Source organism: Gossypium arboreum, chromosome 7, assembly GCF_025698485.1.
Source record: "Gossypium arboreum isolate Shixiya-1 chromosome 7, ASM2569848v2, whole genome shotgun sequence".
Taxonomy (NCBI): domain Eukaryota; kingdom Viridiplantae; phylum Streptophyta; class Magnoliopsida; order Malvales; family Malvaceae; genus Gossypium; species Gossypium arboreum.
The window spans coordinates 5,240,293-5,301,240 of NC_069076.1; the positions used below are offsets into that span (position 1 = coordinate 5,240,293).

Here is a 60,948-nt window from a genome sequence, read left to right on the forward strand (position 1 = left end):
TCCTTTCTTGAATTAATATATCATAATATACTTCTCAATATTGACATCACTCAAAAATTCCCTTTTTGTCACTTTATTTCCTTATTTTACTATATCACGGATAATATTTTACTGTAAAAAATTTTCGGGGTATTACACCTACCCTAAGCAATCTACATTACAAGAGATTAGCTGGAACAACAATATGCCGTAGATGTGCCTAGGAATCAGAGACTAGAGAGCATGTATTTCACGATTGCCCTATAACAAAGGAGATATGAAAAAATAAAAAATCGCTTGGCCACAATTGGCGATAGACTCGGAGTGTATGGAATGGCTTGCCTAGGTTTTCGAATAAAACTCTACCAATCAATGCTGATTTTTGTTGTTGTGTGTTATGGGCAATATAGACAAAAAGGAATAAGTTAGTGCATGAGGGACTGTAACCTCCCCAATTCAAGAGATTACATTGACCACCAAAATGGCCTAGCAAAATCATTGGAGTTTTAAAAACTATTAACTAAAAACAATTGTTTATTTTAGAAGGAAGTTTAGACACCTTTTAGAAAAAACTCAATAGTTAAAAGAACAATGCTTAACATTTTCTTTATAAATGGTGTTTACTACTAAAGACATAGTTGAAAGTCCGAATAACTTTCTTAACAAAACACATTTATAATTTAGCAGTGGAAAAGTGATATTAACGTAATTTCAATGAAAACTATGTTTCATGCATAATTAAATAAAAAAATTCATATTCTTATATCCTAAATAATTTAAATGTCATGCATACCTAAGTAAATACCGTAAACTAAATAATTTAAATGTCATGCATGCCTAAGTAAATACCGTAAACTAAATAATTTAAATGTCATGCATGCCTAAGTAAATACTGTAAACTAAGTTCCATGCCACAATATTAATAATATAGTTTTAAACAACCAGAATTATAAAATAATCAGTCTAAAATACTTTTATATAGAAATCAATATTCCGAGCCGAGCCCTATGAATGTCGAGTCTGCGTCCTAACCTTGTGGGCTATCTAAAAAGAAAGAAAATAAGGGCGATGAGCTATGAAAGCTCAGTATGAGTTCCATCACAAGGAAGCCGAAACAAAACAGTAGACAAAGCACTTTACCAATTCCGATAATAAACACAATCACAAAACACTTCAAATTAATGATTTTTCACGTAAAATACTTAATTATAAATTTATCAGAATTCAGAATAATCATAATTTAATAATAATTCAGAATATCGTTACTTCAGATTAACTCAGCACAAGAATAATCAATGTAATGATTAATCATACATAAACACTGTTCATCGAATAATTTTACATGGTAGTTTCACACATATCAATATTTCAAATCACTCAACAATGAACATATTTATTTATATGTATCATATAAGAAATCACAGTTTTGTATGAACATGTTTTTATTGATGCAATACAATTTCGGTTTATCAGAAAGATCCTACCCCACTGCGGAGTTTCTCAGAACTCAATCTACCAACACACCGACTTTGTGGTTAAACCATTACTGGTTCGCATATGAAAACTACCATAAGTTGCGATCAACACAGCAATATTGTAGATGAGAGCCGTCACATGACTATGAATACACAACAAAATCCTGCAGATGGAATTTGCTTTTGGCTATGGATACACAGAAAGTATCGTCGCAAATAGGATCTGTTATGGTTGTGGGTACACAACGGTTTGCAGATAAAAACTATTGCATAGGTTGTGACTTGTACAACCATCTTTATTTTGCAGATAAACTATCAGATACTTCTTCCACTCATAACGTCCCACCCCATGCAATGCATTATGGTATGCTCATAACAATTTCAAATGGTAGCAATAAATATGCACATAACAGATCAATACAGTAGCATTTAATATGCCTTTAACGAATAATATACTTGTGACGAATTACCCTTAGTAATTGAAGTCATGTTTTCTATGATTGGTTCAACGATATGAGGCATTTTATATGTTCAATCACAAATATCGATACAAAAGGCATAATTATTGTTCACAAATCCTGCAAATACATATAAATATAATCTGATATTAGTCAATCTAATAATGAATTCTAGCATAATTCATACTATCAGATACTTAATTGCATAAAATATTGCATAAAAAGTAGTTCGAGAACCATTTAGGGACTAATCTGCACAAAATATAAAATTATGGGAAAAACTATAAAATTTAAGAAATAGGGGCACATAATCATATGGGATGACTCAAATCGTGAAGTCCATAAGGGTAGCCCACACGCTCATGTGGTCTGGGCTAGTTCAGTTTTGTAAAAGATTCAAAATCGATTTGATTGAATGTCAAAATCGACTTTGGCATGTTAGAAACAAATTTTGATAGTGTTACACTAAAACAATACGAATAATAGATTAAACGGGGTGGAAATTGGGTTTGGAATTTTAACAAAAAATTTCCAGCAAAAGAATATGATACTTTATGAAAAGGAAAAAGTGGCAAAATAAAAGATAAAAGATGTATTTAAAGAAGAGATAAAAGAAATTCTAGATAAGGTTGAAAAAGATAATCAAAATCCTATTATGATTAGGATAGGGACCAAATGGTAAGGTTTAGAAAATTTTTAAAGGGAATTAGCATGATTTAAACCTTGGTGCAAGGGGAAAATGCTGAAGCCTTATCATTAAACCAACAAGTTCATTATCGGTCATTTTCTACTATATTTATTACTTATACTAGTTTGGTTTTCATCCATAGTTGCTGAAAAATAAAAGAGGAAAAATACAAATAGTGGGATTTGAACCTGGGTTCTCTATACGACTGCCTAAGCTCTCTACCACCTAAACTAAGGCTTCTTTTTTTTTATGAATTCTAATCCCATGATGTTTGAGATGTTACAGTGACAACGAAAAATGGGGTTAGTAATAGCAAATTTTATTATGAATTACATGCGGGAACTGTATAAAATAGGGAAGAAGATACCTGTTAGGAGATTGAAAGCTGGGAGGTAGAGGCTGCCGAAGTGGTCGAACCTTCAAAATTAACTTTGACACTGCGTTCAACAAACAAGAAAGTAGATCTTGCTCAAGAATTGTGATAAGAGATTTGAATGGAGTGGTTCTAAGGTCTAAAACAGTGATGAACGACAACATACCTTTGACGTTTACGGTGGAAGCTCTTGCATGCATTCAAGCAGCTCAAATAGGTTTCTGTATAGGTTTATCGGTGGTGGATATAGAATGTGTCACATCCCAAAAACTAGGTTAGTGAACCAAGAGTGGTCACATCCTATTTTTGAATAAATGTTGTAGGAATCATACATAGTAAATTGATCTGTTTTAGTGGTTAAGTGTTTTGGATTGTGTGCCTGAAGTCCTATGTTCAAACCCCTTTCCTTGAGTTTTTGTTATTTTATCCCAACCCTTAAATTAGAACATTGACTAATCTTTTAATTTTGAGTGTTTGTTAATAAGAATGAGCCTGTTGGTCCAGTGATAAGGCTTCAACTTACTTAGAGGTCCCGTGTTTGAATCTTGTGTGTGCAAAGTGGACATATTTTGATTCCCATACATTGTGTTACACTGTGCAAAATGTTTTTGAATAAAAGTAAAGTTGAGCAATTTCATAAAATCAAGTTGAAATGGTTTTAATTGAGTCAAACATTTTCAAATATGTTTTAACTATTTTCAAACTAGTTAGAATTGCTCTAGGACAAAAAGTATCAATACTTTTTGTCTAAGTATCGATATTTTACAAGATATCAATACCCCTTTGATAATCGATACCAAATTAACATTCTGCCATTTTCAAACCTTGGTAGGTATCAATCTAGTATCAATCCTTTTCTTAAGGTATCGATATATTTCCTAAGGTATCGATATTCCTGCTCTAACGGTCACTGAAATCAGCATTAATTACAAAAAATATCGATACCCTTTAAGTTGTTATCGACACTCGTTGCTGTAGGTAAAGTTAATGACCTAGTATTTCATCCTCAACGGCTACATTCACTTCTACAATAACCACAATGGTTGGAAATGAATCAGAGGGTATAAATACCATATTCTAAAGATTTAACAATAACAAGAGCAATGTGAAAAGCTTGAAGATCAATCAAAACAACCTAGAGTTTAATTCTTTCATACATTTTCTTGTAAACACTTATAAGCTTTCATTGTATTCATTTAGCTCAAGTGTTCTTCTTTGTTTTGTACTTCATTGGCATATATTCTGATCTTGTAAGGATTATTTCTTTGCTTGCTTGTTTGTTTCTCTTTAAGAGAGGGTTAATCCTTAAGGTTTGGGTAGAAAACTTAAGGGATTTGTATATTAAGATTTTGGGGCATAAATCTTAAGAGAGATTGTAAGGTTAAACATTGTCCTCAAAGGTTGCCAAATTAGTGAATTTGAGAAATCCTTAGTTGTGGTAAGCTAAGGTAGTAGAGTAGGCAATTGGGGTCGAACCACTATAAATCATTGTGTTCTTTGTTGTATATTTTTCATTGCTTCCACCACAATTTCTCAAAGGCCAATTCAACCTCTCTATCAATGATCTAGAGTTGATCCTTCTAATCTAACACACTGTGCCACCCGTAATAGAGGAATTTGGGTGAGAAGTAAACTCTTAGCAGCCTAATAAGATAGTAACAAATCAAATATAATAAAATCTAATAACAAATCAAATATAATAAAATCTAACTTGGATATTATTTTATTTTGTTTTGAAAAAAAATATATAGGAAAATATTCCTAAAATCTCGACACTTTCTACTACCCCTCTCTGTCCACTTCTCCATCTCCTGTTTGCTTTTTTGGTTATAGTAAGTTTCTGTCACCTTTTCCTCTTTCTTTTTTTGTTCTATTCCACATCTTTTCCATAACCAATCCCCATTCATTCTTTTTGAAGACCCATTTTGCCACTATTCTAATATCATTTATTATTCTGCTCTCTTGTCGTTTCTTTACTTTTTTTCATCTATTTTGCTATTGAGTTATTTTACGCCAACATCTTTTTCAGTCTTGATTGCTGGCCGTGTGTAGTAAGGGTGTTGGTTTAAGATTCGTATTCTATAAAGGATTTATTTTTCACATGCTTGGATATGAATTCTTATTTTTGATAATAATAGTTTTAATGGTTGGAAATCTATGATTTAAGTGAAGAATTGAAGCTACTAATCTTCTAAAAAATTGAAAGCGCTAGGAATTTCTTACGTTGGGGTGAGTGTTCGGTGCTTTGTTAAGGCTGAATCTTGGTGTTAAAAAAAAACAATCCAAATGTTTAACGTTATGTCCAATTTAGTGGTTGGAATTAGTGTGACATTTGCTAAATAGTTCATTCTGAATGTTGTTTTAGGTGCTGGAATTACGACTATTGTGTTGACATAAAAAAAGACTAGGTGTATACCTTCTGTCCTAAAAAATAGCAAATGATGCGAAGCCAAAAACCTCACTGTCACTGCCACATGACCGTATGACATACCGTGTGAGCCACATGGCTATGTGACAAGTCATGTGGCAGACCGTGTAAGCCACATGGTCATGTGAACCACACAACCGTATGCCAGACTATATTGGCCATACAGGCGCGTGAGCCCATTTTTTATAAAATTTAGTTAAGGTCGTATATTGAAGTGCATTTTGAGGTTAGTAATATTATAGAATTTTTTAAGTGATATTCATGTTTCTGGTATATAAATTTGTGGTTTTTTCTTTGTACGAGTAATTTCTAAAAGCATGTTAATTGTAGTAATTTTGTATCTGATATGAAAATTCTAAGAATGTCATTAGCATGTTTCCAATATGTAAGCATGTCTGATCTGTGTGCATTTGAACATCTGGTTATGTTATCATTGCATATGCATTAGGATGAGATAATTATGTGACAGATGAAGTGTGGACTATTTAATGATCTGTCTTATCTGGTGATTTAACCTCCCTAGATACGCACATCATGATATTTTTTTAATTGATTCATTTAAAAAAGACCTAAAGTTAAGGATTTATCAATTGGTAATGTTGCTCTAAAACCAACCAAAGGGCTACTGCAGTACCAATCAAAAAAACGATTGTCACTACTGGACGACAAAATGGATTTTGGAATTTATTAACATTTTCCAAAAATGGTATTGTTAATAATCTCGCCGGTACTAAAACCATTAAAAGAACACCCAATAACTTGTTAGGTACTGTACGAAGTATTTGAAATACTAGAAAGAAATATCATTTAGGTAATATTTCCAAAGGAGTTGCAAATGGATCCACGGGGTCAATAATCATTGAAGGTTCTAGAACTGCTAAGCCCATGTTACAAGCAATAGTACCGAGAATTACTACTGGAAAAATATATAAAAGATCATTAGGCCATGTTGGTTCCCCATAATAATTATGACCCATACCTTTAGCTAATTTAGCTCTTAATACAAGATTGTTCAAGTCAGATTTTTTTGTTATTAGGATAGGTGAATTTTTCTAGACCCATCTTCCAAAGGAACCGGACATGATAAATTTTATCATCCGGCTCAATCAAAAGTCAATCGAATCAAATGGATACAAATAAATACCTATAAAATAAATCTATATTCTATATGTTTAAAATAAATCAATAAGTTATCCCCACATATATGAATGGTTCCATATGTAAGAAAAAAAGTTACTCGATTCCATTTTACAGAGTTGCAATTATACATTCCAAGGAATTTTATTTTTACAGGTAAATACTCAATACTCAAGTAGGCGTACAAAGTTGATCATGATCAAGTGCTTTATGGGTCGTCTCAGGCCTTGCGATTCACCTTTATCCCAAAAATATATCGAGATTTTTTACATACAAAGGATTTAGTTGTTACTAATATAGTCTAGCCTTTGTTCTTCTTTAGATCCCTTATTTCACTCCGATAGTATAATTAAATCAGGTCGATGCAGAAGAAATGAATGCATTTTCATACTATTAAGATAAGAAAGTAAAAAAAAAAACTAAAATCTAATTTTTATTATGCAAAATCACCTATTCTACTGGATCTTACGGATCCCTATTTATACACAACATCGTCAAGTCTAATCATAGAAAAGATTCTCTTCAAGCGAACCAGCCTATCCATTGTATGGGGCTTACATAGCGGTTGAAACAAAGACACATTTAGTTGTGAATTCCAATGTAGCAGATAAAGGCATATTTATGCATGGCTCAATCAATAGTTCAAGTCGCACACTCCAATAATCCATTTTCTCTTCGGGGAATTCCCTTCAACTATTCATGTCATATCAAATAAATAATAGAATATTATTGTAGTTGAAAGGAAATATCCAAATACATGTCTTTTTTTTTTAATAATCCATATTTGTAGTAATGAAATACTATTGTTCCTCCCCCAGTTAATAAGATAAATTATTGGTTACAATATAGCTATGGTCTATATTCTCTATAAAGGACCAGAAATGCCTTGCTTACGTATCATTAGGAAATGTATTAACATAAATACAACAATAAGAAGGGGTAATACAAAAATGTATAAACTATAAAAACGGGTCAAAGTGGATTGTCCCACACTAGCATTTCCACATAATAACTCTACCAAAGGCTATCCTATTACCGGAACAGCTTTCGGAATGCATGTTACGATTTTGACTGCCTAATAGCCAATTTCGTCCCGAGGTAAGGAATAACCTATTATACCAAAAGATGCAGTCAACACAGCTAGAACCACGTCTGTAACCTAAGTTAATTCGCGAGGTTTTTTAAAACCACCAGTGAGATAGACACGAAATACGTGCAGGATCATCATTAAGACCATCATACTTGCCAACCATCGATGAAATGATCGGATTACCCAACCAAAGTTAGCTTCAGTCATTATATATTAAATAGAAGCAAAAGCCTCAGTAACCACATATATGTTTTGACAGTTTGACTGCAACTCTGATGACTTGACCACATTATCTGGTTCTGGCAGATTACTGCATTATTTCTAGCAGCTTGATTGCACTATTCTAGAAAGTGACATACGCTCACTTATAGGTGTGGGGTTGGATGAGTATTTGTTACCCTATTTGGTGTATAGGGATGGACAGAGTTGGTGTGTAGCGGATGGGGTAGGATTTGTATCTATTCTGTAATAAGTATTGTATCACATGATATGCCATGTCATCCGTATCTAATCTGATTATCATGTTGCATCGTATAGTATGCCATGTTGTGTATTATGTTTGATTTCTAATCTTTATATGAATTTGCTATCTGTTCTGTTTGTATAGGCTAAGTTACACACTGAGCTTGTAAGTTTACCCAATTTTTCTGACTTCTTAGGTAATCAGCAAACTTAGGACCGAACGACGTGCAGGAGCTCAGATTGGTTTCTCAATTAATTAAATATGATGGTGCACGTTTTTAAACTATTCTGGACTTTTTGGACTGTAAATCTGTTTTTGGATTTTGCTTTATGGTTTTTGTTTATTTTTCCGAATTTTGGTATTTTTAACGTAAACTGCAAAATCGTATGAATTATCAAATTAGAAGTCAATTTTCAACATTAGAACTCTGAAAATTTCCATTGCTATACTAAGTAGTGATTAAGTAATTTTACTGTAAAACAAGTGTTTTCAAATATGAGATTTTCTAAAATTAATATTTTTCAAATCACATGATTTCCAAAGTTAGATTTTGATTTGGGTTTTCAAATGTGAAGGGTAATACCTCATGATCTAGCCATAACGTTTAGGCCAGGTGTGGGGTGTTACAAAAGGTGATGGACTATCAGTGGTTAAGAATATTCAAAGTACTGAGGTGGATTGATTGGAAATCAGTGCCTACATCAAGGATGCCTAACAATTGAGAATGGGTTTTCAAAGTTGTTGGTTTAAACATACTCCAAGAATGGCTAATAGGGTATCCCATTCTTTAGCAACAGAAAGGTTGAAGAAAGGAGAACAACTTTACCTGTAGAATGAAGTGCCTAAATATGTTGTGTTGGTGTTGGAAAATGATCGAAGGTGGGTGAGAACATCGGATTAAGCTGCTTCTGGTGGAAAGGTTAGAGGTGGAAGGAGGCATCGGAGAAGGCAATGAAATTGAAGAAGGAAGAAAATTTAAGATTTTTTCAGGAACTATAGTCAGTTGAGGTCTGGTTGGATGCCTTAGATACTTCTAGAGCATGATAGTTCATTTTGGCTAGATAATTATTTCATATTTGTAACTGTTGTATTGCCTAATGAATTGGTCTTGGGCTTTGTTTTATTTATTAATAAATTCTAGCCTATATTTTTTTTAAAAATAAATAAATTTATCCACCTATCAATATACTATATTTAAAAAAAATCTCCAAACGTTTTGTGTGTTGACAACGAGAATATTCATCATAATAAGTTTATCTAATGGTTTATATGGGGAAAATTAGGGAATATGTAAAATTTAAAACAAAATAGGGATTTAGACAATGTTTGTTGAAAATTAGGAATTTAGACTATTTTTGTCGAAAATTCGCCGCATCATCATATACTATGTTACATATATCGCGCGAATACATTTAACTTATCTACAATTTAAAAGTCTAAAGTTTAGCTTAGGTTATCTTTAAACACTAAGTCTACAGTTTAGCAAATATACTTGAGGTAGAGATGTCTTATTTTAAAGACTCTAAATCCAAAAGTTTTACTGAAGCACTAAAATAGAAGTAACTAAAGTAAAGAGCTAAAGTACACATACTTACTTATGTCGGTGTTGGAGGTTCGGATTCACATTTCCAGAATCTTACCTAAATTTTTGTACAAATTTGCCCACATAAGTTTTCCAAAAATATTTTTAGAAGTCAAAAATTTCAAAACACATTATGCATAGAATTTTAAACCCAAAAACCACAGCCCTAGTTTTGCAACCTGACTTTGATACCACTAAATGTAACACTCCAAACTCAGTCTAGACGTTATGGCTCAGTCTGGAGAGATTACATCAGCTCATTAAAGAACTTTTGATTAAATCAAACTTAGTGTGTGTTTCAAAAGCACAAAATTTGGCAAAACTCTCACATACATTTTGGAAAACTTTAGTCCGAAAACACCTATTTCAAGCCTAGAATTTGAATTCAAAATCGTGTATTTTGAAAGCATTAATTTTGGCAAACTCATTCCAGGCAAACATTCGTTAAAAGCTATTTATTTACAGGAAAACACTTAAGAGATCACTTAATTGCAGTGGAAAATTTTTAGAGTTTTAGTTTTGAAAATCGGAATCCAATTTGTTATCTTGTGTGATTTTACAGTTTTACGTTTGAAAATATCAAATATCAACGAACAAAATAAAAACCAAAACAAAGCCCAAAAACATATTACAGTCCCAAAAGTCCAGAAATATTACTAATGTAAATCACCATATTTAATTAACAGAGAAAAACAATCCAAGCTCTCGCACGTCGTCCGATCCTAAACTCAAAGGTTACCTGAAAAGTCAGAGATAAAACAAAGGGGTGAGCTATAAAGCTTAGTTTGTAACAAACTCAAACCAAGAACATAAATAACACAATAATCAAATCACAAAATAGCAAAGAATCTCATATAGATCAATTGAGCCAAACTAAGAATGCATGCTTATGCCAATGCAGTACTTTTCAAAAAACATAACACAGGTTTTTCAGAAAACATCCTACCCAACTCCATTTCACACCAAATAGAGTTCCTCAAAACTCATCCATCCAATCACAACAACAGAATAATTGTGGTCAATGCCACCAAATATTACAGTTAAAACTGCCAAATCAGATATATGTGGACAAGCTACTATATTGCAGCCAAGCTGCCAGAACAAACATATGTAACCGAGCCACCATAATTGCAGACAAGCTACCAAACAGAAATATGGATAAACCACCAGATAGTGCAGATCATTAAATTGCCAGAACTTCCTCATTTCCATATTATTCGAAACCCCATGCAATGTGAGATGGCATGGATATACTGAATCATAATGAAAAGCATGTAAAACATGCAGTCGTGTGGCCCACACGACCTTAGACACGCGCGTATAACCCACACAACACAATTAACCCAAACTATGTGACACACATGGTCTGGCACACGGCCATGTGACATCGATAGTAGGTTTTTCAGTATCGTGTCGTTCATTGTTTTTCAAGTTTTCCATTACACACCTGATCATTTCTGAAATATGACGTTATGACACATTTCCAGACCCTAAAACAGAAATTAAATCGAGTTAATAGCAACATTATATGAAAAATCCAACACAATATTCGCCACACACACATACTAAACATTCAACATTAGTCCTTAAAATCAGCCCTTTACAAATGTTTGATTACTTACCCCCAATTAAAGCAGCAATTCCTAAGGGTCCTTAATCACCGTAGAGATGTTAGTCGCATAAACTTCACTCAACATAAACGCTAGGACCATCAAAATCGACACCAACAAACAACTCAACAGAAAACTTATCATTCATGAAAAGAAAAATAACACTAGTAAAAAACTAACAAACTTACCAGCGGCCATCTCGCTAAACCCAAAATTCCTATCACAACAATTAACAAAGTAAAACGAGGGTAAAACAAGGGTATGTAAACAAAGGTTTCAACAACAGAAAGAGCAAGGATTACAATATCCAAAAATTCTAAAAAAATTCTAAAATATATATTAAAAAGTTAAAACTTTAAAATTTTTCTAAAATAATAATTTTAGGACCTAATTAATAATTCAAATTTATCATACTCATGTATCTTTTTATTGTTCGCTTTGAAAAAATTTTCAAATATATATGATTTCAAATTTATGCGCTCTAACATGAAATTAGTTATATTGTAATAATATTTTTATTTGACATGTTTAATTTTTTAAATTTAACTCGAACAATTTTTCTCGATTGGACTCGACTTAAATTTCATTTCATTTGACTTGATTCGAAAAAAAATCAAATTGAATTAGGATAATAAAATATGACTCATGGATTCAATTAACTTGAAATTTTTTCACTCGATTCGTCTCAATTCGATCAAACGCTCACCCTTAATAGTAAGAGATTTAAAGGTTGGGTGACTAAACTGAAAACGCTCTAAAATTTGGATGACCCAACCGGATAGTTTACCCATAAAAATTTTAAAATTTTCAAAGTTTGGTGACTCACTATGGAATTTAACCAAAGAAAATAATGAAAGAAAACATGAACTGTGTTGGTCGAGTAACTAACAACACCGACAAAGCGACAACACTTCTTTAGTCAGCACTAAGTGACTTTCACTCTTATGACAGAAATACCCTTCAAACCATCCAAAATTTACATCCTCAATGCCACACTTTAAACATCCAACACCTTTCCCCCGTACTCAATTCCACATCGTTCCCCTAATTCGAGCGTGTACCATAAACCCCCTATTCTCACCACCAAACTTGCTCGATAAATAACACACGCATCAACCCCACCGGGACCGCCTCGGCCCACACGAACCAACTAAAGTTCGGTTACTTTCCGTTCCGAACCAAATTCCAAACCAAAAACTCTATATAAAAATGAAACAGAATCTAAATACAAACCGCAGCCTTGGTTTCTTCAGAATAAGCCTTTTTTTCCCCTTTTTTCAACTAAATATCTATATGTTTCCCGATTCTGCAAAAACAAATTCTCTACTGTTAAAGTTCGAGCTGTTCTACTTCAGTTACACTCAAAAGAATCATTCACAGTTTTCTTAAGAAATAAATTTTTTTCTTTAGCTGAAATACTTCAGAGAATTATAAATTCTCCATAATTGTATATGTATCTGTGGTTACAGTTTCTGATTGCTTTAAGCTCCGCAAATTCAGTCAGTGTTAGGAGAGAAAGATCTTAACTATTTTTGCTGAATTTGAGTTTTCTTCTTTAAATTGTTTAGATTGAATTAGAGTTTGTGAAGTGAAGATCTTGTTGAAAGGTTGTTTGAGCATTGATCCAGTTCACCGGTAATTATTTCTTGGATTAATTATGAATTACATTGTTGAATTTCGAGTGTTGATTTGCTTGGTAGCTGAGAAATCTGAGAAAAAAAATTAAAAACAAGTTTTGAGGTTTTTTGGTCGTTACCGAGCGGAGAATGTAAAACTCAGTTTTAGTGAACTCACGCTGAAAGAAGTTGAATTCTCTTCTATTTTTAAATTCTTTTTTTTAATATTTACTCGCTTTTTCTAATAGAAGATGTGTTTTAAGTAAAGATCTAAAGTCCTGGAGTGGAGTTCATTTTTTTCTCCTTTTTACAGGAAAAGAGAATGGCGCAGAGTAATTGGGAAGCTGACAAGATGTAAGAGTGATTGCTAAGTTTGTTGTTGCAGCTGTTGTTGATTATTAGCTTGTTTGATTTTGAACTTGTTTACTGTTTTTCAGTAGCTTCAAGTATCTTTCTTTTTTTACGCTACAGGCTTGATGTTTATATTCATGATTACTTGTTGAAAAGGAAGTTGCATGCTTCTGCAAAAGCTTTTATGACTGAAGGAAAGGTTGCCACAGATCCAGTAGGTAATATTTGCAAGCAACTTCAGTTATTATAATATAGCAAATTAGCAAGCTCTAAGCCAAATTGCCTGAATTGTTTGATGGGTCTGATTCTTTGACATACTTCGATGAGTGTACCTTATCGAGCCATTTTGAATATGGTAGTTGTCTCAGTATTTTTGGTGCTACTTTACCTTGTTGAATTGTCTAAATCAATTTTCCTTTTATCTTGTCTGTTAATTGTTTCTGCAGCAATCGATGCTCCTGGAGGGTTTCTGTTCGAGTGGTGGTCTGTCTTCTGGGACATATTTATTGCTAGGACAAACGAGAAACATTCTGAGGCTGCTGCAGCTTATATAGAGGTGCCTCTGTTTTGTTATATAAAATATTCTGCTCATTAACTCGCTGCTCAATTTCTTTTAGACATAATGTCATGTGTTTGTGATCTGGAAAAACAGTCTCAGCAACTTAAAGCAAGGGAACAACAGCAATTACAAATGCAGCAGTTGCAACTAATGCAGCACCGAAATGCGCAGTTGCAACGAAGGGATCCCAGTCATCCTGCTCTTGGTGGTTCTGTAAATACGATTAACTCTGAAGGAATGATTGGACAGCCATCAGCTAGTGTGTTGGCCATGAAAATGTATGAAGAACGTGTGAAACACCCTCATTCTGCGGATTCAGAGACATCATCAGCACTGATTGATGCCAATCGGATGGCTCTTCTGAAAACGCAGACCAATAATCAAGTGTATGATCAATTAATCCTTATGTGCACTTTGTTTCCTAGTTTTCTTAATGCTCTAAAGGACTGAGTCTCTCATTCTTTTTCCTCGTTATTTTGTTTACTCAGCCAGCTTTTGCAAGGTAGTCCTGGAAATATGTCAGCTGCTTTGCAACAAATCCAGTCACGAACGCCATTGACAACCGTATTGCTCAAATAATCTCTGCTTTGCAATTTAATGTTATCTGTCTTATCTTTTACTTCCCTTGCTTCTTTTTTTCTGATTTCTTCCTCTATATTGAATTGCACAATTTATGTATTTCTACTTCTAGGATATCAAAACTGAAGTTAGTTTGGGTGGAAACCCGAAAAGTTTACCTATGGATCCCTCATCCATCTATGGTCAGGCAATTTTACAGCCTAAATCAGGACTAGGTGGTGCTGGTAATTATGCCCAACTTTCCCACTGAAACAATTTTGGCAATATATTACATCTACATTAATCACATGTATTCTGATAGTACGTTTTACTAGTGTTCATTGCATGGTACATATCAGTTGGATGTTAAATTTTTTTACAAGCAGCAAATTTGGGTAAAGTTTTATTCTCTGGGAATTTATTAAGTATTACATTAATTATTTAATCTGGAAAAGGACAGTAATTGCAATCACAAATGTTAGACCAGTAATGCTGGCATTGAGTGTTGGGAAGCTATATATCTATATAATATGAAGGCTAGTATAGCTTAGCCTGTGATGAAGATTCTACAATCGCTATCGGGTATTCAAGAAACTTTAGTTAATAAGATTAAGATAACAGTGAAAATTGCTGCAAATTTGACACAGAATATGTGTCTAGTATTTATATAAAGCTGAGATACTCTGCATGGACATTGAAGCAATTCCTTTTTAGTAGTACTTAAAGTTTGATTTTCTTGAGCGTTTTATACCACTTTTTCCTTATTTTGACCTATTTATCTCAAATTTGTGCCCTCAGTATTAAATCAGGGTGTACCTGGTCTTCCATTAAGGGGTTGGCCTCTGACTGTAAGTTTCACACTTTCACTCACCTTTTCCTGTCCCTGTTTTTTTTTTTTTGGGGGGTTTAAATGCGAATCAAGATGTTGGATTTTTCCGCACAAGGCATAGATCAGTTACGGCCAAGTTTGGGCGTGCAGATGCAAAAACCCAATCTGCAGACTCAAAATCAATTCGTTTTGACGTCACAACAACAGCACGTTTTGGCACAAGCTCAGTTACAAGGCAACCTTGGAAACTCAACAACCTTCGTGAATGCAAAAGTTGGTCAGTCTATTAGAAACAACGGATCCATATGCTCCCCGGTGCCATCAAGTTCTCCAAAGGTTAGATCTTTTATATTTCTATCACTTTACATTTTCTTTCTTATTTGTATTCACAAAAATATAACTACTAAACAGAATATAATTTCTAGAAATAGCGAAGCTATCTCATATTATTTGAAGGATTTCTTTTTTTAATTAAAGCATAATGGCTTTTTTGGCTCTCCAACTTTGCAAAAAAATCATTTAAGCCCTCCATCTAATTTTTCCCTAGCTCTTGAACTTGCATTTGTTGTCAAATCACCCAAAATGGAGAGAAAAGTTAATATTTGTTAATTTTACTGATATGGCATACATGTAGAATGTCGTGTAGATGACACAACATCATTTAATTAATTTTTTAAAATTTAAAAATATTTTTATATTTTTATACTTTTTTAATAAATTTAATGATTTTAATTTTTAAAAATATTTTTTATTCTTAAAATTTTTAGAAGTCATTTAAATGTTGATGTGTCATCCACGAGTATGCCACATCAACTAAGTTAAAAAATGTTAACTTTTCCATCCACTTGGAGGGTGATTTGACAAAAACACAAGTTTAAAGGCCAAAAAAGATGAAAAGTTAAATGGAGGCTAAAATGATTTTTTTTGTAAAATTGAAGGGCCAAATAAGTCATTATGCCTTTAATTAATAAAGATGTAATAAGGACCACATGCATGTTCCATACCTTTAAGTTCTTTGCGAGGGCAGCAGCTGTAACTTGGGATACAATGATGTGCTTTTAGTAGATGCTGCTCTTATCGGGTTACATTGACTTTTATAACCCTCTTTGCTGGCTTTGCTTTTTATTTGATGTTCAGTGGTGTTCCATATCTGTTAATATGTACTATTTGCAAATGCTTTGTGTCTAAGTAGTCGTGCGGGTGCTTAACAGATGAAGATGGGTCAACTGTCACATTCTTCCTCACAACAACAGGACCAATTGCAACAGCAGCAGCAGCAGCCATCACAGCAACTGCAACAGGTTGTACTTCAATGAGAATTAATTGAAGGATCTCATTCATGAGCTGAACTGTGAGCTACTTTACAAGAAAAATATTCTTTTACCAACTACATTATTACTCCAAATTAAAATACGATTTTATAAATGGAATTTTCTTAGAAATTTCCACTTCTGTTTGAACTAATTCACATTCTGTAACTGCTCATTACATTGCAGAATAACAGAAAAAGGAAACAACACTCTGCTTCTGGAGCAGCTAACAGTACTGGCACAGGAAACACAGTTGGCCCTTCACCAAGTTCACCACCGTCAACTCACACACCTGGTGATGCAATAACTTCTGCAACCAGTTTGCAGCATGTTAATAGTGTTTCTAAAAGCATGATGTATGGTGCAGATGCAACTGCGGGTCTTACATCATCTTCCAATCTGTTGGTATGCCATTTTCAGACTTCAAAATAGCTTTCAAACTCAAGCATACTACAAACCCACTCTAGTTTCATTACACACAAAAGCATATGCTTCACCTAGGATATTATTTATATTTATTCTAGCCATATATGATATAACATTTAACCTAACTCCGAGTGATTATTTTATCTTTCAGCTCAGACATCAGAATCTTGTTGGCTAGTGAAAGGATACAAGTGATAGACTTGTTTGTTAGGTTGAGCTAATAGTTGTGTCGATATGTACTTTTTAATCTCTCCTTTAGCGTTCAAGTTAAAAAATGCGGAAACTACTTCTAAATTCTAATAGCATCATTACTTTGTGCAGGAAGACATGGATAGGTTTGATCCTCTGGATGAAAATATGGAGTCACTACTTTCACATGAAAGTGACTCAAGGGACATTTATGGTACCATTAAACAGTGTCCTCCTGAGCACCCAAAGGAGTCTGCTAAAGGTAACCGTAATATATCTTTTACCTTTACCTTTTGATGCTTTTTTTTTCTAAAAAAAAAACATGCTGACTTCAATTTGTCTATTCCAGGCTTCACTTTTGCTGAGGTTGGTTGTATACAGACCAGAAATAGCGAAGTTACTTGCTGTCATTTTTCTTCTGATGGGAAGGTGCTGGCTAGTGCTGGGCATGACAAGAAGGTATTTGTTTACATCATTCCATCTTTCCAATTCCTTCCCCATGGCATTAAATTTTATAAATTTAACTTCCTTCAAGTGAAAAACGAATCAGAATTACACCTTTCTCCTCTATATATTGTTTGGAAATTCAGTCAATGCGAAAACAGTGGAAACAGATTTGATCATGTTCAGGCAGGTTTAAATTGAAACAATTTTAAGGTTACTAGGGAAAGAGATTGAAAATACATGATTAGCCGTTGTGACAAAAAAATTTCATAAACAGAATGTTACTTGAAAATAGAGTTGAGTGATAGAACCTTTATTGTTCTTGTAGAGTCCTTTTAAGTTGGCCTGGCAATGACTTCTATCTGGTTAATTATTTTACTATGTATAGGAAACCAAGGTTTACGGCATAATTTCTTTTCAGAAAGATGACATAGTGGCTTGCATTTCTTTCATTAGGTGGTTCTTTGGAATATGGATAACCTGAAAACAGAGAGTACTCCAGAAGAACACAAATTGGTTGTTACAGATGTTCGTTTTAGACCAAATTCATCTCAGTTGGCAACAGCTTCTTTTGATAAATCTGTGCGGTTATGGGATGCAGCCAATGTAATCATCTTCTTCTTCTTACAACTTGGATCTTTGTAAAAGTTTTGCGGATATCTCTGGTTATGACTTTAGCTATTCTATACTCTCTTTGCTGACAGTTTTCTGGTATTGTAGACATTTAGGAAGCATGCATGATAAATATTTCTATGCTACTGTGGTTAACAAGCTAAGTTCATTGTTACAGCCAGGCTATTGCGTGAAAGCATACAATAGCCATCCTTCACCTGTGATGTCCCTTGATTTCCACCCCAAAAAGACGGACTTGTTCTGCTTTTGTGATAATGACAATGAAATTCGCTATTTTAATCTTAATACATTCTCATGCACCCGGATATCCAAGGTTGGCGACTCTTCTTTTCCTGTCTAACCTCTTCAAGATTTCTGAAAGTTATGGTGCATTACATTTATAGATTTAGTTTGTTTTTTTTCCGGCATTTACCGTTAATTCCTGATGCAGGGAGGTATGGCCCAAGTAAGGTTCCAACCAAGAATTGGACATTTTCTGGCAGCAGCATCAGATAAAGTAGTGTCCATCTTTGATGTAGAAACTGATAGACAAACATTAACATTTCAGGTATGGCTTGTGTATTATTGTCACCAGATCTTCCATTCTTGAAATATTTATGCCATATTGAAGACTAAAGCAAAGGTTTCATCGTAATTAATAGTAGCTAATGCATGTCTTTTTTCCTCTTTCCCTTTTCTAACAGGGGCATTCAGAAATTGTGAACTATATATGCTGGGATGCAAACGGAGAGTATTTAGCATCTGTCAGTCACAACTTGGTAAAAATATGGTCATTGGTGACAGGGGAGTGCATTCAAGAACTCGGTTCTGGTGGGAACCAGTTCCACTCGTGTGTCTTTCATCCAAATTATTCCACTCTTTTGGTGATCGGAGGAATTTCAGTAAGTCTTTGTTCTCTATTTATGGTTTATTTTTCCATTTACAGAGTTTTATTTACGGGATGCCTTGGTTCAGATCAAACATTACCTCCCTATATTTTAGGATGAAAAACTAGTGTTTATTTTTTATAATTCAAATCAACATAGCTACATCTAGATATTTGAGGATGTAAAATTAGTATTTATTGTATTTATATGGTCCAACACATTTGACCATGCATAGGTATGGGGTATGATCCTCCAAATATATAAAAGTACTTAAAGAAAATCTGATCATATATACCGTATATAGATATCCAATATTTACCCCAAAGCAACCGCACCTCTTAGTTGCGTGGGCAAAAACACGATGTTGCTTTCATGTGCATAGAGAAATTCTTTCAACATTTGCAGCTAATAAATGTAATTGTGTTTGTTTTTACGATGGGGGTGCTGGTGCATGCAGTCATTGGAGCTGTGGAACATGGCTGAGAATAAAAGCATGACAATTTCAGCTCACGAGAATATAATTTCAGCATTGGCACAGTCGCCTGTCACAGGAATGGTTGCTTCGGCAAGTCATGATAGCTCTGTAAAGCTATGGAAATAACTAAATCAATCATACAAATATATATATATGTGTGTGTGTGTGTGTGATAAAAATCCAAATACGTGTGAATTGGATTGTGGAGCAAAAGCATATTTTGCTTCCAGTCCTCTAAGTGTGTGAATTTTATTTTCTTTCTTGGATATCTGAATATGAAATGGGTGTATTTATTTTGCATTCTCTTCATAATTTTGCTATGTGAGAGTGAGTAGCTTGTTTGCCTTTGGGTGAGAACAGTTGTGCAGTTAGCTTGTTTGCTTCGCGTGAATGATTCGTTACTTCGGTAAATAGCCCAAATTTTCGTAATTATAAGAATTAATTATATTTCTTTCAAAAAAGAAAATAATTAACGAGATTAAAAATGAAAGATTTGTTTATATTTGTTTTATCCTTTTTTTTTCTTTTTAGTGACAGAAAAAAAAAGATATAACTAGTTAAAGTTATATTAAAGGGATTATTTGTAAACACATCTAACCCTTGTTCCCTATTAAAGGTTATTTTAGCTATTCAATCTGCTTTAGCGATTTCTTCTTTAGGGATGTATTCAAGTTCCCAAAGATGGTGAATGTGACTGACTATAGTTGACCTTGAGGGAATTGATTCTGGAAGTTGGATTGCTTCAATAGCCTCCAAGCTATTAGTTCATATCAACACTTCAATGCCTTGTTTTCTCTGCATCAGTGATAAGTCATACAAGATACCACATAATTCAGCATCAAGTATTGAATATTTCCCTAGCTGCCGATAAAACCCAATGATCCATTCTCCGCGGTTGTCTTTCAAAATCCATTTTGCAGCATCATGGCTTGAATTTGTTTTGACAGAACCATCAGTTCTTAGTTTCATCCAACTGTCTGTCAAGATAGTCTCTGCTCTTTTTGTTTCACATTAGAATTTCCTCTGGGCATGGAAACATATTGTTTTGTCCAATTGTACAAAACTTTGATGACCTCTTCAATGTTCTATGGCACTCCCTGAAAAATAATAATATTACTATTCTTACAAATGCGTCACATGATAAGTCCGAACAAAGTTGACCAAACTACCTCATTGGTCTCGAATTTTTGGTTATTTTGCAAATAAGACATAAGCCACTCCTGCAGAGTCCTAGAAAAAAACCAATCTTGCTTATCTGTTGGAACAATAAGCGACCAGACCTCTTTTGCTGCCCTACAATCTCCGATGGCATGGATGGTATCCTTGAAACTGCTCCACAAATCATGCAATGATCATCATTTGTTAAACCGTGCTTAAGCCTCCCCACTTGCACGAGTAAACGTTAACCAAATAAACATTCAAACCCTTTGCAGCCCTTGATACTTTCACATTATATTCCAAATTTCATCTCTCAAATTCCACAAGTTTCCTTTAATCTGCTTATAAGCGCTCTTAATAGTGAAAGATCCTGTTAAAGTTCCCATCCAAGTGACTTTATCCAACCCAATGCAAGGGTGCGGGGGAAAAATGCTAATAATACAGGTTTTAATCTCATTCGGCAGCCAAACCCTGAATAAATCCAGGTTCCACAAGCTTTCCTCAGTTACCATATCCTAGAGGAGACAATCTTCATTGAGGTTATTTCATTACATAATATGATTTATCAAAGGTCCAACTTCAAGGATCCAATTATCCTTCCAACACCTTATGGTATTACCATTACCTACTGACTAGATAATGTTCTAAAAAAGAATGAGTTATTACATTAGTTCTCTTTTTCTTTTTTGTTATTTTATATATTTTATAAGGTGAATGTTTACATTAGTTTTGAATTGCTATGTGGAGTCATTACATTATTTTTTTGTTCAATTAAGTGATTTTTTGTTTTGTTTTGTTCTTGTTTTTGTCTATGTTAGTTCTTGTTTTGTTTTGGTCAATTGAATAATGTTTTGTTCATGTTTTGTTTGATGTCAGATAAACACATTGATTTATTAGATAAACAAAATCAGACTTTTAACCAGATTTATTTTATCTGATTATTTCCCACAAAAAAAGGTATCAGAGTTCTCACCAAATATATAAAGATTAGTGGAAGAAAAAAATTAGATATCGTTTTAGGCTTTTGGGTAATTTGCTTTCCATTAAATTTGAAGTAGAATATTAACTAGAATGAGTGAATATATGCTCTATTTAGTGACCTTGAACTTGAGAATGAAACACTCATGCCAGAATGAATACTAAGCCTTTTGTTGCTAGCACTCTAGTTTAGTTGACAATATACTATTATGGCTTTCCAAATGTTTCAGGGAAATGGCCGATCCAGATGCTAATACTCTCACCCCCTCAAAACCATTGACTTCGGCGAGTTGTACTCCGATTTCATTGGATGATGACTAAAGCCTAGTAGATAGTGGTTTAGAGGATCCTTCTATTCTACCTTTAACTAGTAGACATACATCATCAGTTTGGACTAATTTCACAAGAAAGCGAGTTGGTGATGCCATAAAAGCCGAGTGCAACCACTGTTCCAAGCTTCTTGCTAGTGGAAGAAGAGTTGGAACAACACACTTAAAAGATTGTTAAGTATTGGCCTGCAATGCAATATGTGCCCAGCGGCAGAAACAACAGCAGCCCTCCAAGCAGACCAGTAATAGAGCAGAACCGAAAGCAGCAACTAGTTTAGTTTCTTTTTGATCATTTCATTCCTATGTAACCTTGTCTAGTTATCTTGTAATCTTGTGCAGAAGTTAGTAGGATTAGAATTTTGATTTGTACTTGATGTAATAGTTGAAATGTCAGCTTGCTTTTGCTTGTAATTCAAAGATTATATTTGTTTTGTATTAGTGAGAGTAGTTACAATTATTAGGTAACTGTCAAACATGTTTGTAACTCATATATTTTAAATTTTTAATCAATGAAAAAGATTATCATCAGGTTATCAACTTGTTCAAGTTTCTCTCTTGAGTTTTGCTTTTAGTTCCTTCTTATTTTTGCTTTTGTGTTAGCTTGTATTGCTACCATTGTTCCAAAAAATGGTAATCAGAGCCTAAGTCTTTGAGGGTCTCTATTTGTTGGTTGCTTTGTTGAGAAAATATAAGCTTGAGAGGAAGAAATCGAAGTTGTTGAGTTTGTTTCAGCAAGATGAGCTTCACACCACCTCCACCTCCAGTGTTTGCTGGTGAAAACTACCACATTTGGGTAGTCAAGATGAAGACATATCTTCAAGCTCAAGACTTGTGGAGTGTAGTTGAGAATGATGTTGAACAACCTCCATTAAGGGCCAATCCCACGATTGCTCAAATGAGACAGCATGCTGAGGAGAGCACCAAGAAGCATAAAGCCTTGGCTTGTCTACAGAATGGAGTGACAGATGTAATCTTTACTCGAATCATGGCTTGCAGCACATCTAAGGAAGTATAGGAAAAGCTGAAGGAGGATTTTATGGGTTCGGATAAGACAAGGCAGCAACAAGTGATTAACTTGAGGAGAGATTTTGATAACCTAAAGATGAAAGAATCAGAGAGCATCAAGCAATATTCAGACAGGATAATGACCACTGTCAATAGCATAAGGCTACTTGGTGAAGATTTCAGTGATAGCAGGGTTGTTTAAAAGGTTATCACCACACTCCCTGAGAGATTTGAGTCCAAAATCCCATTACTCGAGGACTTAAGAGACTTGACAACCATTTCTTTGTCTGAGTTGGTGAACTCCCTTTATGAATTAGAGTAAAGAAGGGCCAACAGGCAGGAAGAACATCCTGAAAGAGCCTTCCAAGCAAAGGCCAAATATGGTTCAGGTTCAAGTCAGAAAAGAAAGAAGCCTTGGCTTGATAAGAGGGATAAGCCAAGGAGAGATTCAAGCAAGAGGAGGTTTCCACCATGTGTCCACTGCAACAAGACCACACATTTGGAGAAATACTGTTGGTACAGGCCAGACATCCAATGCAGGAGCTGTAAGTAGTTTAGCCATGTTGAAAAAGTGTGTAAGAACAAAGGGAAGGCACCAGTATAGCAGCAGATCCAAACTCAAGCTGCTGAGGACCTTCAAGCTTAGGAGGAGCATGTGTTCACAACCTCCTGCTTTGCATCCTCAAGCAAAGTCAGAAGTGATTAGTTGGTGGGTAGTGGTTGTACTCACCATACGGCTACTGATGAGAGTCTGTTCAGAGACTTAGACAGAAGCTATGTCTCAAAAATCAGAGTTGGCAATGGAGATTTGATTAAAGCCAAAGGCAAGGGTAATGTGCTGATCAACACTTGTTCAAGTAACAAAGTAATTTCTGATGTGCTTTATGTACCTGATATAGATCAGAATCTCCTTAGTGTTGGACAACTAGTAGAGAAAGGGTATTCACTGATCTTTAAGAATAGTGCCTGTATTGTTAAGTACACATATGGTCAGGAGTTGATCTCAATAACAATGACTGATAAGTTGTAATAGCCCGATTTTGGGTCTAGTCGGAACAGTGGTTTCGGGACCACAAACCCGACAAAAAAAAAATATTTTTATTATATTTTTATAGTCTATAAATTTATGAAAATATTTCGTAAAAATTTTATTCGAAAATTTTGACGTTTGAGCACTCAATTTAGTCAAAAGGACTAAATTGTAAAAAGTGCAAAAGTTGAGTTCTTTATATATGAGGTGCCTAATTGTTATGAGTTTTAAATTGAAAGTCCTTATGTGACAATTATTCCTTTAATAAGTTAGTGAATGGATATTTGTTTGGTATTTTTGAAATTTGGTTGAAATAAAAAGGGTAATTTTGTAAATTAATTAAAATAACCTAATAAGACAAATGATAAAAGCTATCATTTTTTTTCATTCTTTCTTCTTCAACCGTGGGAAAGAACAGAAAATAGCAGCCATGGATGAGCTCCATTCGGCCAAGCTTTTATGGCTTATATAGGTATGGTTTTTGTCCCGTTTTTAATGATTTTCGTATTTTTGAGATCCCCGAAGCTTAAATTTTCTATTTCTACCAATTGATTGAAGAGAAATTAGAGTTTAAAAATTTACCCATTCATGATATGGTTGTGCTTTGATGATTTATAGTGGATAATGAATGTTTGATGTGTTAAATATGAGTTTTATTCAATGAATTTCGGTAAAAATGTCAAAAAGGGGTTAAATTGTGAAAGTTACAAATTGGTCATAAGTGTGTGAATTAGTGAAAATTTGGAGTTTCCATAGAAGAGAAAAATGTTCAGCATGTCTTAAACCTTATAGAAATTGAATAAAAATTAATTTACGAGCATTGGGGCAAAAGTGCAAATATGCAAAAGTTTAGGGGTCAAAATGAAAATTTGTAAAAATATGATTTTTAGACCCATATGAATATTGTGACTGATTGGTAGGCTAAATGTGATGTTATAGATGATGAAAATTGAGACTTGGACCTAGAACGGAAAGAAATCGATTTATGGACGAGTATGTCCTTTTCACATTTGTGGTATCGAGGTAAGTTCGTATGTAAACAATACCATGCTATACATGTATTTAAATGTTATCATTACATGAATTGTACAGATATTAATGTGTATGTAATTAATAGAAATATGATAAGACAAAGCCTTAATAGACGAGGAAAAATCCCGTTTGAACCTTAGGAATAGAATAGGATACGAGTGACATGTCACTAGGAATTATGAGTCTAGATGACTAGCTCAAGAGTGAGCATTGAAATGTCATGAGATATGAGGTAGCTTTAGCTACAATTGAAGCACTTATGTGCAAAGGCTTTTCCGAGTATCTAATTAGTATTCCAAGTGTTCAACGGGCAATCCAAGGAAAGAGTTAATGATGGTCTCAATGAGGTAAGTCATTGGTGAGTATGCACTCGAGTTATGTTACGAGTTGTGCAAGTATGTATACTAATCCTATAAGAATGCCTTGATATGTGATGATCTATGATGCATAATATGTGTTCTTACCATGATGGATAAAATGGTGTTGTATTAATATTATGAACAATGATCATGAATGAGTAATTTAGCCTTGACAGATTTGAGTTACTGCAGTAGTGTAACTTTGAAAATACACTAAAAATAGTGGAAAATGAGTTAGAGGCAGAATAAAATATGAGATTAAAGCTTAATGAGTCTATTTTCACATGAAAGAAACAGAGGAAGAAAAAGAATTCCATATTGTTTGATATTTGAATTCTTGTGAAACAGGGTCTGAATGAAATCGAGATCCCCTGTTCTAACTTTAGAAATTCACCAAAAATTTTACAAAAATTATTAAGAGTTATACCTTACATGAATGGATTCCTTATTGAGTCTATTTTTATGGGGAATAAACAGAATGGTCGTTGGAATTTTGTACAGGGAGAAATTCGGTTTGTAGTGTACAGGGGTCAGAGTGGTCATACCCTGAAACAGGGGAGACTTTAACTAATAAACTGTACTATTTGGCTTAACCAAAAATTCTGGAAATTTTATGGAAAAAAGTAAAATAAGTCTAGTTTCAGGGAAAATTAACTGAACTTAATTCGGAGTTTCGTAGCTCCAGATATAAATAATTTAGTGACCGTTGCTCAGAAAGACAGCTTGTAGTGAACTTGAAAATATGTTGTAAACATTGATAAAACAAGTTAATGAGTTGCTTATTGTTTTCATATGAACTTACTAAGCGAAAGCTTACCCCCTTCTTTCCCATGTTTTCTAGAGTTTCCAGGTTAGCTCGGGTTGGAGGCCGTCAGAGATATTATCACCCTATCGAGTTAACGTTATCGGAGTAAGTAAACTCAAGTGATTCGAGTCTATGGCATGTATAGGGTTTTAATGTGAGTATGTAATATTATGATTTAGCCAAAGGCAGTGGCTTGTTATTAAGGTAGTATTAGTCATGTAAATTGGCCTATGTCGGCTAATGACATTATGGGCCCATATGATTATTCTTATGCATGTATGTTATTATCTCTTGTGATGTGGCTTACAACATGTATGCCTAGAGATTGAATTGAGATTCATTGATGAGCTAGTAACTAATGCAGGATTAAGTGATTGGTAAATAGTTAATAATGCTTCATGAATGGTTTGTGAGGTAATGATAGTTATGTCTAGTATGTGGTAATGATATGGGCAAATTCTATAATATTTATTGCATAAGAAAATAACTTGAGCATAACATGTTTGTAGATGTTTAAGAGCTCATTTATGCCACGTTGTATGTTATTGGATAAGTATGTATCTATGCATGTGGTGTGAGAGTGACAAAAGGCTTGATAATTAGCCTATTTCTGGCCACACGGCTTGAGCACATGGGCGTGTGAAGCCTTAACGCAAGAGATTTTTCTAAGTTTTTCATGAGTTCTCGATTGGGTCCCGAACCGCCTGAATGCATGTATTGGGCCTCGTAAGCTCGCATAAGGGATGATTGCATGTGAAAAAACGGTTTTAATTATTTGAGATTTCATGGCCTGTTTAGTATGGAAGTGTTAGTAAAAGTCGTAGCACCTCGAACCCCGTCCCGGCGTCGGATGCGGGCGAGGGGTGTTACATTTAGTGGTATCAGAGCATGGTTTAGTCGGTTCTCGGACTAACCTAGCGTAAGAGAGTCTAGTTATACATGCCATAGTATTGCTCGTGATAGTGTGATATCTCTCGGCCCTAACAAAACTGTTGATTAAGACAGGAATGAGTTCCAACCGAGCAAATCTTGATAGAGATAAGAGTAAAGTTGAAATTATTGAATCATGCTTATGATATGCTGAAAATTTGGAAAGGTATGAAAAGAAATCCATGATTTTTTTTTTATATGAACTAGTTTTCATTATGTGATACTCTTGAGATAAAGAATGTGAAATAGTGGAGTAAAACACAGTTAAGTTGTGAAAAGCGCTTTTATGCATGTTAGTATTCATACGATGTTAAATGTCCAACTTGATTTGGCCAAGTGTTTAGGAAAAGAAAGAAATTTACTTGAAATGACAGAATGTATGTATGAATGCTTTTATTGCATGATTAATAATCAATATATACATGAGGTTGACATTTATGTCTAGATTGATGAAGTCAATATGCAATAATGTTATGCTTTATAATCTCAGTTACAGAATCATAAATGTCACAATAGCATGAAAGTTGTAATGAAAGATCAAATTGGGTGGAACGCAGGGAATGAGTATGATCGTCACTAATGAATTGACGGAAAAGACTATGGTTGGACCATGGCAATACATGAGATTTGTGTGCCAGTGTAAGACCATGTATGAGACATGGCATCGGCATTGAGGCGAGGGCTAGTGTAAGACATGTCAGGACATGCATCACCACGATATGAGAGCGATGTAAGACATGTGCAGGACATGCATCGGCCTCGAGATGATAGCGATGTCGGACATGTGCGGGACATGTGTCGGCTACGAGATGTGCTAGTGTAAGACATGTATGGGACATGCGTCAAGACGGTTACATGTGTCGTTGTAAGACACATGCAGGACACGGCATCGACACGTATGGATGAGAGCTAGTACAAGACCATAGTTGAACTATGGCATCAAGTAGCGATGTACTCAAAACCATAAGATGTTCTCCAATTTGATAAATATTAGCAAGTGATTAAGACTAAATATGGGAATTTGATAAAACGTTAAGGGTAATTCGAGAAAAAGAAATGAAAGTTTGAGTTATGATAAATTCACTTATGTTTAGCTAATATTCGCATGAAATAAAGTTACATGTATTCTTGAGATATGTGAAAATGTGTTTATAACAAGTTGGAAATTTGAAATGTTTGAATCAATATGCGTAAAGCTATGCTGTTGTTGAATATGTATTTGCTTGAGAGTCAAAAGTTTAGAGGCTTTACAATCTTCGCCTTACCGAATAGATTTATACGATGAGATTCTCGAGAGATATGTTGCATAAGCTTGCAAAAGTGAAACCGAAGAGTACAAAATGGAATAGTATGAGATTAGCGAAGATGTAATTAGTTAGAGGAATAATGTCGGACTTGCACGTATGTCCGGGTATGACAAATTCAATTAAACAAAAGTGATGGCTATCTTTCTCTCTTGAGTATTCTATGTTTTCCTCTATTCGGGAATACGATAGTTATCCCTTTCGAGTGGGAATTCTACTTGTGTGAGGATCTTTGGAGACTGTGATATTAGATGAAAAGTTTTATTGGTCCGATTAGTTATGATCTACATTTCCCCATCTCTTCAGATTTCTATTCTGATATATTGGAATGAAGTTGACAGTAAAAATCTATGTAAGATTATTCTGATGTTCTATTGATTATGGTTTATATATGCGAGAATTATATTATCTCTATTATGAGAAATTCTAAAGCATACAGACAGTAGTTTCCTTCTGGTTTTCTCTGAGGGATTTTTCGGATCATCTTTATTATTTTCTTCTGGATTATATTCTCAGATTTCTGGTATAGTCTTTATATCTTGGAATTTCTTATATTGGCTTTTCTATCGTTCTTGTTTCGAGAATTGTCAAGCTTGGTTTATCTTTACGAGTAATCTTTGACTTGCGATATTAGAATCTGTTATGATTAAGCTTCTGGCTCGACCATAGAAGTGTGGGGATTTCAGTGTCGAGATTTCTTTAAAATCTCTGGGGTAAAGAATGGTTATTCTGCAAAAGTAAATCTGAGTTATGTGCATTTAAGTTTATTCTTGGGTTCGAGAATACTGTTACGTGTTCTTTGGTAAGTAGTCGACAAATGCATAAAATGATGGGGTTTTATTCTTGAAAGTATGTTATGGAAACATATTAGTTGGATTTCTCTTGTTCGAAAGATGTTATAAGTATAGTTATCCCGATTAATAAAAGACCACATCTATGAAGTTGGAATCATTTGATTCATGTTAGTAAAGTTTCTAAACAGTTGATGATCGAGTATAGAAATGTGGCTATAAGTGGTAAATTAAACAAGTACAGCATGATTCGACTTTTAATTTGGAATTGCGAGGAGGATTTGATTTCGGTTTCTATTACTATTAATTGAGTAAGATTTGATCTTGAGAAACTCGGGTATCTGAGAATTGAGTCTGAGTTCACAAGATATCTTGTTTATTCGTTCAAAGGATGTCGAATTGTCTATAGGGTAAAGCCGAATATCAAATGTATTCGAGATTATTATTGTCGATTATGACAAGGGAAGAAAATGATAAAGGATCATTATGAATTTCAGATCGGGATGTCTCTCATTTCCGGAAAAAGGAGATGCAAGTTGAATTGTGAAAGATTGATGATGGAAGTCTGCATGATTATTTTAGTATGTACAGATATATTATTCAACCGATGTGACTGAGTTGTATGTTTCTAAGTTTATAGTTCCAAGAATGTCAGTCTCCGGTGTTTCAAATTGAGCTCCGAGGTTTATACCTCAACTGTGGAAAAGCTATAGGAAATCTTGAGTATGAGCTTGTGTGGAATTGTTTTGTAAGTTGTGAGAAAAAGATATAAGTGACTCGTGAAAGTAGAGAACAACTTTTTGGTAAGATTTTCGGGATGAAAATCCTAAAGGGGAAGAAATGTAATAGCCCGATTTTGGGTCTAGTCGAACAATGGTTTCGGGACCACAAACCCGACAAAAAAAAAATATTTTTATTATATTTTTATAGTCTATAAATTTATGAAAATATTTCGTAAAAATTTATTCGAAAATTTTGACGTTTGAGCACTCAATTTAGTCAAAAGGACTAAATTGTAAAAAGTGCAAAAGTTGAGTTCTTTATATATGAGGTGCCTAATTGTTATGAGTTTTAAATTGAAAGTCCTTATGTGACAATTATTCCTTTAATAAGTTAGTGAATGGATATTTGTTTGGTATTTTGAAATTTGGTTGAAATAAAAGGGTAATTTTGTAAATTAATTAAAATAACCTAATAAGACAAATGATAAAAGCTATCATTTTTTTCATTCTTTCTTCTTCAACCGTGGAAAGAACAGAAAATAGCAGCCATGGATGAGCTCCATTCGCCAAGCTTTTATGGCTTATATAGGTATGGTTTTGTCCCGCTTTTTAATGATTTTCGTATTTTTGAGATCCCCGCTTAAATTTTCTATTTCTACCAATTGATTGAAGAGAAATTAGAGTTTAAAAATTTACCCATTCATGATATGGTTGTGCTTTGATGATTTATAGTGGATAATGAATGTTTGATGTGTTAAATATGAGTTTTATTCAATAAATTTCGGTAAAAATGTCAAAAGGGGTTAAATTGTGAAAGTTACAAATTGGTCATAAGTGTGTGAATTAGTGAAAATTTGGAGTTTCCATAGAAGAGAAAAATGTTCAGCATGTCTTAAACCTTATAGAAATTGAATAAAAATTAATTTACGAGCATTGGGGCAAAAGTGCAAATATGCAAAAGTTTAGGGTCAAAATGAAAATTTGTAAAATATGATTTTAGACCCATATGAATATTGTGACTGATTGGTAGGCTAAATGTGATGTTATAGATGATGAAAATTGAGACTTGGACCTAGAACGGAAAGAAATCGATTTATGGACTAGTATGTCCTTTTCACATTTGTGGTATCGAGGTAAGTTCGTATGTAAACAATACCATGCTATACATGTATTTAAATGTTATCATTACATGAATTGTACAGATATTAATGTGTATGTAATTAATAGAAATATGATAAGACAAAGCCTTAATAGACGAGGAAAATCCCGTTTGAACCTTAGGAATAGAATAGGATACGAGTGACATGTCACTAGGAATTATGAGTCTAGATGACTAGCTCAAGAGTGAGCATTGAAATGTCATGAGATATGAGGTAGCTTTAGCTACAATTGAAGCACTTATGTGCAAAGGCTTTTCCGAGTATCTAATTAGTATTCCAAGTGTTCAACGGGCAATCCAAGGAAAGAGTTAATGATGGTCTCAATGAGGTAAGTCATTGGTGAGTATGCACTCGAGTTATGTTACGAGTTGTGCAAGTATGTATACTAATCCTATGAGAATGCCTTGATATGTGATGATCTATGATGCATAATATGTGTTCTTACCATGATGGATAAAATGGTGTTGTATTAATATTATGAACAATGATCATGAATGAGTAATTTAGCCTTGACAGATTTGAGTTACTGCAGTAGTGTAACTTTGAAAATACACTAAAAATAGTGGAAAATGAGTTAGAGGCAGAATAAAATATGGGATTAAAGCTTAATGAGTCTATTTTCACATGAAAGAAACAGAGGAAGAAAAAGAATTCCATATTGTTTGATATTTGAATTCTTGTGAAACAGGGTCTGAATGAATTCGAGATCCCTGTTCTAACTTTAGAAATTCACCAAAATTGTACAAAAATTATTAAGAGTTATACCTTACATGAATGGATTCCTTATTGAGTCTATTTTTATGGGGAATAAACGGCATGGTCGTTGGAATTTTGTAAAGGGAGAAATTCGGTTTGTAGTGTACAGGGGTCAGAGTGGTCATACCCTGAAACAGGGGAGACTTTAACTAATAAACTGTACTATTTGGCTTAACCAAAAATTCTGGAAATTTTATGGAAAAAAGTAAAATAAGTCTAGTTTCAGTGAAAATTAACGGAACTTAATTCGGAGTTTCGTAGCTCCAGATATAAATAATTTAGTGACCATTGCTCAGAAAGACAGCTTGTAGTGAACTTGAAAATATGTTGTAAACATTGATAAAACAAGTTAATGAGTTGCTTATTGTTTTCATATGAACTTACTAAGCGGCTTACCCCCTTCTTTCCCATGTTTTCTAGAGTTTCCAGGTTAGCTCGGGTTGGAGGCCGTCGAGATATTATCACCCTATCGAGTTAACGTTATCGGAGTAAGTAAACTCAAGTGATTCGAGTCTATGGCATGTATAGGGTTTTAATGTGAGTATGTAATATTATGATTTAGCCAAAGGCGTTGGCTTGTTATTAAGGTAGTATTAGTCATGTAAATTGGCCTATGTCGGCTAATGACATTATGGGCCCATATGATTATTCTTATGCATGTATGTTATTATCTCTTGTGATGTGGCTTACAACATGTATGCCTAGAGATTGAATTGAGATTCATTGATGAGCTAGTAACTAATGCAGGATTAAGTGATTGGTAAATAGTTAATAATGCTTCATGAATGGTTTGTGAGGTAATGATAGTTATGTCTAGTATGTGGTAATGATATGGGCAAATTCTATAATATTTATTGCATAAGAAAATAACTTGAGCATAACATGTTTGTAGATGTTTAAGAGCTCATTTATGCCACGTTGTATGTTATTGGATAAGTATGTATCTATGCATGTGGTGTGAGAGTGACAAAAGGCTTGATAATTAGCCTATTTCGCCACACGGCTGAGCACATGGGCGTGTGAAGCCTTAACGCAAGAGATTTTTCTAAGTTTTTCATGAGTTCTCGATTGGGTCCCGAACCGCCCTGAATGCATGTATTGGGCCTCGTAAGCTCGCATAAGGGACAGATTGCATGTGAAAAGAACAGTTTTTAATTATTTGAGATTTCATGGCCCTGTTTAGTATAGAAGTGTTAGTAAAAGTCAGGTAGCACCTCGAACCCCGTCCCGGCGTCGGATGCGGGCGAGGGGTGTTACATAAGTGTTTCATGCTTAACATGAATCAACTTGAAAAGAAGACCTACACTAGACTTGTTGATAATGCTGGTCTTTGGCATAGGAGACTAGGCCATGCCAATTATAGATCACTTGATCTGATGCACAAAATGAATATGGTGGATGATATGTCAAAAGTTGAGGTAAAAGATACTATGTATGAAGTTTGCCAGCTTGGTAAACAAGCCAGATTGCCTTTTCCAGTGAACCAGGCATGGAGAGCTCGAGAAAGACTTGAGCCGGTGCACTCAGATGTCTGTGGACCAATGAAGTCCTCTTCTTTGAATGATATCAAGTATTTTATGCTGCTTATAGATGATCTGACCTGATTTTGCTGGGTTTACTTCTTGAAACAGAAGTCTGAGGTGTTTGATGCCTTTTGTAGATTCAAGGCATTAGTCGAGAACCAGTCAGGCTGTAAGATCAAAGCCTTGAGAACTGACAATGGGACTGAATACTTGTCTGAAAGGTTTCAAAAGTTTTGTGAGCAGGCAGGGATCCACCATCAGTTAACCACAGTTTATACTCCACAACAAAATAGAGTTTGTGAAAGAAAAAACAGAACAGTTATGGATATGGCCAGATGTTTGCTATTTCAAAGCAAACTTCCAAGTAAATTTTGGGCAGAGGCTATCAATACCTTAGTTTACCTACTGAACAAGCTTCCAACTCGAGCTATAAAGGACAAAACACCTTTTGAAGGATGGTATGGAGTCAAACCATCTATTTCTCATCTGAAAGTGTTTGGATGTGTGTGTTATGTTCTCATTCCAGCAGAAAGAAAAACCAAGCTTAAGAAAAGGCCTGCTCTTAGCATATTTGTTGGCTACAGCAGTACCAAGAAGGGTTACAGAATATATGATCCTTCAACAAGGAAGATTTTGGTGAGTAGGGATATCAAATTTGATGAAGAAAAGGTTTGGAGTTGGGATGGTTCAGACATAAGCCAGTTTGATGAAGATCAGCTTGACATCAGTCTAGAGTCAGCTGAGAATGAACCAAAAAATGCAGACTTTGATGATCCTCCTGTGAGAGGAACTAGAACCATTACTGACATCTACCATAGATGCAATGCAGTAATAATTGAGCCTTCAAGCTATGAAGAAGCTGCAAGGGACAGATGCTGGAATAAGGCTATGGAAACTGAGCTTGACATAATTTATAAGAATGAAACATGGGATTTGGCTGATAAACCAGATCAGAAGAAAGTCATAGGTGTCAAGTGGGTTTTTAGAGCTATGTTTAATGCTAATGGCTCATTAAACCAGCACAAGGCAAGGCTTATGGTGAAAGGGTATAGCCAGCAGTATGGCATAGATTTCATGGAAACTTCTACTCCAATAGCAAGGCTTGACACAATCAAGCTTCTATTTGCCTTAGCTGCACAAAAACATTGGAAGGTTCACCAGCTAAATGTTAAGTCAGTATTTCTTAATAGCTTTCTCAAGGAGGAGATTTTCATCTAGCAACCAGAAGGTTTCAAGGTCCTAGGACAAGAGGACAAGGTTTATAGGCTGAAGAAGGCCTTATATGGCCTGAAACAAGCACCAAGAGCTTGGTATGACAGGACAGACACTTACCTGTCTAAGCTCGGATTTGAAAAGAGTGTTAGTGAAGCTACACTCTATGTGAAAAGATCAGAAGGTAAAACTTTATTGATTGTATCACTCTATGTAGATGATTTACTTGTGACTGGAAGCAAAGAAGAACTGATCAGTGAATTCAAAGAACAAATGTTGAACTTGTTTGATATGACAGACTCGGGAATCATGACATACTTCATTGGCATGAAAGTGAATCAGTCTGATTATAGAATTTTCATTAGTCAGCAAGCTTTTGCCTTGAAGATCCTAGACAAACTTTGCATGAGTAATTGCAAACCAGTGAGCACACCATTGGCTTAAGGAGAAAAGCTGACTAGGTTTGAGAATCAAGTAAGAGTTGATGAGAAGAAGTACAGAAGTTTAGTTGGTTGTTTGCTTTACTTAACAGCAACTAGACCTGACCTCATGCATGCTGTTAGTCTGATGTCAAAATTCATGCATTGTTGTGATACAACTCATTTCAAAGCAGCAAAGAGGATACTCAGGTATGTTAAGGGAACTTTAAAGCTTTGAGTCATGTTTAAGAAGGAAAATGAACTTAGACTTGTTGGATATTCAGACAGTGACTGGGTTGGGTCTGCAGATGACATGAAAAGCACCTCGGGTTACTTTTTCACCTTTGGTTCAGGAGTCTTTTTGCTGGAGCTCAAAGAAGCAACAAATAGTTGCTCAATCCACAGCTGAAGCAGAGTACATTGCAGCAGCAGCAGTAAATCAAGCCATTTGGCTCAGAAAGTTGTTGTTTGATTTGAATGAAGAACAAAGTGGAGCTACTGAAATTATCGTTGACAATCAATCAGCAATTGCCATAGCTAAAAATCTAGTCTTCCATGGCAAGACTAAACATTTTAAAATCAAATTTCATTTTGTTAGAGAGACTGAACAATCTGGAGAAATCAGCCTTGTTTATTGCAGCTCACAAGACCAATTGGCTGACATATTGACTAAGCCACTTGGTACAACTAGGTTCGAGGACTTAAGAAGCAAGATTGGTGTATGTTACATACAGTCCAAGGAGGAGTGTTAAGCATTGGCCTGCAATGCAACATGTGACCAGCAACAGAAACAATAGCAACCCTTCAAGTAGACCAGTAATGGAGCAGAACCGAAAGCAGCAACTAGTTTAGTTTCTTTTTTATCATTTCATTCCTATGTAACCTTGCCTAGTTATCTTGTAATCTTGTTCAAAAGTTAGTACGATTAGAATTTTGATTTGTAGTTGATGTAATAGCTGAACTGTCAGCTTGCTTTTGCTTGTAATTCAAAGATTATATTTGTTTTGTATTAGTGGGAGCAGTTACAATTATTAGGTAACTGTCAAACATGTTTGTAACTCATATATTTTGAATTTTTAATCAATGAAAATGATTATCATCAGGTTATCAACTTGTTCAAGTTTCTCTCTTGAGTTTTGCTTTTAGTTCCTTCTTGTTTTTGCTTTTGTGTTAGCTTGTATTGCTGCCATTGTTCCAACAAAAATCATCTAAAAAATTGTCCAAAAAGAATATGTCAAGATATACGACAAACTAGATTGTTTGATGTAAAGGCTAATCCTACTAAAAAAAGTGGCACATTGACCTTGGCACCATATGAGTTCCACCAAGAGGATGGGATAAAAGAGACTTTACAGAAATGATTATTTTGAATGTGTACTTCACTAGCATGGTTAAGCACTATGGTTTTAGAAAGTATTCTAAGGCACTTTAACTGGGGTTCAAAGTACTGAGTCGCAATACAACTAAGAAATACATCATACAAAGATATGTTTCTGAAAAGGAGAATACCAGTATATTGTTGAGAAAAGAAAAGAGTTGGATTGCCTTAACTACTAACATGTGGAGTGCAAATAACCAAAGAAAAGGTTATATGGCTGTCACTGCACATTTTATTGATAATGCTTAGAGACTACAAAATCGAATGATAAGGTATTACATTCTTTTAAATCTTTTAGGGATGGATTTTTTTAGCTGGTTTAGTAACCTTTGCATACGGTAGGTTTTGTTATGTCCCAACCCCTCATACCATTGAGGTACTTGCTGACACTATGAAAGAATGCATTCAATCTTGGAATATCGATCTTAAATTGTCTGCTATCACTGTGGACAATTGTACGACTAATGATGCAATGATGGATATTTTGCATGGAGAGTTTCCTTATGGTTCCCTTCTTCTGCACGATCAGTTTTTCGTATGTGTTGTTGTGCTCATATATTAAATTTAATTATTTAAAATGGGTTAAAAGTTGTTGTAGCTGATGGTGTCGAAATAATTAGGGATAGTGTTGTGTTTTAAGTTGCTTCTGATAAAAGGATTCAAAAGTTTGAACAAGTAGCTAGGTACTTAGTTCCTAAATACCAAAAAAAAAAAAACGGTACTTGATTGCAAGACTCGGTGGAATTGTACTTTTGAACTGCTTACAGTTGCTATGAAGTATAAGGAAATGTTTGTTATTTTGAATGACCGAGATAATCTTTAAAAGAATCCACCAAACAGTGAAGATTGGGAAAAAGTAGAGAAAATATGTGAAAATTTGGAAGTGTTTAGTACTATTACCCTTTATTTCTCTGCTTCAAGATTTCTTACTGCCAATATTTATTTTCCCAAAATTTGTACTCTTAGACTTGCTATATCTAATTGGCTTTCATCTCCTTATGATTATATAAGGAAAATGGCACAAGTAATGCTAGAAAATACAAGTACTGAATTGGTGTTAATGGTCTAATAGGTGTGGCAACAATACTTGATCCAAGATGCAAAATGGCCATTATCCACTTTTTTTTTAAATATTTGATCATGATGAAGCTAAGAGTAAGGTTAGTAGAATTAGTATTTTTCTTCTCCAGTTGGTGGATGAATATGGGTTTAAGAATAGTAGGATTCAAGCTACTAGTTCTCGAGCACCTAGTGATATTGGTAACATTAGATATGCATATATGCAAGAATTTTCACAATTTATGGAGCAAGATAAAAGTCAAAGTTATGAAAAATCAAATTTGGAAAAATACTTGGAAGCTTCTAACTTACAACTTTGTGATGATTTTGATATCCTCACCTGGTGGAAGACAAATGGAAGCACATATCTCATTCTTCAACAAATAGCTAGGGATGTTTTAAGCATTTCTATTTCTATAGTCCCTTTGGAACCTGCTTTCAACACTAATGGTCGAGTACTTGATCCTTATCGTAGCTGACTTCTACCAGAAACTGTTGAAGCTTTTATGTGTGCTCAAAATTGGATTTGAGCTGGTAAATTATGGGTTTTTTTTTGAATTTATTTATAAAATAGAAACATATCATTTTTTTACATTGAATTTATTTGTCAAATAGATGTGCAAGTTACTTATAAAGAAGCTTACATATGCAGGTTCAAATGAAGTTAAAGAGATACAATGCTCACAATTGATAGAAGAATTAGAAGATGAAGGTGATACAGAAACAACGGGAGTGATATGTATTGATTGATTTTTGGAATTTTTGCACTTCTGTTACATTTGAAGACATTTATGATGTATTTGAGACATTGTTTGTATTTGGATATTATGTAAGGACTCTATTTTCTGAATTTTTTAAACTCGTGTTGAAGTTATATTTTATTTACCAACTAAAGGGTAGCGATGACTTATTTTTTTAAAATGGTGACAGTTGAAATAAGTCACATATGTGGTAGGAGTCCAGAAGACAAGTATTCCATACTTTTTTCATAAAAAATTGGTTTATATTTATTTAATTGATATTTGTAAATATATTATATAAAGTGGGTCGCAGAGTGGGTATAGCAAGAATTAGGTAGGTTTGGGGACCCATGTAGATGGTTGGGCGGGGATGGTTTTAGGTTTTGTACTCGCAATGAGTCGCGAGGCGGGGATAGGTACGGGGGGATCACCCCCCGCACCCACCCCTCCCAATTGACATCCCTACATAGGATTAAGATCAATCTTGAGAAGCTCCCGTAATAAGATTGGGGCTTCTCCAAATACATGCATCTCATCATAATTCCCATTTCCCAATTTAGCTATCCAATTAGCTAAGATAGCTTCCACAACTAAAGCATTATCACACTCCAATTCCAATTACCTAAAACCAAATGCCCATGCTAAATTGAGGCATTCTAATATAGCTCTTACCTCAGTTTTGAAAATTGAATCTTTCCCAATCCGCATAGTAAATCCACACGTCCAATTGGCATCATGGTCTCTAAACACTCCTCCAATCACAGCAATATTCTTGCTTCCGAACAATGCACCATTTGTATTCAACTAAACCTACCTTTCTCCGGCGGCCTCCAATGGTCACCCAACACCTTTTGAATGCGATGTAGCTAACATGGTTTTGAGTTTACAAAGCTCGTAGTTCAAGCTAAACCTGTACTTGTAACAACATCAACATTATTATGGCTATTATTGAAAATAAAATTATTTCAGCATTTCCATAATAACCAACACAATATTGCAAACAACCTCCTTCACTATCAACTCCTCTTGAGATAACAAGTTCTTAGTTAACCATATATTTAGACTCACTGAAAAGAACATATTTTTTTGATTAAATTAGGAATCACCACCTCCCAAACATATTTATTGTTTATTTGTTATTTATGAACATTATTTGTGAATATATTCAATTATATATTCATATGCATATTCACTAAACATATTCATTTAACTTAAACAAATAAATATAAATAAATATAAATACACATAAATTTAAATAAACAAACACAAACACAAACACAATTTTAATATTGTTAATAAACACAAACAAATAAGAATTCATTTAGGTAGTTAAATAACAAAAGATGTTATTGAATTGGTATGGTCACTGTCTAATATAATAAAAATATCAAAAGCAACAATCATGGAATTAGCTTTTTGATGGATACATTTTGGATGAAAAGTCACATCAATTTGTGGTGAGAAATGTGTTTTGATTTCATCCCTCCAAAAGTCAATTATTTATCTCATTCTATACATTTAATTTATACATCTAAACATCCACTTTTGAATAAAGATTTTAAGAATTGAAGCTTTTCTTGTCCTTTTCCAAAATTTTTAAATTTAATTATAACTATATAAAATAAAAATGTTTTTAAAATAAATTGGGTAAGAAATTAAAATTGAGTTTTTAATTTAATTTTAATTTAAAATTTTAAAAAATTATATTTTAAAGAAAATATAATGGGTGTTTGGTAAACAGAGTTTTGGACTTTTTTAATTGATTTGGGCGCAAAATAAAGAATTAAAAAGTCAAACTCTCCTATTGTAATGTTTGGTGAATGGAGGTTTATAATGGACATAAACCTCCAAAACAAAAAACGTTGGGATGGACAACTTTTTTCAACAGCTCATTGGGAATGAAATATATGAAATAATATATTTGATGATGTTTGCTCAAAAATTGCTTCTTTTATAACATGTTTTCAAACCTAATAGGAGTGCCAATATATTAATAGCTTTCATTCTCTCATTTTCACTTTTATTTCTAAAATCCAAAGTAAATCTCAAAAAAAAAATTTCCACCGTGAATTTAAAAAAAAAAAACTCCAACGTGAATCTACAAAAATCAACATTGCCACGAGAAATTTTCAATCGAGCCCATTCATCTTTGAATATTTATGTACTCTTAATTTGTTTTCAATTTACTTGTGTAAAATGATTTATTATGTAATTTTATATTAATTGAAATATGCTACTTGATAAATTTATTTAGAACGTGACATAATTATCACTAATTTACATACTAAGAACGTGACATAATTATCACTAAAAATATAGTTTACAATTATATTGATACACTATTAATATTTATCAATTTTCATAAGGTTAATATTTGCGAATAAGAAACTTAAGAAATTTATTTATTTAATTTTTTAAAATATTTAGTAATTAATTTTTATAATGGATGTTTTAATTCTTTGATAATAATGTTTTATTTCAATAATTTCAATACTAAAGTTTATAAACAAATAAATATTTAATAATAAAATATGTAATTTCCTTATTTATCATTTTACACATATCGGTTATTAGTTAAGTTTTAACAAATACTTCTAAATAAACAATTAATAAAATCAGTTAATAGAATTAGTTGATTAAACTAATCACTGTAATCAATAATTAACTATCAACTATCAATCAATTGTGAAATAGTACAGTAATAAAAAGCTAGATTAATTATTGGCTGGACATTTCCAAATTGCTCTTTACTATTGCAAATCTAAACCTTGTCCTAAATACATAAGTTCAAACTAGAGGTGTTCACGGGCCGAGCTGGGTCGGGTTCGAGTCGGGTTTAACTAAAAAATCATGCCTATTTATTGGGTTCGGGCCGAGCCTAAAAAATGGGATTAAAATTTTACCCAAACTTGACCCAGATAAAAATACTAAAACCCAGGCCCAGTCCGGCCTGGCCATATTAATTTTTTATATTATTTTTAAATATATATAATACATTAAAAATATAAAATAAATATTTCCCAACACATTGAAAATAAATTTTAAAAAATATATAGACTTAAATAACACTAAGATAGATACAACTTAACGAGCAAATACCTCTAAAATAATAAAAATTTAATAAATGCCTTTAAAATAATAATAAAATTAACAATAAAATAAGTTTTATACAATATCCAAATAATAACAATAAAATAGTAGTAACATAATAGTAAAATGGTAGCAAAATAGGGAGAAAATAATAAGAAAATAACATTCAAAAATTTAAAAAAAAATGCAGATTTTTTTATCCTTTAGTGAATTCGGGCAGGGTCGGGCTGGGCCCGGGCTAAAAATACATTACCTAAGGCCCGGCTCATTTTTTAAACTGGACTTATTTTTTTGTCCAAACTCATTTTTCAGGCCTATATTTTTACTCAAACTCTCTCACATTTTAGGCGAACATTCGGGCCGGGCAGGGTAACCCAGCCCATCAACACCTCTAGTTCAAACCTCACTTTCCTGAAAAAAAATCTTCTAGTCTTTTAATCCATTCCTTTTCATGCCAATCTCCAAACCCATTGTTAAGACTGAAATTAACTTACTAGATGGCAAAGTTAATATTCAAAAACATAAATTATAACTAAAATAGAAGATGGGAAATTGGCAAAGGCAAGAAAGAAAAAGAAAAAATGGGGAGGGAGGTGTTTAGCTGTTTTTGATGCTTTTGATGAGAAACAGGAAAGTAAAGCAAAGATCAAAAGCATGTAAGAAAATGTCCAAAGGTTACAGCTCCTTTTGTTCCCTCTTTTTTTCTCTTCTCTTTGTTCCTATTTTCCAGTGAGAGACATTGACTTTTCAAGCCCAAATAAGACATAATGTGTGTTAATAGGAAAACCTTTATATATGTCTGCATTAGTTTTACATAATTAAACCAAAACCATAAAAAAAGAGGAAAAAACATCAAGAGAAGGGTAATAATACTAATACTAGTGGATTTAAACAGTCCAAAAATGTTAAAATCATAGGAAGAAAGGAACAGGGAAGTGTTGAAGGATGACCCACCAAAGAAGGGCCGGTGATTTGGACAATAGCAAATCCATGGTTTGAACTTTTGCAGATCAGCAGTTTGACAAAAATGGGCAAAGAAGTTAAGCAACCAAATACATCTTCAACCAGGACTTTGTCTTTGTCTCTCTCACTGAAACCCCACACTTTTCTCTTCTCTTCTTTTTTGTTCTTTTTTTTTTTCTCCTGAGTTTACTGGCTCTCTCTGTCAATGGACAAGCAACAGCAACAGCTGTCTTTGGTAAAGAGTTCCAGGCAAAGTTGCAATGAATGGTAGGAGAGTTGTATTCTAGCAGTGTATACCAGGCATAGTTTCTTTAATGTGTTCCTACAGCTTTGCCAATGTTATTCTTGCTTAGTGATGCAAAGAAAAAAAAATTCTGCATATGCTATAAGTTATCATTTGCTTCAAGTTCCAATTTTGTTGCTATTTTATGAACATCGTTTTTCTCTTTTAATTGTTTTCTGATTGATGCATTGAGTTATTGAGTTTGTAGTTTTTGTCCATTGTTGTTCTGCATTTAGAAGTGTGATATTTACTCAAAACTTGTATCCCAATTCCCATATCACACCTTTTGGTTGAAGTTCTATGCTCAGCAACTCAAAATCTTGCTTTGCTCCTTTTTATGTCGAGAATTACTATATTATTTTATCTTCTAGCTATGTTTGTTCATTATTTTCTTTAAGGTATCTTTCAGAGTCTCTTTTTTTTTTTTTTGTGGGGAGGTTCTTTTAATCTTTTCACTTGAATATTCAAAGTGATCCTTCTGTTATTGTAGGATTTTTAGGGATGTTCCAAGTGATATCACAATAGAAGTAAATGGAGGGACATTTGCTCTGCACAAGGTAATTTGGTTCTTCTGAATTTTTTTCATATAATTTTGGTTCAGTTTAATGGATTTTATAATCGGCTAAGCACTTTAATTGTTCCCATAGTTGTAACTAAAGCATTAGGAACAATATAAATGTCTTCAAATGTACTTAGCCTTCTTTTGATCTTTAATATTTTTCTTGGTTGTTTAATGAAATTTTTATGCAAATAGCTGAAAAAGGACTTGCTTGGTAAGCATTTCATGGCTTAGTTGTAAATATTTGTGAAACCAATATAAGAATGAAAGCAATAGTTGTAAATAAGATGTTTATCCCTTTGCCCGATATGTCCTTCTATATGATAACCTTAGATTATAGTTGTCATTAAAGTAAAATAGCTTGTTTTTTTCCGTGTGCAGATTAATATTAGGATGTTCTAATGCTTATAATCATAATTGTTATATGCAGTTTCCTCTTGTCTCTCGAAGTGGGCGAATCCGGAAGCTAGTTGCGGAACATAGGGACTCAGATATCTCAAGGGTGGAGCTTATGAATCTACCTGGTGGTTCCGAGTCATTTGAGTTGGCAGCAAAATTCTGTTATGGCATTAACTTTGAGATTACATCCTTAAATGTGGCTCAGCTCTGTTGTGTTTCGGATAACCTCGAAATGACAGAAGAGTTTTCAAAGGATAATCTTCACTTACATGCTGAACAATATCTTGAAAGCATTGTTTATAAGAACCTTGAGATGTGTGTTGAAGTTTTACAACAATGTGAAAATCTACTTCCTCATGCAAATGAGTTGAATATAGTTAGCCGTTGCATAGATGCAGTAGCCTCAAAGGCTTGTGCCGAGCAAATTGCGTTGAGCTTCTCCCGGTTAGAGTACAGCAGTTCAGGTAGACTTCATACAATCAGGCAAGCCAAATGTGAAGGGGATTGGTGGATAGAAGATCTTTCAGTTATTCGGATCGATTTGTATCAAAGGGTCATCACTGCCATGAAATGTCGTGGTGTTCGTCCTGAGAGTATCGGAGCATCCCTTGTGAATTATGCACAAAAGGTGCTGACAAAGAAAGTTGATTTGGTATCAACTGGACACCAAAAATTGGTGGTTGAGACAATCATTAGCCTTTTACCTGTTGAGAGACTTGCTGTTCCTATAAGTTTCCTTTTTGAACTTCTTAGAAATGCAGTGATGCTTGATTGCACTATTGCTGGTAGGCTTGATCTAGAGCGTAGGATTGGATCCCAGTTAGATATTGCAACTCTTGATGACCTTTTGATCCCGTCTTTTCGACATGGATGTGAGACCTTATTCGATGTGGATACGGTTTATAGAATCGTAGTAAATTTTTCTCAGCAAGATGATGGTGAATATGATATGGATGATGTATCCATTTTTGAATCTGATAGTCCTCATTCACCATCCCAAAGTGCACTACTCAAAGTTTCGAAATTAGTGGATGACTATCTTGCAGAAATTGCTCTTGATGTAAACCTCAAGCTTTCAAAGTTTATGGCAATTGCAGAGGCTTTACCTGCACATTCTCGTACCATCCATGATGGCTTATATCGAGCCATAGATATATACCTGAAAGTATGTATGCTGATATTTTTTATTCGTTATCCATGCATCTATAACCGTCTAACTGTGTAATGAATGCATGTTCAGACTCATAAGGGTATACTGGATGCAGACAAGAAGAAACTATGCAAATTGATTGATTTCCAAAAGCTCTCACAAGAGGCTGGTGCACATGCTGCACTAAATGAACGGCTCCCCCTCCAATCGGTAGTCCAAGTCCTTTATTTCGAGCAGTTAAGGCTACGAAATGCTTTCTGTTGTTCTCACACCGATGGCAACCACAAGCCGGTGCATCACCAATCATGGCAGACCAGCAGTGGTGGACTCAGTGCTGCCATGTCTCCTAGAGACAACTATGCGTCTTTGAGACGAGAAAACCGAGAGCTAAAACTTGAGCTCGCTCGTCTTCGGATGAGACTAAATGATCTAGAGAAAGAACATGTTTGTATGAAGAGAGATATGGCAAAGTCTCATTCTCATAAATTTATGAGTTCCTTCTCGAAGAAAATCGCTAAACTACGCTTCTTCAGACATAGTTCTTCGAGAGGATCAAGTTCTCCCTCCAGGCAATCCTACAGAGCAGATTCGAAGGTGATTGAGAGAACATGTGCAAGCATTGAGTAGGTACCTAAAATTGCATTCATCCATTCACTGACATCATTAATCAGGATTGGAATATTGTGTCACCCTCTTCACTCCATATGTGTAATGGTTAAAAAGAAGAAAAAGATTGCCAATACTTTTATTAGTTATATTTCCAAAGCCATTGTCAATGCTAGTAGTTTTTAGCAACTTCGTTGTTTTTTTTCTACAATGAGCCCTTAAGTTCCTTTCTGCATTCTAAAGCTCATATCAATGGCAGAAATTATAGTTTTGTAATACATGGTGGAACTAGCAGATTTTAAAAGCTAGGGTTCCTAGGCTTTTAAGGAAGAAATCATAACAAGAACATCCATAGAAGAACCACACGCATGAGTAAATGAACAAGTTTTTTTATCAAATGAAAGGGAGCATTGAACAAACACATGGTGAAAACTGGGAAAGACAATTATCAAATTATCACAATCGGAGGCGAATCTGAGTTTTTTCAACTGCATCGGAGCAAATGTTTGAATAAAAATATCCAACCATTTACCAACCTGCAGTATGTGAAAATTCCAAAGAAATTTAAACTAGCATAATCTTATTGTGAAGATTGCTCAAATTATCTCTTGGGAGTCACAATGCTTAAGATGAAGCTGGTGTTTTGGTATAGGAGCGGATACCGAAGGCCAATCCCAAGATTAGCAGAGGAACAAGGAATTGGAGAAGCTTTATGACAAATTCTGAGGTCTTGTCTTGTTCATAGTGAGGCTGCTTTGGAGGAGTGTACTTCCTCTTAGAGGGAATGGTCGATGTATCGATGTCACCCACATAAAACTCATCCATCATTGCTCGAGCACTGCTACTATGACCAACATCTTCAAAATCATCAGTTGCATCCTTCCCTGCCAACCATATACATCAAACCAAGGTCATCTCCAAACAGCATCGGGTTATACAAAATATAAGTAGAATATTTGTCAATATTTTTCATACCTGTGGAAGACAGCAAGACATCATCACCACCAGGGTGGTCCTCCAAGAATTTAGTCACATCAAATACCTGCTTGAAATTTTTAGGAAATCAAAATGCAATGTAAAGCGAGATGCTCAAAGCAAATAAACGTCAACAGTTAGCTCTAGCATAGAATTTAGCAATGAAACTAACAGTGAGATTGATATCTGATGCTGAACCGTGCTTCATGTTACCACATGTTCAAACAGACTTCACGTTCAACCCCGTAAAAGTTTGTTGCTAACAGCCCCTTGAAATCAAGGAAAAGAAATCCTAACCACATTTTCATGACCTTTCTAGTTACGTTTATTAGATTTAGGAGAGTTATATAGGTAATGTTAGTACTAAATGGAGAGATACATACAAATACTCGAGTCATTCTCATCCAAAACACATCTACTAATGCCGTGAATATGTTATTTCCCCAATTTAATCATCAATGAAAAGAAGTCAGCAACATATATCACAGTAGGCATTTATAACTCCCAAAAGAACTGGTATAAGAAGTAAATCAACAATGAAACACTCTTGCGTGCCAATGATGAACAAGTACTCTGCAAATTGTGGGATTATACGCAAAAGCCGATACCTCTTAATGAAAGTTATTACCGTCCACCACGAGAAATACATCGTCCAAGGACCGTCATAAAGATTTCATTAAAAGTATTGCATTTAAGGGCAAAACTAAATCTAATGGCCGCGATGCGGCATATTAATGACCAAAACCACCATTCTAGACTAAGCTAATAACTAAGCAAACCGAAAGGACCAGCAAGCACTCTGCAAATTGGGGGAAACGCACACAATGGCCGATCTCTCTCAATGAAACCTTTTACCAACTACCAATAGACTCCATTGTGCAAAATCCATCATGCAGAATTCATCAAAAAGAAAAATAGTGCAATTCAGAGTAAAATTAAATGATTAAAAGTGAAAATTAAGCAATTTCGGGTTTAAGCTAATAATTAACCACATTCAAGGACTTGAATAGCAGAGGACCTATTCTTGCATGCAGCTCTGGCAATCAAAAGGGATTCAATGACACTGTAAGATCTAAGCAAAAGATTGCCAGTTATACTAAAGATGATAGTTCTGAATCTGACTAATAATCCACCAATATGCAGTTTCCTATATATAGGAAAGAACAAAGATGGAGTCTCAAGTGTTATAAGCTTCTAGAGATCCATCCACTAGGATTCAGAATATTCTTATAATCAGAACCAAATAAATTTCAAACAAACAACAAAATCACCTATTAAAAAAAAAAAAACCCACCCTTAGCCAGATCCAAGAACTCTCAAAATAAAAACAAAATACAAACAAAAGAAACCATTTTTAGGCAACCCCAAAGAAGAAGAAAAAAAACACAATCCAAGATTGGGGTTATACTTATCCATGATATTTCTACAAAATAGAAGAAATTGCACCTTGCCCTCAATGACAAGCCAACAGTCTTTAGCATGGTTGTGTTGAGAAACCTCAGCCAAAGTGTAGACCTTTCTTTCTCCACCCATTTTTTTCCTCTTGTTTTTCTGCTTGTTTGAAGAAGAAGAAGAAGGGCAGCACAGAATAGCTGATCAAACTGAACCCAAAATTTAATATTGTTGTCTTGTGGTTGCCACTAACCAACCACAAACTCTGTGTGCTGGGGTTGAACCTAAAAATACCAAACAAATAAAAATAAAGGGAAACCAAAGAAGAGTAGGTTTGGTTGGTAGGGTCAAATGTGAGCCATCAATGGAAAGAAATTTTGATGGGATCTGTGGGGGTTGGTGAAGGAGTGAGGGTGAGATGGTTGTATCACTCACCAACCACACTTTCAACAATTTTAGTATTTTTCAAAGTTTTTTGCTTGGCCTTTTGTTTGGAACACTATGCTATTTTATTTTCAAATCCTTTGTTTATATGTTATATCAATATTTTAGGTGGCCGTTTTCCTTTCTTTGGTTAATTTTTATTAAATTTTTAAAATATATTAGTTTATGGTTATGACAATTTGAGGTTCAATTTTATAATAATAAAGTTAAATCTTATTTTTATTTAAAATTTCTAATTTCTAATTTCTAATTTCTAATTTGTGGTTGATTTTTTTATTTTTATTTTATTAGTTTATGTTTTGTCAATAAACTATTAAAATAGTCAATCTCTCTCAGATTATATTTTAGTTACTTATATTTGAAATGTTATATTTTAGTTACTTAAGTTAACGTGTTATAACATTTTAGTCACTGAGTCGTTAATTCCATTAACGGTGTAACAATAAGCTGACGTGGCATGTTAAATCATCATTTCAAACAAAAAATTTAGGTTAAATTATACAATTGATTCCCATATTTTTTTCGTTTTAAGTAATTTAATTTTTTTCTTTTATGTTCCTTTAACTTTTTTTTTCTTTATTTTCTATTCTCTTATGCTTTTCTCTCTATTTTTCTCTCTTCTCCATCTCTTTTAACGTAAAAAAATTAAATTAAATTACTCAAAATAAAAAAAACTATAGGGATCAACTGTATAATTTAACTTAAAATTTTCGTTTGAAATGATAATTTAACCTGCCACGTCAACTTACCATTATACCATTAATGACAATTAATGCTCAGTGACTAAAATGTTACAAAACGATAACGTAGATGACTAAAATTTAACATTCCAGACATAAGTAACTAAAATGTAACACGTGACAAACAAAAGTGACTATTTTAATAATTTATTCAAAATTATTAATTTTTTATTTAAAAGGAAATTAAATAGGTTTTATTTTCTTTATTCCATTTTATAAAATTATGAGGTGAATATATAAAAGCATAAATATAGACAAAATTCAATGTGAGAAATGATTAGAAGTTGGGCCATCCAATTCAACAACCTCACTCAATGAAAGTCTCCATTTCCATCTTTTTAATCTATTGATATCACTTGACCATGTTGAATGGTAATTGTGTTGGCCCAACACATATACATATATGTTATGTATATGTGCATATATAAACTTCTACATTGCTCTTTAGTGGAGTCTCTATTAAAGGATGGCATTGCTAATGGTAGCTTGATTGAAATACGATTAATCAGTAGTTTGTTCAAACAAGATTGGAAGATTAGAATTTACCATGTACCGAGAATTCAAAATGCGGTTATTAATTGAATAGTTAAGTGCGTGAATAGATATCCATCGATTTTGATGTTGTTTAAAGAATCTCCATCTCTAGTACAAGAGGCTTTGCTTTCTAATAATTATGCATTTACACAGGTTTGATTTATTTTATTGTAATCGCTTAATATTGTTTTTTCTACCAAAAGGATTCTACTTTATTAAACAAATTGTTCAATTTCAACTATGAAGTTGTTTTATATATTCTTTGCATTTTTTTATCTTTAAATCTATAATATAAATAAGTAAGAATTTGAAAAAAAATTATCAACGGATCGATATAATTTTATTGTTTATTATGTTATTAGATTTTTCATTTTAAACATTTTTAAATTTATCGTATTTATAAATAAAAAACAAATTAATTTTATTTTGAATTAATTTTATTACTTTTTTATGAATCACAATAACATGACAAATCCCAAACAACTAATCCAATTAGCACAACTCGAACCTAAACTACACTTGGGGCAAGAAATGACTTTGACCGTCAAAGCTATCACATAGAGTTTACAAAAATTATATTACTTTAGTTCTAGATAACTATTTTTATTAGTTAATTACATAATTAGTAACTTTAGATTTCATATATATAATTTTATAAATAATACTTTTTTATAATCTAATCTAATATATTATATTTATATATTTATATATTATCTAAAAACTATCATGGTCAAATTATTCGTTATTAAAAAATAAAAATTGAATTGTGAGGAGTTTACAATATATTAAATTAATTTCATATCTTATACGAAGAATGAGTTGAACTGACGTATCAATTAAAATATATTATTATTTATTTTAATATGATTTTTAAAAAAATTGCATCATAAAATTGAAAAATTAAAAAATAAACTAATAAATATTTTGAAAAATCAATTAACATATAAATATAATTCAAAAACTTATACTAATAAGAAAGGTATAAAACAATATTAATTTATGTTATATTAATAAAAAATATTTTTTAATAAGGTTTACTTAAAGTCATTTAATATATAATATATTTAATGTAAGTAATATTTAAAATAATATAAATAAAAGAAGATGAAAATAATATAAACATTTAGGATTATATTAGACAGTAAATATAATATTAAAATAAAATAAATAAGGTAAAATAACATGAATGAGTTATAATAATGATTCATGATAAGTTCGAAAGATATTTACATTAAAATAATAAACACATTTAATAACAATGATTAAAAAATAATTATTGGTCAATGAAAAGAGTATTATGTTGTAGGCACGAGAACTTAGGTTCGATTTCAAGTAACCCCATTTCTCACCTCAATTATTAAAAAAAATGTATAAAAAAAAAACTAGCATAATACTATATTATGTCTTACATATCTATTTGGTACTTTCTGATGCCATTGTCGTTCAATATTTTTTGAGATACTTTTGACTTATTAATACTAACAAATTTCATTATGATTTTTTAGATGCTATTAACGGATGTTATTTATAGATCTAAACTTAAATTTTAATTATTATATAACTCTAATACTAATCGAGTGATAAATAAATCTTTTTGAGATACAAGGGCGAATTTAGGGGGGCTGATAGGGACCCTGGCCCCTCCTTAAATGGAAAATTTTCAGTTTGGTCTTTTAAAATTTTTAAAATTTTAAATTAATAAAGGTAAAATTATACTTTGGCCCCTAAAAAAGATAAATTTTTATTTAATTATTTAAAATTATATTTTTACTGTCGTAAAAAATATAATTTAATTTCGGCCCCTTTAAAAAAAATGACTTGGGCCCTATTAAAATACTTTTAACAACTTACAAAAAAAAAACCATAATATTATATCATGTCTTACATCTCTCTAGTGCTCTTTGGTGTCATTGTCGTTCGAATATTTCCTTTTGAGATACTTTTAACTTATTAGTGCTAACAAATGTCATACTTTTATCGATGATTTTTAGATACTACTAATGGAAGTTATTTATAGATCTGAATTTAAATTTTAATTGTTATATAATTCCAACACTAATTAAGTGATAAATAAAACATAAAATCAATCGATATTTATATACTTAAAATTCTATTTAAGTTATAAATTTATTATATTACATTAATAAATATAAAAATAAAAAATTACTTATAAAATTAAAAAATCAGAATTTTTAAATATCAGTTTAATAATATAGTAGCAAATAAAGGGTATTTTTATGGTTCAAATTTTTTTCAAACGCATGCTTATATATATGGGTTATAGATTATAGATGAAGTATTTAGACATAGGAATTTCATAGTAGCTAAATTATTTTTAAATATTAATATATTTTAATATTATAGTGAATTATATTTGAAAATAATTTTAAAACTCCTAATAAAAATAAATTTAATATTATATTTGAATTTCTAATGATTTGAAGAGAATTTAAAAATGAGGACTAATTAAATAATTAAAAAAGGGAGCACTATACATGAAATGTTAGAAACATGGAGGGTTTATTTTAGAATTTTCCCTTCCATCCATCCTTTCAATTACCATATTTATTTATTTTCTTTAATTCTTTTTCCATTTGGCTTAAAAACAACCTTTAAACCCTTTTTTTTTTTTATGTTCCACTTTACGTTTTTTATTATTTGGTCAAACTTTGGATCTAGAAAAATTGTACTATTTCATATTCCAACGCCGTATAAATATGTCCGCTTGAAAAATATGAGGGTCAAAAAATGAATTTGAGTAAAATTAAATATTCATTTTTTATATAAGTCGAGTTTTGGGAAGAATTTTTTGACTCAATTCCAGTCTTATTCGACTCGAATATTTTGTGTTAGAAAAAAGTACGTAAAAATAATTATATATATTTATATCGATCATTAACCCAATAATACTTAAATACATTACTCAAAACTTTAAAAAAATTATCTAACTAAATAACTCAATCAAAAATATAAAATTTTAAAATTATATTTAATACAATAAATATTTATTATATTTATTCGTGCTTTTTTAATATAATAAAATATTTATTACATTTATGGTAGTGTTCTTAATATAAATATTTTAATGTGTTAGAATGCTTTTATTTTAGTATTTTTAGTGCATTTAGTATATTATATTTTAAAAAATTTATTCTTAAATCAAAATTAATTTTAAAAATCAAATATAGGTGGGTCGGGTCAATCTTGAGTTTATCTTTCTTAAATTGGACCGGTTTGGATAAAAAGTAAGTTCAGTTTTGGGTCAATTGAACCCAAACTTAAAATATTAATCTAGATACATTGCATGAACTCAACCCAGCCTACAAACACTTCTAATGTGGTATAACCAAAAAGTATTAGGATTGTTATGAATATATTATTAAGTGGATATCCATCATGATTAAGATAAAGTTTTAATATAATTTAAATTCTAATAGTTATTTGAATTAGATATCTATTTCTTTTATACTTATTATGCCTATAAATAGGGACTCTGATGAAGCATTGTAATCACCCATTTTGATCAATAAAGTACATTATCTATTGCTTTTATTTTTTTTGTTCTTTATTCTTCCTATCTCTCTTTATTGTATAACACATTATCAACAAGATGATTCTTTGTTTTTTTTTCTTTTAAAATCTTTTGAAGTCGTCTCCCAAATCCAGTTCCTCTTTCATCTTAAACTTTTACCCTTACAACTTCACCTTCAGGATGTTGAAAGATTCAATCTCATAATGGATCATGGTGACGACGATGATGTTAAAGATTTTCAGGTATATTTTACTATATTTTATTTATTATATCATATTTATTATAATTGGAGACTAATCATGACAACATGCATAGATAGATTTTGATTTGAAATCTCGCGCATGTTTGCGATGGTGATTATGAAATAAAAGGATCTATTGGGACATTTATAAGTCTGTCCTACTAAATTTGTTACATTCCCCGAAGTGAATGTAAACATAAAGAAAATAAAAGATATAATCATGGACCACTAAAAGTGGAAACATAGTAATAAATAAGAGAACAATGAAAGTTCTTAAGATAACTCTTTAAAGGGTAAAGATAACTTATGCCTAAATATTTTGTTTCTGTTAATATTCTGTGAGGAAGAATATGAGAATGTAGTAATAAATTCTATCATTATAGATAGAAAGTATTTGGTACTAAAACAAACAAATATTATTCTAATATTTGATCGTACAAAATTAGTCGAAAACTCCAAAAGAGCTAATAAATCACTATCTAAAAAGAACAAAATTTGTGATGGTTAATACATTACTTTTAAAAGTTATTTGTAATGGATCTCATATTGAGATTGTGAATGAGAAAAATATTATATTTCATATGAATAAAAAAAGGGGATTGGGTTATTAATTTACAATCTTTGTGATATTCTTTCGTTCATCATCCCTATTAAAGGGTTGAAAGCAAAATATTTGATTGTGAAATATCAACTCATGAGCAATAGAATATGACCATTCTATCTAAAGGTTATTATGGTTGGATGCACTTAAAGTTGCAAGTTTTTTTAAAAAACTATGAGTATAACTCTACAGTATTCACAATAAGTTCTCAATTAAAATTACGTGATAAAATATTACTAATGAGAACTTGCAAGAGAGAAAACTTATGTATGAAAAGTCATTGGTTATGTACCTATTATAGACATGGAAAATAAGATCCACTCTCAAAGTTTGCTATTAATAGATTTTTGGGCATTTGAAGATTTTGACATATTCTCTAAAGCGAATATTGCATATAATTATTTGGAAATTATATTTATTGACTTGGTGGCATTATAGAATTCACATTGATTTAGACATTTTCAATAGTAAATGTCACAATATTTCTTATATGTGGATACACATTAAAAGGAATGATAATAAAATTATCAATCTGTTACAATTTAGTACAATTGAAACACATGTTAAAGTAAAACAGATGTTTACTAATACAAATATGTTTACTACTTGGCGTGACCAGTTAGACCATCCTGGATTTTATAGAATGCGAAAATTAATTGAGAATTCATATGGACATTCATCAAAGAACAAGAAGATTCTTTAATTTAAAGAATTCTCATTTGTTGCTTGTTTTTAATGAAAATTGATTTTTAGAAATTTACTAGCTAAAGTTGAGATTTAATGTATTGTATTTTTTAAATGAATATGGGCCCATTCATCCATCATGTGGATGGTTTTGATATTATATGATTTTGGTAGATGTATCTACAACATAATCACGTGCGTTATCAACTCACAACCTGTCGTTTACGAGATTGCTTGTTTAAATTATTAACTTCAGATTATGCAATTAAAAGAATTCATCTTACTTTTAATGATTATTACATGTCAATTGGGATAAAAGTTGAACATCTTGTAGCTCATGTTCACACAAAAAATGAGTTAGCTAAATTGTTGATCAAATGCCTCCAACTAATAGCTAAATCATTACTTAATAGAACAAAACTTTCTATTTCAGCATGAGATTGTATTGATTTATATGTTGTCGCATCAAGCCAATAAATTATAAATACTCCCAATTACAATTGATTTTTGGTCAAGAGCCAAATATTTCCCATCTTACAATTTTTGGATGTGCGATATATGTTCTAACTGCTTCACCATAACGCACAAAGATAAGTCATAATATGAGATTGGGAATGTATATTTATATAAGTCTCATTATAATATTTTTGAGTTATTAATTCGATATTTAGTTATGACATGAGTTGTCAGTTTTTCTGATATTAGGGGGAGAGAAATAATAACTTGTAATGAGTTAGAAGGAGAGTAATTTGAACCAGAAGTTCAATAAGGATAACTCATTACAAGTTAAATGTCACGTGTACTTACAAACTTAATGAGAATAACCAAGTGTTATATATAATCTAATATTTTAATTTGAATCAAAATCCCAGTAGGACAATTAGTTAGAATAAATAATAGATTGATCAGTTCTAAAGATGAAAATTCTTCTAAAAAGTCATATAGTGGAGGCGGGTGCTCCAGAAGAGACCCAAGACATAACTAATAAGTAAAACTTTAGAAAAAATTCAAGTACTTGAAACTGAATTTTAAAATAATGAAAATAAGATGTCTCGATAAGTTATGTCAATTCGAGAAAATGTGGAACTAAATAATTAAAGTGATCGACAATGATTTTGCATGCAATATTATTATTGAAATACTGAAATAAAAGGAGGATCTTGAATAAATCTATTGAGAAATATAGATATGGAATAAATTGATCAAAATAGAAAGACGCAACTCAAATACAATTAAATTCGTGGAGTTTTTGGACCAGTAGTCCAAATATCTAAAGGTATAAAGCCAATGAGGGTGCAAATGAAGTAGTTTTGCAAAAGCGAAATAAAAATACAAAATTTTTTCGCTAAGTACTGGTATTGTTTATGAAAAGATATATTGTTTTTTTTGTGGTGGATGCAATAACCTTTAGATATATTATTAAATTGACAATTCATAAAAGATTTAACTTGCGTCTAATGATTATTGTTATAACCTTTATGAATCACTATATATTAAAGTTTATATTAAAATCTTTGAATGATTTAGAATGTTAGAAGCATATTGAAATTCCAGAAATTGTTTATTTATATGAATTGAAATAATTTGAACATATGTGGTAAATTTGACTTAGTGAATAATAATTGAATGAGGATAATAAAATGATCAAAATACCTATTTGTGTTTTTATAAAAGAATTATGATTAAATTTTGTTATGATTATTGTTGAATCTCTGAAGAGATCAAAATATATTTCCCTAAAAATTCTATCACTCGTGACTTTTAAAAGAATAGTAATATAAAATGCTTAGCAAATACATTCAAATAGTCATTTGAAAAACTAGTATTCAAGATTGAATACATAGAATATGAGAAAATATGTGATGTTTTCATGAGGGAGAGTAAATACGTGTTATACTCTTTTTTCATTAATTGAGGTTTTATCCCATTGGGTTTTCCTGGTGAGGTTTTTAAAGAGGCAGCATATTATGCGTATTATAAATTATGTACTATTTTTCCTTCATTAAGTTTTTATCCTATTGGGTTTTTACTAATAAGGTTTTAACAAGACACATTATCTATCAATAAATATCCAATGGGGAGTGTTATGAATATTTTATCAAGTGGATGTCCATCATGATTAAGATAAAATTTTAATGTATTTTAAATTGTAATAGTTATTAGAATTATATCTCTAGTTCTTTTATACTTCTTATGCCTATAAATAGATACCCTAATGAAGCATTGTAATCACCCATTTTGATCAATAAAATATATTTTCTATTGCTTTCATATTTTCCTTATTCTTTATTCTCCACATCTCTCTTTATTTTATAACAATGATAAATATTTTTAAAAATTGGTTTAACAAAATTTGGGGCTTTTTAAAGATTTTATTTCCTTTTGTCATTTTCATTTATTTTATTTTATTATACTTTCTTCTAAGCTTTTATTCATTTTTTAAATCCGATCAAACTCTTGGTATGTAGTATTTCATATTTTGGTGACAGAGAAGGGCTGTTTTAAAAAAATAACTCAAAATTTTTTATTAAATATAAAAATGTTCGTTCTTTTTATTGTGTACGCAAATGACTTGAAATGAATAGTGAAAGTGGATGGTACCAAAGAGATTGGTGTTACCCACTTGTCACGCCAACCAATCATTGGTTACTAGAATTAAAAAATCAATTTGGATGGAGCCAATCTATTTGGCGTCATCTATATAAATATGACCTCCAATACCAATATTTTCGTGTATTTCGTGAGGCATAAAATAAACTTTGTGGAAAAGCCAATCTATTTGGCGTGACCAATGGTAGAATAATGGTAGAGCCAAATTATTGGTGTCCCCACTTTTGTTATGTCAAAATTTTTTAAGTGATTTTTATTGTTTTAAAACTCAAATTATATTTTTATTTGGTGGTGTCAAAGAAAATGACGTGACCACCATATTGTTAACATTTTTTGAATTTTTTAAAATGTTTTAATAGAAAAATGAACTTTTTTATAACTTATAATATCATTTTAAAGTATTAAAAGTTATATATACGTTTATATTTATTTAAAATGTAAGTTAATTTTAAATTAAAACTTAACACTAAAGACTTTAGCTAAAATTAAATACTAATAGCTTTGAATTAAACTTAAAGAAAATAATTTCATTTTCAAAGTATCAAGCATAATTACAAATTTCATTTCCATAACATCATAAAAAATTCATTTTCTATTAAAATATAATTTTAAAAAACTAAAAAAAATATGCTAGCAGCATGGTTGTCACGCCATTCTCTATTGCACCACCAAATAAAAATATAATTTGGGTTTTAAAAAAAAGTCTAATACAATAAAAGTAGTGACATCAATCTATTTGACTCCATCATTATTGGATTTACTTCTCCATAAAATTTATTTTATGCCTCATGAAATACACGAAAATATTGGTATTGGAGGTGATATTTATATAGTTGACATCAAATAGATTGGCTCCATCTAAAATTTTTTTTTTTTTTAATTTTAACAGCCAATGATTGGCTGACGTGGTAAGTGAGTCACGCTATTCATTTTGGCTTTGCTCACTTTCACTGTTCATTTCAAGTCATTTATGTATATAATAAAAAAAAATGAATTATTTTTGTAATTAATAAAAATTTTGAGTTATTTTTATAAAAAACTGATAGAGAATTGAAAAGTTGTCGGAAAATTTTCTTAAAAAATTATAGGAAAAATTAAATTAAATTAAATAATAAAAAATAATTTAATATGAATAATATGGATTTATAACAAATGATAGTAATAATCCCTTTATAAGCATTTTTGAATTTTGTTAATTTTAGAATAGATACAACATTGGAATAAGAACTAACAAGAAAAATTGCACACAACTTAAATTACATGTTGAAAGTGAAAGAGCTAAATTGAAAGCCAACAGTTAATTATTGTGCTTTTCCACAGGTCTCCCACTCTTTTGATGTATGGAAATATATTACTGAGTTTTAAACAATATAGGATTTTACTAGAATTGCTTTTGGATCGGGTCATCGGTATAAATCTGAAAATTTACCTAAAAAATAAAAGGGTTTGAATAAAATACAAAATCTAAAAATAATTTTTTGTAAAATTTGGGACCATTTTTATATGAGCCGAGCATTGGGTAAGATTTTTTGACCCAAACCTAGCCCAAATATATTATGTTATAAAAATATTATATTAATTATATATGTTAAATAATTATATATATTAAATCATTAATCCAATAACAATTAAATTGATTATCCAAAACTTAAAAAATTGATCCAATAAATAATCGAACCCAAAGTATAAAATTTTAAAATTATATTTAATACAATAAAAATATTTATTATATTTATTTGTGATTTTAATATAATAAAATATGTATTATAGTTGTAGGGCCCAATTTTAGCCCGGGGCCCAATAAACGATAGTCCAAAATATAAAGTTCATTTACAGCCAATCAAACCCCAAATACCACACCCAATTACAATAGGCCCAAACCCGAATACCCATTTACAACAGGGCCCAATACCTAGATAGGATAAACCTGGCCCAAACGGCCCAAAATCAAAACTCTTTCAGGAACCCTAGGGTTCCCTCGCGTCGTAGCCCTCAGCTGCCGAACAACCTTCACACGCCCCGCGTCATGCACCGCTCCACCACGCCACGTTAGTGGTATACCCGCATACGTACCTGCAAGCAAACGCAAAAGGAGGGACAGCATGGCAAAGAAGTTTTATTTTTTTGTTTTTTGTTCCTTTTTCTCTCGACTATAAGACCAAAGGGAATCGAATGTAAAAGAGATCTTTTTTTCCTTTTTTTACGAATACAATAGCATACTGGATACGGAAAAACAATCAATAGTAATCAAAAAGTCGGATCCAAGGATTAAAAGGTTGTTTTTCACTATTTTTCTCAAATTTTCTCTTCATTCATGTTTCCTTTATTTCTTTTTCTTCTTTCATGTTTTTGACAAATCGATTTTGAATAAAACCGAAAGAGAAAGGCTTACCTGACTTCGCTCCATGAACCGTCGGCAAAGGTGGAGGTGTAAGGCACCGATGACCCACAGGTGCGGCGCCAGGCTAGGTCGAATCCTTAGCAAAGGGAAGGGAGCATTCTGTTTTTTAGAAAAAAAAAACAAATGAATTTTGCAAAAAAGAATTAGAGTTATATCACTTACGAAATGACACCGTTTTTGTGCCTTAATTTTGAACGCCAAACGGCGTCGTTTAGGCGCCAGATCCGCTCGACTCGACCCGCAAGCATAAGGATTCGCGTAGTTCTGCTAATCGGGATAATTTCGCGCGTGGTCCTTCCGTTTTTAAATCAGTTCACAATCAAGTTTCCTTTGATTTTAATTTGTGCATTGTAATTTATTTCTGTAATGGCCTAAATTCAAGGTTATCGGAACAATGGTTTCGTAACCATAGATCCGATTTAAAGAAAAATTTATTTTAATATTTTTGCTTGAAAATTTATATGATAGGAAAATCGTATGAAAATATTGATAGGAAAATTTTATCGATTTAGTGATTAGTTAGAAAAAGAAATTATTGAAGAAATTGGGTAAAATAAGGTATCGGGACCTCTATCTCGTAAAAACGAGTCAAAATAATTTTATAAATATTTATGAAATGTTATTAATGTGGTATTAAAATTTCGTTAGGAAATTTTAATGTTTGGGTAGTCAATTAAATGAAAAGGACTGAATTGTAATAGGTGTAAAAGTTGCTAGAGTGATTAAATAGCTTATTAGTCTAATGAGAAAGGATTTAAAAGGTAATTAGACCCAAAAGTTATTTGGGCTGGCCGGCAAGGGTATGCAATCAGCAGAAAAATTGATAAATTAAGGGTAAAATTGGAATATTGCAAAATTAACTAAATAAAACTAGGACTAAATAGGAAATATCTAGATTTCTCTTCACTTCTCTTCAATTCCAGCAGCTAAAAACGCCATAGGAGGGTTCTCTAAGCTGGTATTTCATAATTTTTGCACCAAGTGAGTTAATCCTAGCCTTTTTCTTGTAATTTTGTGTTTCTAAGACTTTTACAACTAGATCCTACTATTAAATTCATTAGTTTTTGATTTCATGGATGAAATTTAAAGTCACCATGGTTGAGTTCTGTAAGTTTATGATGAAGTAGAATGAAATTAAAGCTTTAATTTGTTTATGAGATGATTTTATTAGGCAATTTCAATGGAAATTGATTTTGGGACCTAATTGTGAAAATGTTTGGAATTAAAGTCTATTGCTGAAATTCTGATTCCTAAAGGTTGTAAACTAGTTTAAGGTGATAGAATAAAATGTTAATTGAGAAAATCAGCTCAATTGAGAGGCTAATTGAGTAGGGACGAAATTATCATTTATTAAAAGCTTAGGGAAAAATGGTAATAAACAGCTTGCACTAAAACAGTTTGGACAGCAGCAGTAGACTAACTTTGAAAAATCACCAAAAATTGTAGAAATCGAATTAGAAGATGAACAAAATATGTAATTAAAGCTTATTGAGTCTAGTTTCTTATAGAAGAAAT

The 60,948-nt window shown here is 32.4% G+C and overlaps 3 protein-coding genes and 2 long non-coding RNA genes across 5 annotated transcripts; 4 read left to right on the forward strand and 1 right to left on the reverse strand.

Annotated features, from left to right (window-relative positions):
* The first annotated feature begins 12,238 nt into the window (after positions 1-12,238).
* LOC108457107 (transcriptional corepressor LEUNIG_HOMOLOG-like) lies at positions 12,239-19,896 on the forward strand. Its single transcript, XM_053030687.1, has 18 exons — positions 12,239-12,918; positions 13,213-13,253; positions 13,371-13,468; positions 13,697-13,806; positions 13,903-14,195; positions 14,298-14,373; positions 14,501-14,612; positions 15,166-15,215; positions 15,347-15,532; positions 16,408-16,497; positions 16,693-16,911; positions 17,254-17,383; positions 17,471-17,580; positions 18,022-18,171; positions 18,356-18,511; positions 18,629-18,745; positions 18,882-19,079; positions 19,522-19,896. Exons 2-18 carry the CDS (start codon positions 13,222-13,224, stop codon positions 19,663-19,665), a joined length of 2,271 nt encoding a protein of 756 aa, XP_052886647.1. The 5' UTR covers positions 12,239-12,918; positions 13,213-13,221; the 3' UTR covers positions 19,666-19,896.
* A 4,465-nt stretch (positions 19,897-24,361) lies between these two features.
* LOC128295337 (uncharacterized) lies at positions 24,362-26,627 on the forward strand. The gene is made up of 3 exons (XR_008285701.1): positions 24,362-24,511; positions 24,979-25,062; positions 26,272-26,627. It is a non-coding gene; the product is annotated as an uncharacterized LOC128295337 (long non-coding RNA).
* A 4,437-nt stretch (positions 26,628-31,064) lies between these two features.
* On the forward strand, positions 31,065-38,383 carry LOC128295338 (uncharacterized). The gene is made up of 3 exons (XR_008285702.1): positions 31,065-31,115; positions 32,319-32,386; positions 38,142-38,383. It is a non-coding gene; the product is annotated as an uncharacterized LOC128295338 (long non-coding RNA).
* A 3,411-nt stretch (positions 38,384-41,794) lies between these two features.
* Positions 41,795-46,101, forward strand: LOC108455683 (BTB/POZ domain-containing protein At5g48800-like). The gene is made up of 4 exons (XM_017754220.2): positions 41,795-42,549; positions 43,056-43,122; positions 43,555-44,688; positions 44,764-46,101. Exons 1-4 carry the CDS (start codon positions 42,488-42,490, stop codon positions 45,298-45,300), a joined length of 1,800 nt encoding a protein of 599 aa, XP_017609709.1. The 5' UTR covers positions 41,795-42,487; the 3' UTR covers positions 45,301-46,101.
* LOC108455695 (cytochrome b5) lies at positions 45,653-48,144 on the reverse strand. Its single transcript, XM_017754230.2, has 3 exons — positions 47,701-48,144; positions 46,255-46,321; positions 45,653-46,163 (listed from the first exon to the last, which is right to left on the reverse strand). The coding sequence occupies exons 1-3, from the start codon at positions 47,785-47,787 to the stop codon at positions 45,904-45,906; spliced, it is 414 nt and encodes a 137-aa protein (XP_017609719.1). The 5' UTR covers positions 47,788-48,144; the 3' UTR covers positions 45,653-45,903.
* Positions 48,145-60,948: the final 12,804 nt, after the last annotated feature.

What these genes read in the sequence shown, in the direction of transcription:
- LOC108457107 (XM_053030687.1), top strand. Translation starts at nt 13,222, where the DNA reads ATGGCGCAGAGTAATTGGGAAGCTGACAAGAT. An exon ending in ATCAGGACTAGGTGGTGCTG is followed by an intron (nt 14,613 to 15,165) that starts GTAATTATGCCC and finishes TTGTGCCCTCAG; the next exon opens with TATTAAATCAGGGTGTACCT. An exon ending in GTGCTGGGCATGACAAGAAG is followed by an intron (nt 17,581 to 18,021) that starts GTATTTGTTTAC and finishes TTCTTTCATTAG; the next exon opens with GTGGTTCTTTGGAATATGGA.
- LOC108455683 (XM_017754220.2), top strand. Translation starts at nt 42,488, where the DNA reads ATGGACAAGCAACAGCAACAGCTGTCTTTGGTAAAGAGTTCCAGGCAA. An exon ending in AGGCAAAGTTGCAATGAATG is followed by an intron (nt 42,550 to 43,055) that starts GTAGGAGAGTTG and finishes CTGTTATTGTAG; the next exon opens with GATTTTTAGGGATGTTCCAA. An exon ending in GGACATTTGCTCTGCACAAG is followed by an intron (nt 43,123 to 43,554) that starts GTAATTTGGTTC and finishes TGTTATATGCAG; the next exon opens with TTTCCTCTTGTCTCTCGAAG.
- LOC108455695 (XM_017754230.2), bottom strand. Translation starts at nt 47,787, where the DNA reads ATGGGTGGAGAAAGAAAGGTCTACACTTTGGCTGAGGTTTCTCAACAC. An exon ending in GGCTTGTCATTGAGGGCAAG is followed by an intron (nt 46,322 to 47,700) that starts GTGCAATTTCTT and finishes AATTTCAAGCAG; the next exon opens with GTATTTGATGTGACTAAATT. An exon ending in TGTCTTGCTGTCTTCCACAG is followed by an intron (nt 46,164 to 46,254) that starts GTATGAAAAATA and finishes TATGGTTGGCAG; the next exon opens with GGAAGGATGCAACTGATGAT.